Genomic DNA, 63,773 nt, shown 5'->3' with positions numbered 1-63,773 from the left:
GGGAAAAAAAACAGAAAAAAATTAAAAAATTTCAAACTTTTCACGAGATGTTTTGATCTTGTGATTTGAAATGACTTTTGGCTTGGAAATTTCCTTCCACTGTGATTTTTAAAAATTAAAAAGATTTAAAATGCTCAAAATCAAAAGGAAACATTTTCTGTTGGGTAAAGCAAAAGGTTACATTGAACCCCAAGCCAGGTTTGTCTGGGTTTTCTTTTTTCCTACTAACCAAACATTTCAGAAAAAGTTTGTTCTGGGTCAACACAAAAAAAAATTCCCCCAATTTTTTGGCATTGCCAGCACACCAAAAGTTTCATGTCCCACAGCTCTAATCCCAAACTCAAACATTTAGGTCCAACCTCTGCTAGCTTTAACTGGCTTCTCATTTTTCTGCCTACCACTAGATACACAACTTACTATTGCACTGTCAAAACAGTAGAAACGGGCCTTAATGTAACTGAGAATCCAGCATCATCTCGTTTGTGAGGACGTGCATTTCCTTACACAGCAAAGTGTCACTGACACACATTCGCAAGTGCAAAAACAGAGGTAACTTCTGAAGATCTTTCCGTGGCATGGCATCATGCAGAATGGTTTGGATCCAAATATTTGTTGCTCAGTAACTGGAGAATATTCAAAGGCCTTTTGCAGAACGGAAAATTTTCATTGCCAACCAGAGTTCCACTGTTAATTTCGGACAAGTGTACTCACTGCCACCAATTTTATATACATTTCCTATGCTGCTTTACAACCTACCTGCTCTTGCTTCCATGAACCCAGAGCAAAAACTGCCACTGATTTAACAGAAAGCAGGGTCAGACTCCCCTACTCTGGAAGACTTACAGTTTGCTTAGGCAGACACAACACAAACAACCAAGAAAGCTGAAGCAGCCAGTGCTGGCGAGGAGATCAGTGCCAGTAGGGTTATTAAACTTAATCCATTGAAGAGCTCATCTACTTTATCATGTCAAGTATCAGAAGGGTAGCCGTGTTAGTCTGAATCTGGATCTGGATCTGCATCCAACGAAGTGGGTATTCACCCAAGAAAGCTCATGCTCCAATACGTCTGTTAGTCTATAAGGTGCCACAGGACTCTGCTGCTTTTACAGATCCAGACTAATATGGCTACCCCTCTGATACTTGATACCATGCAAGTCACTGCATTTAGCCATATGGAGTGGAAATCCATCTCATGCATCTGAGGAAGTGGGTATTCACTCAAGAAAGCTCATGCTCCAATACATCTGTTAGTCTATAAGGTGCAACAGGCCTCTTTGCTGCTTTTACTTTATCATGGTCCCTATCTCGGTCAAATTCACCGAAGCAACTTCTGGCTGCTTTGAGACCTTCCATCCTGTACTCTGTAGCTACTATGGTTTCAGAAAGTAACAGGCCATGCAATGGCATCATGTCCTTTTCACGGCCTGTCTCTTGAAAATAAGACAGGAAAACCCACTGAGGATTATCTTGCATCCCCAGGAGACTTAATGGAAGCTGTTCGAGGCAAGGACCATCCGTTTGCTCCGTGTTTATAAGGCGCTTACTGCAACAACCACCACCAACAACAGAGGTGAATTATTCTGTGGCTACATACCCTTCTAAAATTGCCCCAGTACACCTCTGGAGTTCTCAACATATAGATTTAGGTAGCAAAATACCACGTGCAGTTTTGTTGCTATGTACTGCACCTTTAAATGTACAGGAGTCTGGCGGAGGCAGCTGCCATTTTGGGTCCAGTTTAAGTGAAGTAAGTTACTTCTTTTTTCACGAGATCATAAGTTCGGTGATAACAAGAATAGTGTCGATGTAATATACTTAGATGGTACCGCACAACATTTTGATGAAGATACATGAACAATACAAAATTAACATGGCACATGTTAAGTGGATTTAAAGCTGGCTAGCGGTAGGTCTCAAAATGTAACTGGCAATGGGGAATCATCATGAAATGTGTGTTTCTAGTGGGATCATACAGGGATTGGTTTTGGGCCCTACACTACAGAACATTTTTATCAAGGTGGGCGACGCAATATCTTTTATTGTTCCAAGTTCTGTTGGCGAAAGAGGCATGCTTTCAAGCTATATAGAGGTCTTCTTCAGGTCTGTGTACCTTAACAGTTTGCCTCTTTCATCAACAGAAGTTAGTTCAATAAAACATATTACCTCACCTGCCTTGTCTCTTATATCCCAGGACCAACATGAGCAATAACACTGCAATTGATTTTTATGAATGACATGGAAGAAAAAATAAAATCATTATTGATCCGCTTTGTTGATGGCACAAAGATTGTGGAGTTGTAAATGATGAAGAGGACAACTGATACATAGCAACCTGGATCGCTTGGTAAGCTGGCCTCAAGCAAATATCTATTTCAATACCGCCAAGTGTAAAGCCATGCATCTAGGAACCAAGAATGCAAGTTATATCTATGGGAGAGAGGACTTTATCCTGGAAGCAGTGACTATGAAAGAGACTTGGACATCTCAGTGGATAATCAGCTGAACATGAGTTCTGAGTGCAACGCTGTAGCCAGAAGAGGTAATGTGAGCCTCAGGTATATAAACAGGTGAATCTCAAGTAGGAGTAAAGGTTATTTAACCTCTGTACTTGGCACTAGCATGACTTCTAAAGGAATACTATGTCCAGTACTGATGTCTACAATTCGAGAAGAATGTTAAAAAATTGGAGAGGGGTCAGAGAAGAGCCACAAGAATGTTTAAGGGCTTGGAAAACATGCCTTACAGTGAAAAACCTCAAGGAGTTCAATCTATTTACTTTATCAAAGAGGAGGTTAACGGGTGAGTCAATCTAACAGGGCTGGTCTACACTAGGGGGAGGGATCGATCTAAGATACGCAACTTCAACTACGTGAATAGCGTAGCTGAAGTCGAAGTATCTTAGATCCATTTCCCTCGGGTCCTCACAGCGTGGGATCGACGTCCGCGACTCCCCCATTGACTCCGCTACCACCGCTCACTCTAGTGGAGTTCCGGAGTCAACAGAGAGCGCGTTCGGGAATCAACTTATCGCGTCTAGACAAGACGCAATAAATTGATCCCCGATAGATCGATTACTACCCGCCGATCCAGTGGGTAGTGAAGACGTACCCACAGTCTGTAAGTACCGTAAGTACTACAAGGAACAGAAATTTGATGATAGAGGGTTTTTCAAACTAAAAGACAAAAAGTCTAACAAAGATTCAAAGGCCGGAAGTTGAAGCTAGGCAAATTCAAACTAGGAACTAAGGTGAAAATTTTAATCAGTGAGGGTACTTAACCAGTGGAACAACTTATCAAAGGTTACGGTGGATCATTCATCCTTGGAAGTTTCTAAATCAAGGATGGATGTTTTTCAGAAAGAAATGCCCTAGTTCAAACAGGAAAAAAAAAACCCAGGGAAACTCTATGGCCTGTGTTATACAGGAGATCACATTACATGATCACAGTGGTCCCTTCTGGCCTTGGAATCTATGACCTAAGACTTGTTTTAAAGGACACACACACACACACACACACACACACACACACACACACAGTCCTCTTCCTCCTCCTTTTAAATGCGTGAAGGGAAGGTTGTTTTGCTTTAACCTACAGTTGGTCTTTTAAAGTGAAAGTCCAGACACACGGCTGGTTGTTCTGCATTGAAAAATATCACCAAGAGAGGGTCACATTTTTGCTGCATCCATCGTCTTGCACAATAGGATCAAATAGGGCAGAGTAAGTGAGCTGACGCATTGTAAGAAATGATGTGTTTGCTTGGAAAACCCAGCTGAGTGGGAGTACTTCCTTGAGTGAATTGTTTCATTGCGATCATAAACTTCCACTAGGAAAGCAGCACCAATTAGCCACACATTTAGCAGTCTCAGCAGAGAGGCTGAGCATCTGATTGATGGGGAAAACAGAGTCACTGTCTCACTCCATTCCACCCAACCAGTGTGGTTTCTATGAGTCAGGAAAGCGGCACAATGGGAATGCTTGTGCCACTGCCATCTGTTTCGAGAATAACCAGAGAAATTCACACTTAAATGTCATGCAGCACCTTGCACTGGCCCTGAATTCACTTAATCTTCTCTTGAACAGTAAATCCCTAGGTTCACAGGGGCTTGGGCATCAGGTGAGCTAAATGGTCATAGCTCCGCTGCCTTCAGTTTACATCAGTGGTGGATCCGCCCCGTAGATTTTAAAGCCAGAAGGGATCATTATACATTCCAACTGCTCAGGTATGTAATCTCCCAAGGAACAATCCTGGCTCCAAGTGTGCTGCTTATGGGAATGGAGTTGGTTGCCTTATTGGAAGCCATCAGGCAGCCTCACCTGCCCCCAAATGGGAATGTCTTGGGTCAATGGCTTTCCTCTCACTGATAATGTTCCTGCCTTTTCCCTTTCTGGACCTCAAACACCCCTCCATGCTGCTGAGCACCAGTGCTGAGTGGTCATCATGCAAGAGGATGCAGATCAGGCCCCTGCTTACTTGAAAAATCCTTGCAGCCCACCCAACACACAGTATTTTGACATGATTTCAGACATGTCATGAAACCCCCATAGCACGGATTTTATTTTCACCAGCTAGGCCAAACTAGATAGATATGAATGAAAACCATCTGTATGGGCATTTCAGTCTCTCTCTCTCTCAGGATAGGGATTTATCTGCCTGTTGTATTTGTACCATTCTCATCACCATGGTCACAGAACATCAAGGTGTCACCATCAGGTGAAATGTTATCCCAAAGTCCTGACCACCTGCAGTCTAGGAGCACCTAGAACTCCCAAGGGTTTTATCTTTCCCCACAAAAGTACAGAAGTTATTGCCAGTGTCCTGTCACTAATTCCCATTGGGTCATTCCATTCTGCTCAAATTCAGTTCCCCGGTTATTTCTGTTGAGTGCTGGATCCTTCTCTCTCCACCCTGAATTGCTATCAAGTATTGGGGAGCACTGATAAAAGACCTTTGACCCCTGAGATCAATGCATTTCTGTGATGGACAACGTGATCCTTTAATGTTTGAGCTGGTTGACATATTTCATTCAAAACAATGTTTTCAACAATAACAAAAAATACCATTTTCATCCAAATGTTTCTTTCCACAGGAAATGTCCATTTTTGATTAAATCTGGGAGGGAGGTGTGACATTGCACTCAATATGTTTTATGGAAATATGCTAAGTGTGAATATAATGGAACTGGAATATGCTTCATACAAAAGGTGTCTTGTAAGGTATCATTACAAAGCTTATAATCTACCGAGTATGTTCATCCCATTTGTATGTATCATTCTTGTGTCTAATGCTAGAAATATGAAGTATAACTCTGAAGTTCTGTTGTAATTATGCAAAGTGTGGGTCATTAAGGGTGGTGGCTTGATGGTTCCCACTGACTAGGACAATTGGTTGTAAACGGCTCTGTTTATTTGCAAGCCTTCCTGCATTCATGTGAGTCAGGCCGGGAAGAATGGAGGTTTGGGGTATCGCAGGACATGTGACCATGTCACCTGGTACTGGAATCCATTTTAAACCTGGTGCTTTTCCATTTAGAAGGAGGGGTGGGGACCCAGAGAGACAAAAGATTCCCGCCTTGTGCCAAAGCTAAAAAAGGGGGTGGAACAGAACAAAAGGGGCTGCCAGTCATGAGAAATCCCCTAGTTACCGCCTGAGCTGGAACTAACAAGGACTGTACCAGAGGAAAGGATTGGGCTCAGACTAGTCTAGTCTGTGAAAGAAGCTTTTTGATTTACCTGTATTCAGTTTCTTAATGTATTAGGGTTAGACTTGCATTTTTTGATTTATTTTGCTTGGTAACTTACTTTGTTCTGTCTATTATTACTTGAAACCACTTAAATCCTACTTTTTATACTTAATAAAATCACTTTTGTTTATTAATTAACCCAGAGTAAGTGATTAATACTTGAGGGAGCAAGCAGCTGTGCATCTCTATCTGTCAGTGTTACAGAGGGTGGACAATTTATGAGTTTATCCTGTATAAGCTTTATTCAGAGTAAAATGGATTTATCTGGGGTTTGGATACCATTGACAGCTGGGTGCCTGGGTGCTGGAGAAAGGAGTACTTGCTGAGCTGTTTTCACTTTAGTCTGCAGCTTTGTGGGCATGGTTCAGACTCTGGGTTTGTGATGCAGCAGGCGAGCGTATCTGACTCAACAAGTCAGGATTCTGGAGCCCCAAGCTGGCAAAGAAAACAGGCTCAGAGGTAGGTCCTCAAAAACCCCACCAAATTGAAATATAACCAAAAACTGAAAGATATTGTTAAATCTGTCAAAAGTTTTCTGTAAAACCAAAAAACGTTGTTGAATCTGGTGAAAGTTTTCAATTTTCCATTGCTGACATTTTTTTTATGGTTTTGGGGTGGGGGAGATTCTATGTTCGTTTTTGTTTGTTTTGGTTTGGTTTTGTTACAAAAATTTGAAAAGCTTTGTAGAATTTTTTTTTAAATAAAATTATCTTTTTGTTTTAATTTAAAAATTTTGCTTGGGGAAAACAGTGAATATTCCCTGCTTACATCTACCAGAGTTGATCAAATGCTTTCAGCTCTTTCAATGGGTTTATAATTATTACAATGTAATAAATAACAATAATAAATTCCTTGGGCAAAAACCAAACTAACCCGTTGTATTTCTTACTGTAAAGTTTAATGAGATATGATGCATCACACAGCAAGAAAAGGAACCGAAAAAAGACAAGCAAAAGTCACTACCATGTCACCATGACAGTTGCTTTCTTTAAGGCAATACATAGCAGGTTATTGAGCTGTAAGGGAAACCATTCGTTTCTCTTTTGGATGTCAGGGTTGGGTGGAGGGGCTGAGCTGCAGCCATTAGATGATAAGAAGAGGCATCATCTTCTAGACTCTCCTGCTTGTTGATTTCACCGACATGGAGATGACGGTTGTTTTCGCAATGATACTGGACCCGCCTCCGGATCCATACCCTCCCTTGCCTGCACTGTATCCTCCACCAGATACGAATCCTCCACCTAAGGCATATCCACCTCTTCCACTTCCAGAACTGAAACCAATTCTACCACCACTGCCTCCTCCTCCTCCAAGGCAAATCCCACCTCCGAGTCCACCTCCAGAGGTTAAGCTGCCACCCACCATGGCAGTGGAGGAAAACAAAGGCAGTTGGTTATTCCAGAAGCAAGCCCAGGAGTCCTAGCGCACAACCCACAACCTGACACCACCTCTAACAGAACAAGATCAACGTGCAAGCTACTTACAGATGCTCACAGCACTTTGGCATTCTCCAGACACCCTGCAAGGGAAAAAAGTGGTATGTGTTACACATACAACAGAGCCGTTATACTGCTAGAAACCCTGCAATCAGTGATATTTCATCTGCTGAAGGCCAGGGTCAGTTTTTGGTCAGGAACTGGACTTTCCATTCTGCAGGATATTCTGACATTTTGGGGGTAAAAAATTATTCCAGTTCAGAATGAAAACTGAAATTTTGAAATTTGCCATGAAAGAAACATTTCAAACTTATTCGTAACAGTGTCATTTTGACTTTTGTATTGTATTAAAATATTAACTATAATATATATATTATGTACACATGCTACTAAATGTAATATAATGTTAAAATTAATATTCTCCTATCATCTAAAAAAGTCAAAATGAAATTAGACCAAATGATGCTATCAAAAGGGAACATTCCAACTTTTTCCTGTTGAAAAATGCTCAAAACCAAACACACTTCCACAAAATATTTCAATTCCCACAAAACTGCATTTTTCAATGGAAAAGTTGATGGATCTAGGTGGTACAATTAGACAAGATCTGTATTCTCTTCATTACTATTATTGATTTTGCCATAGCAGCAAAAAGCCCTGACCAAGATCAGGGCCTTGCACAGATACAGAGTAGTAGACAGTTCCTGTCTCAAAAGAATTCTCAAGCTAAACTGTGAAACAATTTGGGGCTGGTATTCACTACATGGCTAAATCAGTGCTGCCGTGATTAATTAATCCACCTCAATGAGAAGAGGAAGCTAAGTCAATGGATGAACATCTCCCATTGACATAGCACAGTGGAGAACCACTTCAAATCAATGTGGTTACCTCACTTAACTCAGACTGACTTACAGCATTAGGGTAGACCAGGCCAAAGGTACACAGTCTTACTTAAGGTCACCCAGCAGATCAGTGGCAGACTAGAACTCATGTCACCTGAGTGCCTACCCAAAGCCCTATTCACTAGACCAGACCATATCTTGCTTTTAAAGCAGCACCATGTGCTAAATGCTAATATGCCAATATTATTCAGACTGCCGCCTTCTTAGTTGCCGGGGAGTTAGGGGCATCGTTTTAAAAGGGTGAGTATGACACGCGCTAAGTTTCCCCATTGACTTCAAAAGATCTGGTCCTCACTATATTTGCCCTAACCTGCATTCTTCTCCTTCCAGCAGCTTCCTGTAAGTGGCGATCTCGATATCCAGGGCCAGCTTGACATTCATCAGCTCCTGGTACTCCCGCAGCTGGCGGGCCAAGTCTGCCTTGGCCTTCTGCAGGACACCCTCCAGCTCAGCCAGTTTGCCCTTGGCATCTTTGAGGACCAGCTCGCCTTGCTGCTCGGCATCGGCAATGGAGGTCTGCAGCTTTTCACACTGCAAGGCAAGACAAACATCTGATGGATTCTGCTGAAGGTAGCAGAGAAACCCAGGCCTGATCCTCCTTTGTATGTGTATGTCATTGACAATGGTGCAAAGTGAGCGTAAACCACTGACGTTTTGGTATGATAGTGGTTTATATTCCATGTGCACTGGTATAAATGACTGAACGAGGGAGAATCTGGCTGCTGGAGCTTTATATTATCCCAGATTTTGCAACAATAGTGACATCACCACAATGGTTTTCATTTGTTAGCATGGTACAAATCCCAAGACTGGCCACAAATGAAACACGAACTCACAGCACAATCTGATAAAAGCAGCAGTCACAGTATTACCCAGGTGTTCAGAAATCATGCCACCAAAAAATTATGAGATCAGAATTCATGAGATCATACTAAATAAGTTGGGGCTTCTTTTTATCAGCCCTCTGGTTTTGGAGACCGTAGTATTCAAGTTTCATCTCTGCAATCATGAGGCCCTTTCTTAAATGAAAGCTGAAAATCTCATGTCATCACCTGATTCCAGGAGCTGGGGCTTTAAAAAAAATGACCACCAAATACCATGCAACATGTGATTAAAAAAATCACAAGAATTGACAACATGGTAGTCACCACTCAAGAAAGGCAACTAGACTAGACAAAACTAGAAGAACAAGGAGTATTGTGGCAGAAATGTTAAAAACTCATCAGCACTTAGCTGTTGATGAGTCTATAGGGAGGCAGACAGACCTCAATGCTTTCCTTTAGCCAGAACGCTTCCTGACATGAACAGAGCTGGTTGGAAAATGGAAATGTGCATTTTTGTTTTAAAAAATCCCAAATTGGGGCAAAAAGCCAAATATGTGAAATTCTTCACAGGAAGGGATTTGCAGAAAAATTCCATTTTAGGAGAAGGATCTAGTCAAATTTGTTTTCTCCAGGCAGGAAGTGAAATTAACAAGAGCTTTCCTGGGAGGAAATTGGGGAGTTGCCATTTTGATTTTCCCAAAAGAAAATTGAAATTTTGTGAAAAGGGCTTTTTCTAATAGAAAAATCGTTGCCGTGGAAAGTTTCTCATGAGCTCTACGTCTACCAGATTTGAATTGCCTGCAGTGAAACGCTAAAGGAAATCATCCCAGGTTCACACTCACATGCATGAAAAAAAGACATACCTGCTTCTTCACATTTTCTATTTCAGCCCGTAGCCTCTGGATCATCCGGTTAAGCTCTGAGATCTCGCTCTTGCTGTCTCGTAGACTGTCTCTGTGTTTCCTCGCTGTCACCTGCAGCTCTTCGAACTGATGTTCAGAAACAACATCACCGGGTGGTGTCAGACAAAGGCTAGTGCGTATACTCTGCAGCAAACCATCATCACCTAGTGAGTTATCTCCCAAAGAGGACACTGTTCAGAAGAATCCAGTAGAGTATTCCAAGTGGGGAGACGGCCACCCTCTTGGTCGACATACCAGGGATTGAACCGGGGAACCTCCAAAGCTAAAAATTATGAGCTGCTGCTTGAGCTAAAGCTGCAGAAGTTGAGGGAGCTGGCAATTCATCAGCCCTGTGGGATACGCTCCCCAGTGGGTTGCATTTGTAGCAGAGGTTCGTAACTCACGGGACCGGCTGTTTTTCCATGCCCTCTCCTTTTGCCACTCACTTGGGGGGAATTGCTACTACTGAGGAAGCTTGCGTTTTGGAAATGCATGTGGGAGTTTCACACCTGTGGTTGCCAGCAATAGTGGGGTGTTACTCCACGTTCCTGGGCGAAGGGGCACTTTAGGTTCTAACCATCTAAGGACCCTCTGTGGAGCTGCACTGCAGCACCAACTGGGGTCACTTGCGTCTCATGAGCACAGCTTAGCCAAGTTGTGAGGAAGTGGTATAACAGCAGAGACACAGTCTTTAGCAAATAACCTTATAGAGACCCGTCCCTACACATACACCACCCCCATCACAGCTTAGACCTCAGTCATCTTGGTCTGCAGCACCAGGGATGTAACTGCCTCTTTGCCTTGGCCAAAGCGACATGTGAAAAGACAGAGCATCCTACCTGTGGATGGCAGTCGCTACTCAGCTCTACAGGATAGCTTTGGGTTTATATTTGTCCAGTGGCACATGGCATTTTGCATCCAAACTCCCTGCATCCACTGAAGCCAATGGCAAAGCTCCCATGCAAGGCATGATCAGGACCCTAGATGCTGGAGGACTCACCTTGCACTGGTAGCAAGACTCTGCCTCCACTTGGCTCCTCTGAGCAATCTCCTCATACTGCGCTTTGACCTCCCCAATGATGCTGTCCAGGTCTAGGTTTCGGTTGTTGTCCATAGACAGGACCACAGAGGTGTCAGAACCGATCTGATGCATCTGAGACAGTTCCTGTAAGTCCCATAAATGTGGCCTTTAACCCCATCATGTTTTTCATTGTACCTGTTCCTCTCTTTCTCAGCCCTTCTCCATTTCAGATCCTCCCTGACTAGAGAGGTTGGCCTGTATTTTCTGAAGCGCCCAGTGATTTGGAGTGCCCAGCATGAGACGCCTTCAAGAGGCCTGATTTCAGAAGCACTTCCTGAAAATCAGCCCCCCTTTAAATGTATCACAAGCTGGGTCCTCCCAGGTCAGTAGAGTTTATCCAAGAGAGATTTAAGAGATGACTTGATCTCCATCTACAAGTATCTTCACAGGGAAAAGATTTCTGATAGTAGACAGTTCTTTAATATAACAGCAAAAGGCATAACGGATCTAGTGGTTGGAAGGTGAAACTAGACACATTCAGATGAGAGACAGGGCATGCATTTTTAATAGCAGTGAGGATGATTTAACCAACTGGAACAACTTGCTTAGGGATGGAGTCTCCGTCACATGAAGTCCTTAATTCAAGACTGGACTTCTTTCTATAGGAGATGCTCTTGCGTACAAAGTAGTTATGGGGTTGATACAGAAATTTCCGGGTGAGTTCTTTGGTCGTATTATACAGGAGGCCAGACTAGATGTTCACAACGGTCCCTTCTGGCCTTAAACACTAAGAATCTATTTAGACCCTGGTGCTGCTTCAGTTTAAATTGGAAATAGGTTTCCAAAACAAAACCCTATCCTACACAGTTGACATGGATGTATTTTAGAGAGGAATATTCATCCGCAGAAAGCCAAAAATCCCAATCCCCAGCTATCTAGTGGTACCATCCAGCTGTTTAGAATTAGCTCTCAGGGGCTGTACTCCCTAGCTGACCAAGAGAATGGCAAGCCTTCTTACCACCTCATACAGACATCTCAGGAAGTTGATCTCATCAGTCAGGGATTCTAGTTTCGCTTGCAGCTCCATCTTGTTCATATAGGCCGCATCCATGTCCTAAAGGAAAGATCAGTAATAGAGTGAATCTTTCCATCTCCTGAGGCTAATAAAATCAGGCTTCTATTTAGAGCTGGACAGAAACCAGATTTTCCATTTTGCAGGAAAATCCATGATTAAGATTTTTTTTTCCTGTTCCGAAATGAAACGAAACCAGAACATTTTGAAATTTCCTGCACGGCTCAGTTTGGGTGAGGGAATAATAATTTGGGATCAATTGAACTGTTATTGTTCTGGGTTTGTTTGTTTGTTTCCAATAAAGTGAAACATTTTCTTCCGATTTTGATCTTTTTTTAAACTTTTAAAAAAAACTTTTAAAATGAAAAAAAAGTGAAATGCTCCTTTCCAAAAATATCAAACTGGGACATTTGGACATCAAAACACTTCCTTTCATATTTTAGCTCAAAATGAAATTTCCTCAACACTGACACATTTTTCTAAACTTTTCCGTTTTTATGAAAACTGCCTTTTGGGGCAAAAAAAAAAGTTGGGACCAAAAAAACTTCTAATCACTTTTATTAGTGATGCTTCCAAAAACTGGTCTCTAATGTTAGTCTGCCTACAGTAAACCTGAAGCTGGGACAAGCTGAATTGTGTATTGAGGAAGGATATTTCTATGCAAACCCATACAATATTTTCTCTTCGTTTTCTTGTGCTCACTGTCTCTCTGCCTCTACCCTTTTGTCTTACTATACCTTGATTATAAGCTCTTTGAGGCAGGGACCATTTTTTTCTCCTGTTTTTGTACAGCACCTTGCGCGATGAGGTTCTGGGCCAGGACTAGAGCTCCTAGGTCCTACTGCAATATAAATAAAAAATAATAATGCAGTAAAACACCTACTGAATTAAGGCTAATCATGTACAAAAAAGAAAGAGGCAGGCATCTGTGTAAGTTGTGTATTTGTCTACACAGTTTATGCACTTCGCCTTCAGCAGTAGAAAGACTTGTACCCAGCAACCTTGTTCCTCATTTATTTTGCTATTATATCAGCCTGACCTGAACTCTTTTCTGAAACTCAGACCTGAAAAAGAGCTTTGTGTTGTTTCTCTTACTAACAGCAGGGCCACCCAGAGGATTCAAGGGGCCTGAGGCAAAGCAATTTCGGGGGGACCCTTCCATAAAAAAAAGTTGCAATACTATTCTCATGGGGGCTGCAGGGCCCAGGGCAAATTGCCCCACTTGCCCCCCCACTCTGGGCAGCCCTGACCAACAGAAGTTGGTCCAAACTCAAGAGAGGCCAAGATCTTAAGATGTGTTGGGGAGCAAGATTCACACGGTAGTGTTCTGTTAAGATGAAGCTAACGTTAAAGAGTAGAATTTTACTGAGCAGCAACTCTTAGCATAGTCTGAAGACCCTTTTAAGAGCTATCTTAGCAGCGTACTAGCCACAGGATATGCAGTGGAACAAAGAACTTTGAAAATAGCCTAAGATAAGAAGTGCATACCAAAAAAAGAAAACAGATAAGAACCAGAAGATACACAAAATGGGTAACAAGGGCATAGTGGCTCCTAAATCGTAGGAGAAGTAAGACCCTCTGCAGACTGGATGCAGGCAAACTCCGGGGAGGTCTTCAGCAGTAACTGTTTGTCTCTCTGTGTATGTGCTGTTTTTACTAACTGTTACTTCAATAAATCCAATCAAAGATGACTTACTGTGGGTTTGTTACTGAACTAATCCCGACTCGAGAGAACTGCTCTCCCTAAACATATAATCACAGTTTAAAATTGTAGCAGTCATTGCTTATCAATTCATTGGTTGTTGATGATCAGCAAAATTATGAATGATCAACTCTCCCCCTGTTCTTTTGGGGGGCACTTTTAAACAAACAGTTCCTGACAATCCCAACCATTTTCTGTTCATTGCTTAAAGCTTTCTGTGGGTTTTTACCAGGCTGATTTTCTCACCTTTTTGAGGACCACAAAGTCATTCTCCACAGCTGTCCTCTTGTTTATTTCCTCTTCATACCTGTTGAGTGTAAAGAGAGAAAACAGGGTCCAGTTGCTTATTTTTATTCTTGCCTAAGTCATCGGCAACAAGACAAGGAGGCTAATGGAAATGGGTCGGACCCCTTTGGCAAAAGTCTACCACCGTGTCTGAAGATTTATGGACATTTTGCCTTCTCAGACGAACCACTGATTGCTGCCATCTTTCTAAAACACGCAACCCAACAAAGAGCCCAATGATGCACATACTTACTACCGAGAGTAGCATGTGACCTCCACCAGGAGCTTCATTCACTTCAGTGGGGCTACTCATGGTAGCAAACTTCGCACCCGACAGCAAGGGTTTGCAAAATTAGGCACACAAAGTGATACTTCCATACTATGTCTGATAGCCCAACTTATTGTGATATAACTGCACTCAGGCATTGAATTATGATCTCTCAGGGACTTAGCAGTGCAAACACCTATCAGGTCATCTGGGCCACCCTTAAAATCGCTTAGCAACTTGTACATTTTCTAGTGTTTTGTGCAGCTTTTTTTTTTAAAAAAAAAGGACTGTCCATATTCAAGGGGGATGTAACAATATCATAGAAAAATAGGGCTAGAAGGGACCACCAGTGGTCATCTGGACTAGTCCATCTCCCCATGCTGAGGTAGGATTAAGTACATCTAAACGATCTCTGACAGATGTTTGTTTAACCTGTACTTAAAAACCTCCAATATGGCGGGATTGTAGAGGTGAAAACTCTTCTCACTGTCCATGTGCTTGTGTGAGGGATGCGTGTGAGCTGAGAGAAGAGGTTCCATGAAGGATCAAAGGATTTTGTTGACTTCTGTGAGCCCATGAGTTTATACCGTAGGAGTGTTTGTGGAATTCTCATAGCTCTGGAACAAGAATCGTGGAACCCATCCAGTCAACCTGATCGTTCTCTGTTCTCTCTCTACCAAATTCACAGCCATGAAAAACACATCATGGACTGTGAAATCTGGTCTACCCCTGTGTGCTTTTACCGTATACTATAAAGATTTCACAGGGGAGACCAGCATTTCTCAAATTGGGGGTCCTGACTCAAAATGGAATTGTGGGGACGGTGGGGGTCACAAGGTTATTTGGGGGGGTCACGTATTGCCACCCTTACTTCAGCGCTGCCTTCAGAGCTGGGTGCCCGGAGAGTGGTGGTCATTAGCCAGGCGCCCAGATCTGAAGGCAGCACCCGGCCAGCAGCAGTGCAGAAGTAAGGGTAGCAATACCGTACTGTGCCACACTTACTTCAGAACTGGGTGGCCAGAGTGACAGCTGCTGACTGAGGGCCCAGTTCTGCAGGCAGCAGCACAGAACTAAGGGTGACAATACCATACCAGGCCATCCTTACTTCTGTTCTGCTGCTGCTGGCAGCAGCTCTGCCTTCAGAGCTGGGCTCCCGGCCAGCAGCCACTGATCTCTAGCTGCTCAACTCTGAAGGCAGCACCACCGCCAGCAGCGGCGCAGAAGTAAGGATAGCAGTACCACAACCCTCCCCTGCAATAACCTTGCAACCCCCAACAACTCCTTTTTGGGTCAGGTCCCCTACAATTACAACACCACGAAATTTCAGATTTAAATAGCTGAAATCATGAAATTTATGATTTTAAAAAACCTATGACCATGAAATTGACCAAACTGGACCATGAAATTGATAGGGCCCTATCAATAAGACTACATCCCACCTTATTCACATCCAAGAGCAGGGGATTTTGTTAAATCTCCATCTTGGCAAATTGGTTTCAAAAGTCCTACCCACAAAGGTAAAACCTGACTGATTTCCAATTACCGAAGAGCAAGTTAGAGTGGGATCTGTCCACTAATATAATACAATTAAATCTTAATAATCCATTCCTAATTAGAGAAAAGGTCAACTATAATAAATCCCTACCAGAAGATTATTCTCTTTCAATCAGAACCATAATTCATATTCACATTAGTGCCAGTAGAAAAATAGTTGAAACAATTCATGAAAATTGTATCCTTCCTTGTCAAAATTCAAAATTTTGATGACAAATTTCATCAAAATTTTGAAAAAGAATGACTATTTCTACAGCTGGTTGAAAGGGTGAAGTTTTCATGAACATTTTGACAATTTCTTTTCTCAGCATTTGAAATTTTTATGGACATTTCATCCACATTTCAAATTTTGAAAAAGTTTTTATTATTTTTTTTACCATCTCTACAGCTGGTTGAACCACATGACTCAATTTCTGTGACCATTTTGTCCATTTTTTTGTCAAAATTTGAAATTTCAGTAAAAATTTCACCAATATTTCAAATTTTGACTTTTTTGAAAAATCAAATTTCAGAACATTTTCAGAAAATTTCCACCAACTCTAATTATTACTAGAAATTGACCCAGACCAAACCCCAGAACCCAATAATCTGAACTTTGGCAAATTTCCAATTGGCTTCCCAGCTTTCTGACTGGAGTCTGACTGCAAAGATTACACTTCGTTATTATTTCCTTACTTGTTCTTGAAATCCTCCACCAGATCTTGGAAGTTCTTCCACTCAGTATCCAGCTGTCTCCTCTCATTTAAGAGGCCATCTAGCTGCTTTCTCAAGCCATTGATATAAGCCTCAAAGAGCTGGACAAGGTTCTTTTTAATGGGGACTTGGCCCTGTTCCTGCAAGAGTTTCCATTTCGTCTCCAGAACTTTATTCTGCTGTTCTAGAAATCGGACCTGAAAGCCAAAAGAAAGTTGTTGGGAAAAAAAAAAAGATTAGCTAAAATTTTCATCCTTCTTTTTTGTTTGTTTGCTTATTGTTGTTGACCAGGTCTAGTGAGTTTAACCTTTTGCCCCATATACCTATCCTGAGAGCAATGACTCAGCAACCCTGTTCCAGAATCCTCTTGAATAAACAGGAAAAAATGCTCCTCAAACAGCAGAATCAAATATTTGTGCGGGGATTTTTTTCCAGACAAAATTCTCAGTCATAGGCAAAAGAAACTTGAGCTTTCTCATCACAGAGACACCAATGGATTAGAAGAATCCACACCAAAATGGATGGTGTTGACCAGATGGGAGATGACATTTAGCAGGGAATACATCATTCAATTTGTTGCCTTGGTAATCAAGGCTAATGGTCCAGTAGGTAGAGCAGAAACCCATGGTTCAATTCCCTAGTCTACTAGTAACCTTCTCTGTGATCTTGAGCAAGTCACTTCCCCTCCCACTCTTTGTCTCGCCTATTTACAATGTAAGCTCTTTGGGGGAAGGGGCTCTCTTCTGCAGTGTTTGTACAGTCACAGGCAGTTGGGGAGGGGGGCTGATCTTGTGTGGGGTCTCTAGGAGCAATAGAGTGTCCCTTCCCCCACCCATCTCACCTTGTTGATAAAGGAGGCAAATTTGTTGTTCAGGGTCTTCATTTGCTCCCTTTCCTCTTTCCGCACTTTCTGGATCGATCTTCAAGTTGAGAGGAGTCAGGAGGTTCTGGTTGATGGTCACTTCTTGGATGCCACCAGGTGGGCAAACAGGAAATCCAGGGCCATCCCATCCACCACCGAATCCTCCTCCAGCCCCACTACCAAAGCCACCACCGAACTCTCCCCCAGACCCAGCACCACCGCCAAATCCTCCATCCGCTTGGCCGCCGGCCACAAACCCTCCACAAGTGCCACCAAATCCACCAATGGAAATCCTTTTATTTCCTCCCAAGTTATGCAGGCTCCTACTGCCAAAGCTTCTGGGACTCCAGACTAAGCCTGTGCATCCTCTGCGTGACACCGTGCTGACTTTGTTCCCACCACCAAAACAGGCAGAGCTGGAGCTGAAACACCCAATGCTGCCTCCTAGGCTTCGGCCATAACACTGGAGAGACATAGCGGCAGCTTCTCTGCAGGAGAAGAGAAGAGAAAAGGAGACCTTGATGGGGCAGCTACCAGAGGAAAGTCCCAGGGCAAAAGCTGTTGAGTCCCTCTAAAGACAGTGCAAATCTCTTCCTTTTTATCTGTTCAGGGAGCTAGCTAGGTAACATGGGAGTGGAGAAAGGTGTCAATTTCTGTGTTCCTGGGCTTAGATGAGCCATCGCCTCTTCCTTTTGTCAAAAAACTGACCTTCCCTGAGACACACCCCAAAGAGCTAAAAAACTTGCAGCAGTACTGTTGTCTTTGGGAACTTGTTTGCCTCAAATTACTTGTGTTTTCCTTGTACCAACCCAGAATAGGTTATCCAGAGTCTTACTTGGATGACATGGCATTCTAAATTCCTTGACATATTTTGCCCTAGGGCGAGACCCTTCCTATATCCAGATCACTGACTTTTTAAAGTCTGTTGGCAAGTGTTGGTTTAGTGAATTCAGAAGAAATACCCTGCCTTTCACAATTCAGAAGACAAAACAAAACAAAAAAAATCAACACAACACAACACATCCCAGGATTGCCCCATAAATCAACTTTCTGCTTGGAAAAAAATGTTGATTTGCATTCTCCAAAATCAGTTTCTTAATCCAGAGGGAAGCGGTCTGAACTATAGCAATGAAAAGAGGTTGTGGGTTTACTTAGTTAAAAAATTAATCTCCATTTTCATTTCTTGGTCCTATTTAAGGGGACTGATGGCATGCTAGCTGGAGAACATACATAGGTTTGCACAGATGTGAGGAGTTTCATTACCAACTGTTCTAATCAAATGTTTAGTAACTGCAATCTACCGTCCCCTTTTCAGCCTCGGCTAGAAAAGACAACGTCATTCACTATATGGCAAGCAGAGAAGAAGAGAGACTGAGGCCAGGTCCACACTACAGCGTTAAATCGATTTAAACAGCGTTAAATAGATTTAACGCTGTACCCGTCCACACTACAAGGCACTTAAAATCAATTTTAAGGGGTCTTAAAATCGATTTCTGTACTCCAGCTAAATGAAAGGAGTAACCCTAAAATCGATATTACTAAATCGATTTAGGGTTAGTGTGGACAGAAATCGAAGTTATTGGTCCCATTCTTTTACTGAGCTACCCAGAGTGCACCGCTCCGGAAATCGATGGTAGCCTGGGACCATGGACGCACACCACCGAAGTAATGTGCCCTAGTGTGGATGCGTAAAATCGATTTTATAAAATCTGTTTTATAAAATCGATTTTATTAATTTGGATTTTACTCTGTAGTGTGGACGTGGCCTGAGGTGACACTGCTGCCCAAGTCCCCTGCAATGGCAGGGAATTGATTAGGTGAGATATGCACTGATGAAGCTAGCAATCAATCCACACCCTATGCTGCAGAGGAAGGTCAAAAACCCCAACACCCCAGGTCAGGTTGGCCTGGGGGAAAATGCCTTCCCGATCCCAAATGCGTGTATCAATATGTCCCTGAGCATGTGAGCCAAACCCACCCACCAGGCATCCAGGAAGAGGATTCTCTAGCCCACCTCGGAGCATTGATCCACCCCATCCAGTGGCCCATCTCCAACACGGACCCAGTAGCGGGTTACGCAGGGAACTGGCCCTCACATATCTTTGTCAGGACATTACATTCAGTTAATGATGATGTGTGTGCTCATGGCGAGGGGTATTCTGCTTTTAGTACGCGTCATTCACTGGGCCCTGCGTCCAAACTACATCAGAATAGTGCTAGTGATCTCCACCCACTGAGGTATCTGGGGAGCCTACCATGCTGGTTAGAAAAACCATTCCTTCTGGGTTGGTGAGGACAGGAAAGATCCCAGCGTTGCCCTGTACATCACAGCCCGTCAATGGGTTGTTGGTCTGTCTCATGGGGTTTCAACAGGTCAGGTGACCTTTTGATGTGAAATCAGGAACATTTGGGTGAACTGATCCCAGGCTATTTGACTTCGGCAAGAAAACAGTTGTGGGCAAATGAGCATACCAGCGTTACGATGGTCACATCGGCTAGTGTTACATGCCTTTATTGTGTTTCACTAAACACTCTGAAACCTGAACGAAGGACTGCTTTGTGACACCACCTCATGTCTTAAAAGCCCACCTAAAATATCCCATACATGAAGTGAGTGAGATGAATGCGGACCATCCTTTTCTTAGAAGCCCAGCGTGATCTAGTGACAGGGGCACACTTTACCACAGATCTGCAGGATAACCTTAAGTAAAACATGCCACTTTTTCCCCTCCTGTGTTTTGTCTATTTTGATCTTCAGAGCAGGGACCGTCTCTAACTCTGTCTTTGCAAAGTGCCTAGCACAATGGAGCCCCGATCTTAGAGCTTGTCTGCACATCAAGTTACAGCGCAGCAAGCCTGGATGTGAATCTACAGCACACCATGTAGTAACTCATCATGTAAACAAGCCCTTGGGTGCAGGCCGAGGGTCATGCAAATGTAAATAACAGCATCTAGTACTTTGCATCAGTAGAGCTCAACATTCTTTACAGGCCAGTATGATTATTCCCATTTTACACATGGGAAAACTATGGCAAAACAGGTCATATGATTTGCTCTACATCACCTAGAAGGCCACTGACCTAAGACTAGAAGCCCAGTCTGCTGAGTCTTGGTCCAATACACGACTCACTAGACCACTGGCCACTCGTGTAAACTGGTTTCTCATTGGCCACCAGTAGTTTCCCCAGGAACTGAAATTAGGGGGGGTGTTCGAATTTACAGGGGAGTGTCAGGGCCAATGAGATAGAGATATCTAAAAGAGATATGAATAAGTAAATATTTCATTAGGATAATGCAAATTTAACATAAGGATAATGCAGGTTACACCAAAACACATAACAAGTCTAGATTTCTAAAAATATATAATTTTTTTTAAAAATGTATTTAATTTAAATTGACTTTTGAAAAGTAAGCCATCATGGGATAAGAGGGAAGTCCTCTCATGGATCAGTAACTGGTTAAAATATGAGAAACAAAGGGTAGGAATAAATTATCAGTTTTCAGAATGTAGAGAGATAAATAGTGGTATCCCAGAGGGGCCGGTACTGGGACCGTTACTATTCAACATACTCATAAATGATCTGGAAAAATGGGTAAACAATGAGGTGGCAAAATTTTCAGATGATACAAAACTATTCAAGATAGTTAAATCCCAGGCAGACTGCGAAGAGCTACAAACAGATCTCACAAAACTGGGTGACTGGGCAACAAAATGGCAGATGAAATTCAATGTTGATAAATGCAAAGTAATGCACATTGGAAAACAATCTCAATTATACATACAAAATGAAGGAGTCTGAATTAGCTGTTACCACTCAAGAAAGAGATCATTGTGGATAGTTCTCTGAAAACATCCACTCAATGTGCAGCGGCAGTCAAAAAAAGCAAACAGAACGTTGGGAATCATTAAGAAAGGGATAGATAATAAGAGATAAAATATCATATTGCCTCTATATCAATCCATGGTATGTGTACACCTTGAATACTGTGTGCAGATCTGGTCACCCCATCCCAAAAGAGAGAGATTGGAAATGGAAAAGGTACAGAGAAGGGCAACTAAAATGATCAAGGGTATAAAACAGGAGGAGAAATTAAAATGACTGGAAATTTTCAACTTAGAAAAGAGACAGCTAAGGGGGAATATGATAGAGGTCTATAAAATCTTGACTGGTGTGAAGAAAGTGAACACGGAAATGTTATTTAATCCTTCACATAACACAAGGGCTAGCAGGTTTCAGAGTAGCAGCTGTGTTAGTCTGTATCCGCAAAAAGAACAGGAGTACTTGTGGCACCTTAGAGACTAACAAATTTATTTGAGCAGAAGCTTTCATGGGCTACAGCCCACTTCATCAGATGCATAGAATGGAACATATAGTGAGGAGAGATATATCCATACAGAGCACATGAAAAGGTGGGAGTTGTATAATCAACTCTAAGAGGCTAATTTATTAAGATGCAGTATTATCAGCTGGATAAAAAACTTTTGTAGTGATAATCAAGATGACCCATTTAAGACAGTTTGACAAGAAGGTGTGAGGATACTTAACATGGGGAAATAGATTCAATGTGTGTAATGGCTCAGCCATTCCTAGTCTCTATTTAAGCCTAAATTGATTGTATCTAGTTTGCATATTAATTCAAGTTCAGCAGTTTCTCATTGGAGTCTGTTTTTGAAGCTTTTCTGTTGCAAAATTGCCACCTTTAAATCTATTACTGAATGGCCAGAGAGGTTGAAGTGTTCTCCTACTGGTTTTTGAATGTTATGATTCCTGATGTCAGATTTGTGTCCATTTATTCTTTTGTGTAGAGACTGTCCAGTTTGGGCAATGTACATGGCAGAGGGGCATTGCTGGCACATGATGGCATATATCACATTGGTAGATGTGCAGGTGAACGAGCCCCTAATGACGTGGCTGATGTGATTAGGTCCTATGATGGTGTCACTTGAATAGATATGTGGACAGAGTTGGCATTGGGCTGCCTTGCAAGGATAGGTTCCTGGGTTAGTGTTTTTGTTCTGTGGTGTGCGATTGCTGGTGAGTATTTCCTTCAGGTTGGGGGTGCTGTCTGTAAGCGAGGACAGGTCTGTCTCCCAAGATCTGGGAGAGTGAGGGATCATCTTTCAGGATAGCTTGTAGATCTTTGATGATGCGCTGGAGAGGTTTTAGTTGGGAGCTGAAGGTAACGGCTAGTGGTGTTCTGCTATTTTCTTTGTTGGGACTGTCTTGTATTAGGTGACTTCTGGCTCCTCTTCTGGCTCTGTCAATTTGTTTCTTTCATTTCAGCAGGTGGGTATTGTAGTTTTAAGAATGCTTGATAGAGATCTTGTAGGTGTTTGTCTCTGTCTGAGGGATTGGAGCAAATGCGGTTGTACCTTAGAGCTTGGCTGAAGACAGTGGATCGTGTGGTATGTCCTGGATAGAAGCTGGAGACATGTAGGTAAGTACAGCGGTCAGTAGATTTCCGGTACAGGGTGGTGGTGATGTGATCATTGCTTATTAGCACAGTAGTGTCAAGGAAATGGACCGCTTGTGTGGATTGGTCTAGGCTGAGGTCGATGGTGGGATGGAAATTGTTGAAATCATGGTGGAATTCCTCAAGGGCTTCTTTTCCATGGGTCCAGATGATGAAGATGTCATCACTGCAGAGTAGGGGCATTAGGGGAATGAGAGCTAAGGAAGTGTTGCTCTAAGTCAGCCATAAAAATGTTGGCATACTATGGGGCCATGCGGGTACTCATAGCAGTGCCTCTGACTTGAAGGCATATATTGTCCCCAAATGTAAAATAGTTGTGGGTGAGGACAGTCTCAAAGTTCAGACACCAGGTTTGGCATGTAACTAGTTCACAAAACTGGGAGGGGGTGTTGGGGAAATTCAAGGGGGTGTAGGGGGAAATCACTGTTGGCCACTTAAAACAGGACTCACTGTGCATATATTTATACAGGGTTCTTTGCATCTGTTATATTGCAATTTCAGTATGCTCCTATGCACTTTTTTTGGTTAGCTCCTGGCTGTATAGAATTATAGACACAGAATAGATAAATACAGATATAGAAGAGTCCAGTAGAATTAAATGGAGATGATTACCTTTCTACAGATTTCCTGCCGACGAACCTGCCAAATTCTACAGCAAGGATAAAATTCTCTAGCAAACTTTATCAGGCGTTCCTAGTGAATGCCCTTTAATTTCTACAGAATCTTCTTGGTGGTGCTCTTATGAGATTCTACAAGGCTTTTCCATAAGACTTCACGGTACTTCACCCAAATAATTTATGGGCAAGGGCAGACACCCCCACCCCCAGGCAGCAGAATCCAACTCCAGCTGCCAGCTCAGATTCCTGAACAGGGAGGGTGGCTCAGATTTGGTGTTCTGCACCGGGCCTATTTGAGTGACGTACAACAGCTACTGCTCTAGATTCAAGTCCATCTCAGTCACGTGTCAGGCAAGGGAGACCTAGCGACCACAGGAGTTGAGCTACAGGGGAATTGTTGAACATTGTTTTTCTTTTAGCAAATGCTGATTCTTCAAAATGGAAACTTTTCACACAAGCATCTTGGCTTCAACAAAACTTTCTCAGGTCCAGCCTAGAATTTCTCGGGGGGGGGGAGGGGGAGCCTAGGATAGACTAGCTGAGAGCTCAGTGGTTAGGGCACTCGCCCAGTTAAAAATCAAGCACAGCACAGATTTGCACTTGCATCTCCCACATCCCAAGAGTGAAAACAGCCGTCAACCCCCCTCATTTTTCACAAAACAGAATTCTGGCTTTCCAGCCAGCAGGCGTAACTCTGTTAAATCACACCAGCTCCACCAGTGTAAAATTGTGTGATCGGAGGATCAGGCTGCTGGCTTGGGCTCTAAAAGATTATGCCAGTTTCCTGTGCTCACCAGCCATCTCCGATGGACGGCATTCGCAGTAGCTAACCTCACCCTGAAACTCTCGACCAACTCTTGGTACAAGGTACAGCTAGCAAGACAGCTCTGTTGTAGAAGTAGCAAAGTCCCATGAATGGGGCATTGGATTAAGAGGCACGGGTGCTGCTTCCACATCTGCCACGGACTTTGTGTGAAACCCCTGGGCACATTGTTTCTTTACTCTGTACCTCAGTTTCCCTAGCTGTAAAATGGCCACCTGCCATTGCAAAGTGCTTTAAAAGGTAGGTATCATTATCCCTGATAGGGTTGATGGGGAAAAAAATTACATCTCCACCCTTCTTCCAATAGAAAACTGTCATTTCAATGCACAGACTCTTTTCATGGACCATGTTGGCTTTGGGTAGAAAAATTTGACTTTTCATCCAAAAGTAAAATAAAAATAAATAAATAAAAGTTTTTAGCCTGAAAATTTCAGTTTTTCAATGAAAAGGGCAAACTTTTCCATGGGGAACTCCCCCCCCCCCTCATTTTCTGACCAGCTGCTCTCCTTGACACGTTGCAAGACATTTTTGAAGCTATGCCACGTTATTTTTCTTCCACCCTCGTGCGATTCTGCTGCTTCGGCACTAGTCACCTACAGGCTCTTTTGCTGCAAAGGAGAGAGAAAAAAAAACAAAGCAATAAAAATCGAATTGCTTCATTCAACTCTTAACTTATATTGTAATTAGCACCGGTGTCCTTAGTCACACAAACGCAAGATCCTCACCCACACCTTGCCCCAACCCCAGGCTCTTCCTGAGCCAAGACAAGGAAGCCAGATTTTGTGCTGCGCACTCTGTCACAGTCTCATTTCTTGTAAGGCTTGTCGGTAATCTTTCAGTGACCCAATCCTTCAAATCCCACTTGTTTTGCCCCAGCTCTTTCTGCATCTAGCTAGACCATACGTGGAGTCTGGTAAATAAACCCACGAAAGGACTTCTGGGGATGGGGAAATCCCTCCAGGAGGCCATAGATTTGGAGGAAAGACATTCCCTGCACTGCAAATGCAACCTTAAGGCCACACCATCTTCTACCTGAGGGGATTGGCCAATGAATTTGCATAGCAGGTGAAAATTCACACTGTGCAGAATAGAACTTGCGCTATGTGCCATTAGTTTGAAAGTTTAAGCAGTTCCTGGGCCTTTTCCTGGTCGTGCACAGGGTTGAATTTCACCTACTATACATAACCCTCTGTCCAGTCCCAGGAAACCTTTTCCGTGCCAGAACTCCTGGATTCCCCACATCCTAGCTCGCCCACGGTGCAAACGGCTTCTTTGCAGGGCTTCTCCGCATACTTTCCCCAGGGTATGCAATGAAATAAATAGGTAAGGGACTGAACTCAGCTCTCCGCTGATGGGAGGGCGGCGGAGTCTCTCTCTCTCCCATCTTGTGCAATTGACAAGTCTGCCAGAAAACCAAATCAACCTGTTGGACTGTTTTTGGCCATTACATGGAAAGTTGTTACCGGGAGTTTCCAGAGTAGCTACTTTACCTTATGTCCTACACGTTTACAGTGGGGCATCCCATTCTCCTTATCTTCTGGGCATGACAATAGCCAGCCCGAGTCCCCAGCCCATGGGGTACTAGAGTGGGCCTGCCCGCTCGTGATCATAAGACGTGGCATCATGTTATAGAAGTCAATGGGCTGCCCCCACCTGGGGCTCTCTGGCCGCCAATCTCACAAGAACAGAGCAGAAGGAAAAGGTCAAAGAGAATGATTAGAGATCCTGAAAAGATCAGGAGCATAGATTTTGCAAGCAATTTGCAGTGTCCAACCTATATAGAGGGTCTGCTTTTCAGGGGAGGCTGTGCTCAGAGCTTTCAGATCCCTTTAAGGTGTCTCAGGCCGGACACCCCAAAAAATTACAGATAGTCGCTTTTGAGAAGATAGGCCAGGACTTCTTGGTTAAGGAGCCATTTAAAAGAAAGGGAATTTTGCCATTGACGGCTATGGGGTGCAGTGTCATGCTGTTAAGACATATAAAAGGAGATAGTGCCATGTGCCATAATAATGACGGGTAGGTGCAAAGACTTTCCAGGAGGCAAGCGGTCACAATTCAAGGACAGTTGGTAACAGATGTGAAGCCGATCCCTGGAAATGCTTCTTTGGCTTCTCCCACTCTTTGCAATGTTGTGTTCATTTCAATGGAATACGTGGGCACGTGGATCCAGCAAAGTAAACACACTCCTGCCATTGCACAAGGTTTGGGATTTCAAGTACAGAGACCGCAGGCTGCTGAGTGAAACGGCAAATGCGCTAGGAAATCCAGGTCGACGTCTGGAAACGCACTGAGGATACACAGAAGAAAACAAACCCAAAAAGAAATCTAAAGCCTTTTCAAAGGGAAATGGAGTGGCTATGGATAACCATTTTAATGAACACATATTCAAGCCTCATTTCTCAGAGAGAGGATATGTGACTAGGGCTTCTTGATCTGACAAGCAAACTTTTCTAATGCAGATGAAAGGGCTAGTTCTGTGGCTGAATTCTGACCCAGCCTTTGGCAACACAGACCAACATCAGGAGAAACAGGGTAGGAAAGCTGGGGGAAGCATGGGGTTTTGTAGATGATTTCTGGACAGAAGGTGACCGATCAGTCACAGGTAGATGTTCCCTACCTGTCCCCTTGATTTTCCTCCTCTGTTTTTATTTTCTCCTTCCTCCCATTGCCTTCCCCGCCCAACCCAGCCTCTCTTGTCACATCTCCATATTTTTCCCTCTTGGATGTTCCATTCGTTCCCCAGCAGCTTTGTTATGCCCAATCCCTGAATATACCGTAGATCATATTCCCTGACTGGAAAAAGATGCCATCACGATGCTAAAAGAGGCGAATGCTACTGGCAGAGCTCCAAGACCCCAGAACTTTGGGGGAAGTAGCCCAGATTTGATCACTTCCCAGGCACACTACAAAGAGACACCTGTTTATGGAAAGGGCTGGGGTATGTTCCCTAGATGAAGGAGGGAGGTGGTTGGCTGGCTGAGTTCCCATGGAACTGTTGATTTTAATGTTTAATGTACACCATACCCATTATATAATTAATTATGTTAAGATACCTAGAGCCTTGGGCTAGGCCTCACTCTTATTTTAAAATTAAATAAATCAGCGGCACACCTGGGCACGTACACACTACCATCAGAGGTGCATCCAAAACAGGACGTGGATACATCCCAGAGCTAGTTTTGATCTAGCTACCTCAGATATCCATACTCGCGTGGGCTGCACACACCCGCATGGGATCCTGGGTACTTGCTCAGATGGCTCCCCCTTGCTGAAATCCGTGCTGCTAGGGACTCAGCACGAGCTACCTAGGGTGTGTCTACACCTCGGATTGTTGTGTAGATGGAGCCTTTGTCTTCTTGGCTAGAGGCACTTAGCAACCCATACAGATTACCCTGTTTGGAGTAACATCTTGAGATCTTTCTGCCCTCCATATTTCTTTCTCTCTCTGTGCCGCCTTCTGCCACACAATGCTAGGCAACTTCACCAACCAGATGTGGGATGAAAAGACCACCCCTCCCCAAAGAAGACCAGGGACACCACAATCCACACACCCCAAAACCTCTGGCGGGATTGTCACGCCAGTTGCAAAAGGATTCATGGGTGGGAACACACTGCCACTAGCTAAGCAGAACTGCCCTTTGAAATCAACAGGGCGTAACGTTGGAAAACCTGACGGAACAACATGGCCCCAGAGCAAACTCATTCCACCTATCTAATCTCTCGTGCCGGTCTCGTTGCAGGCTGGAGCGAAGGTTCAAGTTACAGCACCTCCTCTCTATTATCATCAGTGATAATTGTTATTACATTAAAATTGCAGCAGCACCCAGAAGACGCAAGGCACTTTGCAAGCACCAAGTGACGCATCAAGTCCCTGGTTTGAAGATCCCACAGCGGCAGGTGGGAATTCCTTCCTCTACCAAAACCCAACCCACAACCCACGCAAGACTTAAGTCCCAAATAAGGCTTTAGAAGCAGATCCTTAGCCGCTGTAAGGAGATGGAGCTGTGACAATTTTTGCCACCTGAGGTTCTGCTCTTTGGGGATTAATTGGGATTTCTGTGGCTTATGGGGCTTACACTCCACAGGTGTGAATTTCCAGCGAAGCACTTACACACAAGTTTAATTTAAAGCATGTGAGTAACCACATGCTTTATATTAAGCACACGCTGAAGCCTTTTGCTAGAGCAGGACCTAAATGCGTTAAGTGAAGTGGAAAAAAAAATCAGACACTCCCAGAAAGAGAGAAGTAGCTGATTGAATGCAAATTATTTTTAAATGCAGCTCTTTGTAGCCGACACGACTTCTGTGCTCTGCAGGGTGGCGTTACTTTTAATATGAGACTTGCTTGGGCCTTTGGATCAGGCCCTTACAAGTCAAATTATTCCAACAGACTTGGTCGCCCCTCAGAGCTCCTTGGAATGTTAACATTTGGTGCCTCTCCTGTTTCAATCTGGACCCGATCCCCCGAGGTGGCAAAGGCTAGATTGTTAAAGGGATTTAGGCACCTCAAGGTGCTGCTAGATGACTACTGGGATTTTCAGAAGAGCCTGGGCACCTCAGTCCTGAGTGCCTTCAGCTCCCAATGAAGTCAAAGGACCAAATATGCTGAGGACCTCACTCTATTTTCTACTGAGGCCAAACTATCCCTGGGTTTCCAGGGGAGCTGTCGGTAGAGCCAGTTGGGAACATTTTGACCAGTCAAAAAATTCCTGACTAGCGTGAGCATTTCCTAACATGAACAGCAAATGCTCTTGACTCTTTTCCTCTCCCATTGTGGCACTGCAGACCAAGGGGCTTCTGCTGGCTTGGTTCATGCAGAGCTGCAGTGCAAGGATTCCCAGCGGTTGCAGGTAATCTCATGATTATTAACATACCTGCCCTACCTGAACGCATGTTGCACAGCTCCCATTCCAATAGGCTTGTGTCTTGCTGTTGGGCATCTCTCCGATTGTACCAGAACACCAGGCCTGTAATCACCTGTTCCGCCCAAAACCTCTCCCAAGCCGCTGTTCTGCCGTTGCAATTGGAAAGGAGATTACTGAACAGATAAATCTGACTCGGTGCACTTGGAAGATACCACAGCGCAGAGACCTGATTCTCCACTCACATGCAGGTGTGTAGATCAGGAGTCACTCCACAAAGCAGGTAGAATTATACTCAGTTGAATCAGGAGTAAACCCCATGCAGCCAAGCCAGTGTAAAACTGATGTAAATGAGAAAGGAATCAGGTCCTAAAATAAGAGAGAAGAGGATGGATATTCTCTCCATCTCCCTTGCCATATTCTGGGAGCAAAGGAAATTTGGACATAACCAAGACCCTCTCCTTGAACCTGCCACCTCTGGCTTTATTTCAGCAAGACACGTACTTGACTGTCCCCTGTACGCTTGTGTCTTGGCTCCATATATGTTCCACCAGGAAGAGGTCTTAGCAGGAGGTACAGTGCAGCCAGGTCCTACGGCAGCAGAGTAGCTTTGAAGAGTTATCCCAGAAAACCTTCTCCCAGCAGAGGCGAGTGGGTAAGAAAGGGTGACTCGGCTAGACCTTTGGGGCCTGATTCTGATCTGACACACACACGGGTGTAAATCCGCAGTGACACCAGTTAAACCAATGGTCTGACACTACAGGAAAACTAAGGAAAGAGATCAGAATACTTCCCACCCAGCTTTACCCAGCATGCCCTAGGGGTAAGCTTGAGGAAGTATAAAGAGCTGCCCTCCTCCATCCCATCCTTCCTGTAACATCTAAGGGCCTGACCACTAGCCTGGGACTCTGTTGCATCTTCCCTTTGCGATAGACTGATTCAGCACCCTCGCCTCTTGTTCATTCCCATTCCACACCCACTGCATGCCTGTTGGCAAGTACCATAGGCAGCAAGGTTCTCACACTACAAAGCACATCAGTGAAAGACGACACAGTACTCCGCTGACTCACGGGGCTCCGCCTGGCTCAGCCCTGCAGAGATTTAGTTGATGGGTTGTCATCAGATGTGTAGTCAGGGGACAATAAAAACATTAAAACGGCCGTACTGGGTCAGATCAAAGGTCCATCTAGCTCAATATCCTGTCTTCTGGCAGTGGCCAATGCCAGGTGCCCCAGAGGACATGAACAGAACAGGTAATCAAGTGATCCATCCATCCCCTGTCGCTCATTCTCAGCTTCTGGCAAAAAGAGATGGAGCCGGTCCCAGAAATGGGAGGTTTTCCCTCTGTGGAAAATTTAAATGGAAAACAAAACATAATACAATTCAGTTTCTTTGCAATTTCCAATGGGAAAAAAAAACTTTGCATTATGCCTCCCGCACCCCTTCTATGCATATAAAGGGCTTATTAACACCGAAAGTATCACTGGGTGCAATGGTATTTACGCACCAGCGCACAGATTACTCATGAGTATGGGGCTGCAGGATTCAACCTCTCGAGCCTGAATCTCCACTGCCCTGCGACTTGCGTTGGTCTTTCCACCAGTATAACGTAGGTGTAAAACACGATGCGGTTAAAGCGAGAGCAAGCTGCAATGGTGTAAGGGAGCACCCCAGGGAGCGGAGAATCAAGCCCTTTTGGACAGATCCTTGGTGTCAAATCAGCACATCTCCGCTGATTTCAGTGGAACCTTGCCCATTTACATCCGCTGAGGAGCCAGGCCTCATTCTTAAGCGGAGCAGGGTCTTGAAGCAAGATCTCCTACAGGCCAAGCGTGTGCCTGAAGCACTGGGGGATAGAGTCGGTCTCACTTGTTCTGTGGCCCAAAGACTATTGAGTTATTCATACAAAGGCGAACAGCTTCAGTGGGAGAGATAGGGAGAGACCCAGGCCACAACATCCCCTCACACAGAGGTTAGGGCGCTCTCCTGAGATGTGGATTCCAATCTCTAGTCCACAACAGGCAGAGGGCAAACGTGAACCCAAGTCACCCCCATCTTGTCTGAGTGCCCTAACCCCTAGGCTAGAAATGGAGGAGGAGACAGCCCTCATTTGGGGAGCGGGGAGGAGAGAAAGAGCTTAGATATCTAATGTCAGGAGAGGATTCACAGCTGTGAATCCGAAGGGAAGATGAGAGTCTCCCTCCAATCCAGAACTGGACACCAAACTCCCTTTGGCATTTAGGCTCCACCTCTTGCCTCAACCTTTCCTATTGGCTTGCTCAGGCAGCCCTCCCTGCCCACTCCCCTTTCGTGAATCCTATTCTCAGGCACCTAACTCTCCCCATGCATCCCATAGGGAGCCCGGGCCTCTAACTCAGGGTTGCGAATTCCATTAAGGCTGCAGCTCCTAAGTCCTCTTTGTGGCTCTAGCCCTCCCTCGCAAGGTGGACTCTCTGCAGGAGTTAGAGATGCCTGTCAGACTTCTACGGGGACTGAACTTTTCAGTGATACTCCTCAATATCCCCTTGGTAGCTCCATAATATGCCTGTTTCAACACCGGACTGTAAATTAGCCCAACAGAAATTATTCTTTGTCCACGGGCAGGAGAATCCAGAAAGCCCGCGGATACTGTGGTGATGGGAATGATCTAAAAACCTAGAAAGAGGCGGACAGAGAACCCCACTTGGGCCGAATTTAGAACCTATTTGAAAAGGGTGGATTCTAGATTTGGGACAGAATTTAAGATGAGATCTTTAGAAAGCCATTATGTTTCAAAGCATACTACCAATGAAGTTAGGTACAAACATAAATACTCTTGCTGGAAGGTTGCAACATAACACTCCTTTTTTACTTAGAATTCAGGCCACCACTACAAGAACCCAGAAACAGAGAGAGACAAAGCAGGCTGCTCCCAAAAGCAGAGAGATACAACTCACCACACCTTACTCTAGACTGGCCAGCTGCAGACTGACTGCTGGTAGGCCCAGATCACACACTTCCCTATAGAGTCCCCTGGCCTGCAAGCAGGACCAGGAAAAAAAACCTGAAATTTAAAGTGACAGTTTACAACTTTAAAAACACCTTTCAATATACAAAAGCATATTTTAATAGCTAGCATGTTTTAACTCCCAGCACTGAGTCTTTTGTGGTGAAGGCTCAGATTTGAGAGTCAAGATTTTTGGAAAAGGAAATCATGCCTCACCAATCTATTAGAATCCTTTAAGGGTCAACAATCATGTGGACAAGGGTGGTGATCCAGTGGATATAGCGTACTTAGAGTTTCAGAAAGCCTTTGACAAGTTCCCTCACCAAAGGCTCCTAAATAAAGTAAGCTGTCACGGGATAAGAGGGAAGGTTCTCTGATGGATCAGTACCTGGTTAAAACAGTGGTGGGCAACCTGCTGCCCATCAAGATAATCCAACTGCAGGCTGCAAGACATTTTGCGGATGTTGATTGTCCACAGACACCCCTCTCCCCACACACACACACAGAGCTCCCAGGTTGCCCACCACTGGGTTAAAAGATAGGAAAAAAGGGTAGGAATCAATAGCCAGTTTTCAGAATGGAGAGAGGTAAATAGTGGTGTCTCCCCAGGTGTCTGTTCTGGCATCTGTGCTGTTCCACGTATTCATAAATCATCTGGAAAAAGAGGTAAACCATCTGGAAAAAGAGGTAAACAGCGAGGTGGCAAAATTGCAGATGATACAAAACTATGCAAGATAGTTAAGTCCAAAGCAGACTGCAAAGAGTTACAAAGGGATCACACAAATCTGGGTGACCGGGCAACAAAATGACAGATGAAATTCAGTGCTGATAAATGCAAAGTAATGCACATTGGAAGATATAATCCCAACTATACAAATCAAATGATGGGGTGTAAATCAGCTGTTACCACTCAAGGAAGAGATCTTGGAGTCATTGTGGATAGTTCTCTGAAAACATCCACTCAATGTGCAGCGGCAGGTCAAAAAAGCAAACAATGTTGGGAATCATTAAGAAAGGGATAGATAAGACAGAAAATATCATATTGCCTCTATATAAATCCGGGGTAACGCCCACATCTTGAATACTGTGTGTGGATGTGGTCAACCCATCTAAAAAAAGATTTTCTGAACCTTTTCCAATTCCAGTAAAAGGGCAACAAAAATTATTAGAGGCATGGAACAACTTCCATATGGAGAGAGATTAAACAAGACCCGGCCTTTTCAGCTTGGAAAAAAGACGATGAAGAGAGGGATATTAGAGAAGTCTATACAATCATGACTTGTGTGGAGAAAGTGAACAGCGATGTGTTATTTACTCCTTCTCATAACACAAGAGCTAGGGGGTCATCAAATGAAACTAATAGGCAGCAGATTTAAAACAAATAAAAGGAAGTATTTTTTCACACAACCCATAGTCAATCTGTGGAACTCCTTGCTAGAGGATGTTGTGAAGGCCAGAAGACTATAACAGGGTTCAAAAAATAACTAGATACATTCATGGAGGATAGGTCCATCAATAGCTATTAGCCAGGATGGACAGAGATGGTGTCCCGAGCCTCTGTTTGCCAGAAGCTGGGAACAGGCGACAGAGGATGGATCACTTGATGATTTGCTGCTGTGTTCATTCCCTCTGAAGCACCTGGCATTGGCCATTGTTGGAAGACAGGATACTGGACGAGATGGACCTTTGACCTGACCCAATATGGCCGTTCTTATGTTTGGAGAGATCTGGGTTTTATCTACCGCACCCTGTGAGATTTTGGGCAAGTCCCATCACTGCTTAGTACCTCAGTTTTCCCCCATCTGTAAAATGAAGCTAGGCACTGTGCAAACACAGACTAAAGAGATGGTCCTTGGCCCAAAGGCCAACAAACGTAAGCCTCTCGGCAAGTGGGGAGCATCGTCATGGCAATTAGCACTGGGTTTTTCAAAGAATTTAGGCACCTGAATCCAAGTGTTATCGTAATTAGGCTCCTCTGAAAAGCCCTGCCTAGTTTATGCACATTTCAGGAGTCCTCAGAGATTGGCGTAATACCACTAAAATAAAATGGGTCAGAGCATGCCCAGGCTGCCCAATACACAAATGGAAACACGGCCACGCTATAGTCACAAAGAGGAGAAGCCAAGAAGCTATTTTCGAAGAAATGGAGAACACTGTCCCATCAAGACAGGAGCCACAAAGCTGCAATTTACTAAGATGGCAAATTGCAGGGTTGGGACATGAGTTAATAACCATGAGGCAGAAATAGGAAGGTGGAGCCTAAGCAGTGATGAAAGAAGACTATTAAAGAAAATTGCCGGCACACCTAGGCCGGTCATTGTTATCCCTTCCAGAGAACAAAGGAAGCCCTGGACTTGCAATGAAGGTTTTTCTTAACGCACTAAACTACTTCGTTAACATGTAGCTTACAGGCAACACCTTCCCCGTGGGAACTGGTGTCACTCATGTGGCCCTCTGTAAATACTTAAAAAATAATAAAAGATTATGCACCTTTGCCCGATTGCGCATTAGCATTAACCTTCCTACGTGTCTAGTATTTTCCTACTACAGGAAATCAGCATCTCTATTCCTCTGGAAGATTTAAGGTCTGTTTCTCTTCTGCTTTGCATTTTACAGCATCGTTTAGTCATAGCTTTGAAAGCCAGAAGTGACCATTCCCATCTAGGGCTCGTCTACGAAGAGCAGTAATTCACGCGATGGGGTTGTGAGGTCTAAAACGAATGTGCTGTGCATCGATTGGTCAATGTAGACCCTCCTGCAGCCTATGATGTTTGAAACTGTACGACATTAAAGTGCATTAGGGAATGTTTCGTTCATACCACGAAGGTCGCCAGGGACCAATTAATGAGCCACACATAGTTGCCCTTTAGAAATCACATCCCTTGTAGTCAAGCATCTAGACTGTGTTGAACCAGGTCCAAATTTATACAGCCACTATCTCTTTAATATCAGGAGGGGTAGCCATGTTAGTCTGGATCTGTAAAAGCGGCAAAGAGACTGACAAACGTATTGGAGCATGAGCTTTCGCAGGTGAATACCCACTTCGTCAGATGCATGGTAGTGTATGTTACTGCTCCATGTCGACAAGCCCTTTCTCTGATCTTCTGCACATCCAAATGTCATCCTGCTCTGTCCAATCAGAATGGCAGCATTTTACATTCATTCACAGCTGGGCAGGATTTCATGGGAAATGTCGCAGTTTTTATTTTTTTCCCACTGTGAAATAGAACAAAACACAAAGAGTTTTGAAATAGGCCTGCAAACTAAAATTCACTTTGGCTCGATCAAAACATCTCATTTCAAGCAAATCAAAACATTTTGTTCCAATTTTAACCTTTTAAGGTCGATAATCAAATTACGTCAATGAGTTTTATTCTTGAAATAAAAAAAGTTCTGTTCCAAAAGTGTCAAAACAGGACACTTGGCCATTAGAAAAATGTCTCTTTTGGGTTTCCCGCTGCCAATGCAAGTTAGTCTTAATTGACTGATATTCAAAACATTTTGATTTTTAGGAAAGTGGCATTTTTTGCCAAAAAATCTTTTAGATGAAAAGAATTCTAACCAGCTCGGCAATCTTTGCAGAAGCATCAGTGACAACTTAAGACGTGAGGTAATGGTGGAATCAAGCCACTAACCTAGAAAGGGGCCTAAGTGGCAAAAATATGGATCTAAGTTTAGGTCAGGATTTCAAACTCCAGGAACCAACATTAAAGAGATGGTGGCTGTATAAATTTGGGTCCTGGTTCAACACATTGTAGAGCCAGGGCCAAATTCTGCTCCGATAGCTTGTGTAAATCCAGAACAGCTCCACTGAAATCATTGACGCACCTCCATATTTACATTGGCATAACTGAGCAGCAGTTCATAGAATATCAGGATTGGAGGGGACCTCAGGAGGTATCTAGTCCAACCCCCTGCTCAAAGCAGGACCAATTCCCAACTAAATCATCCCAGCCAGGGCTTTGTCAAGTCTGACCTTAAAAACTTCTCAGGAAGGAGATTCCACCACCTCCCTAGGTAACCCATTCCAGTGCTTCACCGCTCTCCTAGTGAAAAAGTTTTTCCTAATATCCAGCCTAAACCAGTTGCCCCATTGCAAAAGATTTAACTCATTGCAGTACCAGTGGGCTCCAGACCATTCAGGCCTTGCTTCAGCCCCATGTGAAGGACCTGGGGTGAATTTCATCCAAAATTCACATGCGTTTTCAGCTCCAGATTTTGAAACGCAGCATCTCTTCTGAGCTACCCAGTTTTTCAGATTTGTGATTCAACTTAGGCCTCTCTCAAATTTCTACCAAGAAGTCAACGTGGGAACATCTGGGACTGCAGCAAACCTGAGAAGTTACACCAGGGCCAACAAACTCTCTCTCTCTCTCTGCACATGCCATTTCCACCTCACGCTGGAGATACCACAGCACTAAAAGGCCACAAGGGAGTATGTTTCTGGAATGGCCAAGCTAGGAAATGCTGGAGAACTTGCAAGATTGTCCAATCTTGAGTTATTTCCAGGTCAAAAGGCAGATAAGCATGACATGTACATTCAGTAGGACTGTCCCAAGCTTCATAATATTGCATGTTTGCCTTAAAGCCCAAGCACTGGGAGTCATGTGACTATATAAGACTCTGTTTTCATTTGTGTTTAAAAAACTCAGAAGAAAAAGAACCCAAAGTGTGTGTATTTTATTATTTTTAAAGTCTCATGATTTTAAGCCACTCGCGGATTTGTGGGGAGGGCCGATTTATGATTTTTGAACACCTGGGGTTGACCATAAAGCTGTTCACACCTGCGTATTGCTGGTACCATGACTAAGTTAGAGCCAAATCCCTATCATAGCTCCACTAGTGTCAATCAGGAGTAACCTCGCGGGTTCTGGTTTTTGCCCTGGAGCCTTGAACCCATCCCCAGGCCTAGCTGCATTTGTGCATCATCCTGACGGGAGGAGAAGACAGAATGAAAGTGGGAAGAGGGACCTGGTTTCAAAGCAAGAAGCTGCTTGACATGTTCCAGCTTGAAGGGAGCTCCTCGTTTGCCAGCAATGCCACCTACAGGCTGCTGCTGCTGTCTTTCTGCTGGGCCGGCCAAAGCAAAGCAGGCTGCTGGCTGGGAACCACTGATGCAGCATGGAGATTAGAGGTTTCCTCTGAGTAAGCATCCCAAGGGCCCAGGCCAGCAGCCTGCTCTTCATTTCCTATTGGGGAAAGAAGGATGCTCTTTAGCCATGCTCTAGCTACTTATAATCAAGATCCTCAGCTGCAGTGAATTGTCCGAGCTCCATTGGCTTTACAATCTGTGACAACAGATGCCAGCTGAGGATCTGACCCCGCCCCCGCCCTCCAGAAACAGATTGATTCACTCTCCACAAAAGGTTGTCTCCCCCTGTTCCTCAGAGGAGGATTCACCCCAGGGTAAGAACTGCCAGCCTCCGTCCCCCCCAGCAGATCTGCCAAAGACACCTGCAGAATCAGCAGGTGGCACACTGCCAGAGGGGTCCCATGGGGCTTCGGTGGCATGAGGTGCTCTGCATAGGTGCCCCTGCCAAGGGTGAATGAGACCCATCATCAGGCATAATTCCATCCAGGGATGGGGCAGCAGAGAGGAACCAGCAGAGAAGCCTCAAGGAAGCTGTGTCATCTCCTCACTGGAAAAATGTGTTTTGGGACCTAGATTTCAGGGGCTTCCCCTTCCCCCACTCTCTTTACGGGATCCTGGAGGCCCTGGCACCATGGTGGGTTTCTTTGCTATGTCAGACATGCCTTCTAGAGAGATCAACTTGTCAAGGGACTGAATGGTTCCATCTCCAGCTGTGTTCATCTTGCTTCTGTTCTGCAGAGAGATGCAGGCAAGCTTACCTCCAAGGACCAGGCTTGACAGACAGACAACTGAAAAGTTTAAAAAGACTGTAGAGTGAACATGTAAGACAAGGTACTTGCCTGCTGGATATGATGGCCTTTAGTGCTACTTCCACTGTATATTGACCCCATGTATGTTTCTTCTTCCTTAACATTATATGACCAAGACCTGGGAAGGCTTAAGAAGTTTCAGTAAAACTGAAACATGACGGGCGTTACAGGTGGCACAAATCCAGACCAGGTGCAACATTTCTCCTCCCACTCTGCCCATGCCACCAACTCCTGCCCCCCGCCCCCCAGCCCTATACCTGCATCCCGCTCTCTCTCACTTGTCCTCTTTGTGGTAATTTCAGACCCAATTCTGGCGACCTGAACCTGCCACCCTTTTCCGTGGGAGTAGCCACTCCCCATACTGAGAGTCACATTGACCTCAGTGGCTCTCCGGGGGAGGATGAAGGAAGGTATGCCATGGCATTCATCCGCCATGGAATGGGGTTTTAATCTCTCCTGTTGAGCTATGGCCAGAACTTGCGGCTACAGAAAGAGTGGCACACCCCGGGAAGCACGGATGTCCCAGTGCACAGAACAAGAATGGAGCAAAATTGTTAAGCAATCACTTTGCAGACACCTAGATGATAATAAGGGGATAAGTAACCGTGAGCGTGGATTTGCCAAGAACAAATCGTGCCAAACCAACCTGATAGCTTTCTTTGACAGGGTAACAAGCCTTGTGGATGGGGGGAAAGTGGTAAATGTGGTACATCTTAACTTTAGTAAGGCTTTTTATACTATCTCGCATGACCGTCTCATAAACAAACTAGGGGAATACAACCTAGATGGAGCCATTATAAAGTGGATGCATAACTACTCTCTGGGAACGGTTTTACAACCAGTTATCAGTGGTCCACAGTCAAGCTGGAAGGACATATCGAATGGGGTCCCGCAGGGATCAGTTCGGAGTCCAATTCTATTCAACATCTTCATCAGTGATTTAGATCATGGCATAGAGAGTGCACTTATAAAGTTTGCAGATGATACAAAACTGGGAGGGGTTGCAATTGCTCTGGAGGAGAGGATTACAATTCAAAAGGATCTGGACAAAACAGGAGAAATGGTCTGAAGTAAATAGGATGAAATTCAATACGGACAAATGCAAAGTACTCCACTTATGAAAGAGCAATCGATGGCACCATACAAAATGGGAAATTACTCCCTAGGAAGAGCATTGCGGAAAAGGATGTGGGGGTCATAGTGGATCACAAGGTAAATCTGAATCTACAGTGTAACACTGTTGCAAAAAAAGAAAACATTGTGGGATGTATTAGTAGGAGTGCTGTAATACAGACACGAAAAGTAATTCTTCTGCTCTACTCCACACTGGTTAGGCCTCAGCTGGGGTACTGTGTCCAGTTCTGTTTGACACATTTCAGGAAAGACATGGACAAACTGGAGAGAGTCCAGAGAAGAGAAACAAAAATGGATTCAAGGTCTAGAAAACATGAGTTATGAAGGAAGATTGAAAAAAAATGGGTTTGTTTAATCTGGAGAAGAGAAGACAGAGAGGGGACAGAACAGTTTTCAAGTACATAAAAGGTTGTCACAAGTAGGAGGAAGAAAAACTGTTCTTAACTTCTGAGGATAGGACAAGACACAATGGGCTTAAATTGCAGAAAGGGCGGTTTAGGTTGGACATTAGAAAAAACTTCCTGTCAGGGTGGTTAAGAACTGGAATAAATTGCCTCGGGAGATTGTGGAATCTCCATCATTGGGGATTTTTGAGAGCAGGTGAGACAAAATTGACCAGGGATGGTCTATAATATTTAGTCCTGCCGTGAGTGCAGGGGACTGGACTAGATGGTGTCTCGAGGTCCCTTCCAGTCTTATGATTCTATGTCAGCGACGAAATGTGCTGCGCAGAGCTGGTGACAGCAGCATCTGATTTCCACTCCTGCCAGAGAGAGACAGGAGAGGGAAGTAGCCAGCTCACCCGCTGCCCTGTGGAGCTGCATTCAGGCCTGTATCCCTGCAATCCCCAGGGCTCATTCCCTTGCTGTGCGGCCAGGCATTTTACGCTGACATATGCTCCTTTTCTTTAAGCTCCTGCTTGAAGCACTAATATCCAAGCTAATGTGGGATCCTCGCTGCTGCTATCCAGCCTGTCTGGGCAGGTCAAACGGCTTGGCTAAGGCCAAGAACTCAGCCTGTTCCTCTGACACCCGCTGCACCTGTTCCTCATCCGAGGACTTTGCAGGAACAAAGCTACTGGCCGGGGCAGCACCATTTGGTCAGACTTCCGCTGGGGCTGATGCAAGCCAGTGGTACCTGCTCCTGGGGGTGAGAGTGCAGAATTTTGGCCCGGGGGTTTTAATCAAGGGCTGGATTGGCACCAGGTCAGCCAGCCCAAGCAAGGGGCAGCACGAAGAAAAGCAGGATATAGACAGAGTCACACATTCAATTCTTGCTTCCCTTGTGCTCCAGAGGGGAAGGAATCTGCACTGTGTTGGCTCAGCTGGCCCATCCTGGCCACACAAAGGTCCGAGTACTCAGCAGCCTTCCCCACATGCACACACCTGTATGAGAAGGGGAGCAGCAGCCCAACCTCAGTTGCACCCTGTCTGGTGATGCAGGTAGACTTAGGGCAGCATGGGGATTCCTCTCAACTCACCCATGTGACCATTCAGTAGAGCTCACAGCTGAGCCCTGGTAGATCTTTTGCCCAGGTGCATGGCGGGAGCGTAGGGCAAGAACCACGGTGGAATTCAGCCTGATTTACAGTGGTGGGGGAGAGGAAAATCAGGCCCTCGAGTGTTTACACTGAGCAGGTCCAAAAGCTTTCCCAAGACACTTTGCTCAGCATTGGAGTATCTGGCACATGGCACTGGGCCTTCTTTGCAAAGTCCGAGCCGAATCCTGGCTCCAAGGGAGTTACTCCTGGATGCGAATGAGAGCAGAATCCTGATAACATAAACACTTACTACCAGGCATAGTCCTCCTTAGTTCTACATAGAACCTCCTTAGTTCTACAGGACTCAGCCAACAAGGTTACTCAGGGTACAAAGCCGTATTCTCAGCTTAACGTGTTTGTAGAATTGGGCCCAAAGTCGTTAATAATAATAATAAATTGTTAATTATTATCATTACCACCTAGCTCAAAGCTAGCACCTTTCATCAGTAAGTCTCAAGCCGCTTCATTATCCCCATTTTTTAGATGGGTAAACTGAGGCATGGGGCAGTGAAGTGACTACATTAGCCCTACAGTTCACCTTCTATGTATACTCATGATTAGTGATCTAAGATGTAGGCCGGGTCTATGCTAGAAAAGGTTTGCCAATATAGCTATCAGCTTATACTTGGGGGAGGTGGGGCGGCGCAAGAGGAGTGCTGCTGCTGCCGGTACAATTTATACTGGTTCCCCAAGCAAAATCACTTGTATTGAGCTGGTCAAAATTCTTCTGAAATTTCAAAGAGTTTCAAAGTGTCAAAACTATTTGAAATTTCTAATGGGAGAGGGAACAAGGGAGGGGAATTCCAAAATAAATTCCGCTTCCCTTTCCCACTCAACCAGTCCTAATCTAGAAACTAAAGCATAAGGCGGGGAGCCCAGAACTCTATCAAGGATTTTTCTTGAGGGCTTAGGTGGGTCGGACAGATCAGAAGACAACCTGGTGCTTCAGTTTCCCCATCTGTAAAACGGGCACACAGCAATGCTGTTCTGTCCCAGCAGGGTCTTCTGTATTATATTCACATACAACTTTACCAAACCTCATTACCGGCAATGGACAGACTCTCATTTGCTTTAATGGAGCTGGATCAAAACCAGAACTCTATTTGCAAATAGCATGTTGGTCTCTTGCTCAGAGCAAGTTCCAAATGCTAACTTCAGACCGGAATAGTCTATTCTCTAGAGCTGTGGTGCTAAAACTTTCTGTGGCACTCCCCCGCTACTCATAATGGAACCTGTCTGCACCCCACTCCCCACTTGCTACAGTCAGGAGCCAGGGCTGGGAGTGGGGCCAGAGCCAGGAGCCATAGCTGCAACCCAGGCCCAGACCCAGGGATGGGAGCCCAGATCCAGGAGCCAGGGTCGGAGCCAGAACACAGCTGGGAGCAGGGCTGTAGCCACAGCCGGGCCAGGAGGCACTCCCTCCCCACCCCCTATGGGGGCTGGTCTGGGCCCCACCGGGCCCCCAAACATTCCTCTGCACCCTCCAGTTTGGAAACCACTGCTCTATAGGCTCCTAACCACAGACATCACCATAGTATCCGAGCACCTTCCAGTCATGCATTAAGCCACGTGATCAACATCTGTCATGTCCGTTCTCTCCTCCTCTCCCTGGCTGTAAAGTCACCATGAATTCCCCTAAAACCTGCTGCAACTACCCCTTCAGTTGCTGACTCTCTGCCTGAAAGTCTCTGTACCACCTAACTGCTAGTTTATCATTATCATCATCATCATCATCAATAATCTCGAAACTCAAGATGACAGCAGAGGACATGATCCCTGTCCTCTGTTGCAAACATCTGTGTCTGTATTTCCAACATCCCCCCTGCAGGAACCTCTTTAAAAATCTGCCACCTGGCCCCCAACTGCTACCACAGTAACAAAGCTGCATAGAAAAGTAGGGCTGGAAAAGACCTCGGGAAGTCATCTAATCCATAGTCCCATGCTGAGGCAGGACCTCATACACCAGACCATCCCTTACAGGTGTACGTCTAACCCATTCTTAAGATCCTTCAGTGATGTGGACTTCAAAGCCTCCCTTGGTAGCCTATTCCAATCCAGAACTAGCCTTCGAGTTTGAAGATTTTTCCATCATGAATCCATACAAATGCCACCACTGAGAATTCACTGCACCATAGCTTTTTCCTTGTTCCCTGGGTGCATTTAAATTCTCTGAGCACGAGTCCCAGTATCTCCATAATTATCAAGTCATTTTGAGCAATGTGTAACCTGCCTGGCAATTAGACAGCTCCCTCAAAAATTAAAATTGGTCTGTGGAAGAATAAAGACTGATTACACAAAATTCACACTCGGAGGCATGGATTTTCCATTTGCAGGGTAGCTAGCAGCTACCTGGAGCTTTAAATAAATACCACCCTCCCCAACCCAGCTCTCAAGAGTGCTCCAGTGTTGGCCACATGACCGTGGAAGACAATAAGGCAGCTGTCGCTCATGCTGGTGTGGATACATAAAGTACAGGCAATACAGTGAGAAACTTCATTCGATCGGCAACACAGGGGATGGAGAAAAGCGCTTGTAGAACCAGGGGTGAGGGAGAAAGAGTTGTTTGATAGCCCATCCAGCCAATGAGAGAGAGAGAGACCGGGGTGGGACTTCCCTTCCCCACAAAGGGTTCTGGGTGGAGAAGATCTCTATAAAAGACAGTGGCTTCCAGACGGGAGTCAAGAGTTGCAGGACAAGAGGTCTATTAGGATGGGCTTGGGCCTGTGAGACTTATGGAGGTTATTCCTTGTGGCTGTTTTTCCCAAATAAATCTTCATTTATTTTTTAAACCCCTCCGAACTGGGACTTTCCACTGTATTGGCCAGCCAGGCTGCTACTGTCTGCCAGGACGTGCGTGTAGATCTTCATCCTAGGGATTTGCAACTGTACATATTGTAGTGTAAGCCACTGGTAAGTAGGTGTTACAAGGCTTCCTTGTCTTATCTTGATCCTTCTGAAGGTCCCCAGTTCAGTCCTTAGTGTGTTGGCCAAGAGGATGAGTCCTAACAGCAGCATGAGACTCCAAATGAAGGAGATGAGACCACATCCTACAGTTCTTTAATGCTGCCAGAACCATCATAATGGCACCTGCCTCCTCTGTGGATGGTATGAACACCAAGAACATTTCATTTCACTTTCCTCTAATGCCTCAAGGAGGAAGGATGGCTTAGGGAGCCGAGCTAAGGGCTGGTGCTCCACAGAATTGGGTTCTAGTCCTCCTTTGGTGACCTTGGACAAGTTTCTTAATCTATTTTGTGTCTCAGTCACCCATCTATAAAATGGGGCTAGTCCTTGGGGGTGGGAGAAGTTGTGCATCTAGAGTCTATCAGGTGCTCATATCTAACTGGGATGAAGGCTAGAGAGAAACCACACCAGCCAGTGGAAGTAGGGGCACCCATGGCGATATGTATCAGAGGAATACCCCCATGACTTTCTGGGCAAAGTTGTGGTAAAGTTGCTTGTAAGATATTTCATTAGATTCAAGAATAGGTTTAGTTGCAAGGGGAAATGCTAACAAGCCAGTTAAATTGCCACAGGAGCTGGTTGAAATGTCTGTGTCTGCTCTGAAATAGCTCAATATCAAGAACCGCCAAAGGATTCAGCTCAAGAAGTGTAATCCTCTGAAACAGCCTTGCAACTGCTGCAGCGCCCAATTCTTATCTGGTATACACCAAATTAGCTCCATTGTCTGCAATGGTGTTAGGTCAGTTTGCACCAGCTGAGGATATGGCCCATATTCCCTGGAGGGTCTGCTCAGGGAGTGCAAGGTGTGTTTGTCTGTAGGAACTTCCTTAGCATCTAAATTCTCCTCTCCTTTCAACTCTGCACCAAGGCCACTGGGTTGGAGAGCATGTGAGGGCAAAATCTGGCCCACGGGGTTGACTGAAAGGTTCTGAAGCCTTGGCTAATACAGGCAGTATGGTGTGGAGAGAGAACTACTACCAGTAAATGCCAACACAACTGCCGACACTCCAGGCTTGAACTGGTGACTAGGGCAGACAAAAGAATTCCCATCCCGCAAAAATTGGAGAGATTTTTTCCTCCTGTCCTTGTCCAGGACAAAGTTTTCACCAACCAAATGTTAAAAACAAAATTGGTCAATTTATTTTTCAGTCTATAACTAGCTTAGATTTCAAAACAGAAAGTCACTTTGAAGTGGAAAACTGGATTTGTGTTTAAATGTTGAAACCAAAAATGTTTCAACCATTTTGAAACTTAAAAAAAAAAAAAAAATTTAAATTCATCCAAGCCGATCCTTTCCCTTGAAAAGAGCTAAAAGCATGAGCTTGAGAGAAGGCTCTTTAGCTGAAGCGCCAATAGCCTCGTATCATTGCTGATCAGGCACGGATAGGAATCTGCAACATGCATCCCCCAGTGGTTATGCAACCGCGTCTACAATAGCAAGCCAGATGCTCTCATGATTTCAGGGTTGGACTGAGAAGCACGGCACCATGGGCCCACATCTGCTTCTGGCAATTCTGCTTCTGCTGAGATCAGCATGGGAAATTGCAGCGAATCAATGGAATATAGCGTAGCATGAACGTTTTATTTAGCACGTGCATAGTTGTCAGCCAAGCGATGGCATCTTCAGTGGCGTGATGCAGTTCTTCTAGGCCCTCGCTGAGCCTGGTCAGCAGACATTCATCGACAACGTGCATTATCATCTGTGTGGTGCCGCAGCTGCACAAAGGGGTGTCACGAAGGCCCCAGCCACACTGGTTGGCTGCACGGAGACCTTGCCTGTCTGGAACCTGTTCAGCAGGGACCATTGGCGATGGGGCAGGTCAAAACCAGGCGGGCAAATTGTGGGGTCAGTGACAAGGGACTGGTTGGGGATTATAACAGATTCATTCCTCTTGCCAGAGGGTTTCTAACATCCCGGCATGGCGGAGGAGACCATAATGGTGATGGCAAACGTGCAGCTGGTGGTTTATAAAGGTCATTGTGCAGTGGCAGGCTTGGGTTGGCGCGTACCTTCTCCAGTAACTCGAAACCAGCATGAACATGAAACCAACAAACAAAGTTAGCAGACCTTTTCCTTCCTTTTAAGCAAAGAAAGCCTGGCAGTGACGCGAGAGGAACCCACCAATGAGTGAAGGCCATGCTTGGGTGGCGGACCCAAGAAAAATCACTGTCTCATTCCAGGAAGACAATTACATCCGAATTTGCTCTGACCGCATTTCTTCCCTGGACCCAAACCAATTCATTGGAGAATCTGTAGAAATGATACTGCCTGAGGTAAGATCAGGGCCAGCTCTACTGTTTTCGCCACCCCAAGCAGCGCACCGAATTGCTGCGGTGGACGGCAGGGGCAGTCCGTATGCCGTTAGGGCGGCACACACGCTTCCGGGTGGCGGCAATTCGGCGGCAGCTTCTGTCTTCAGCCGGAAGACAGAAGCTGTGCCACCGCGGACAGCTGAACATAGAAGCTGCCGTCAAATTGCCACCACCGCAGAAATGGACGTGCCGCCCTAATGGTACACGAACTGCCCTCACCGTCCGCAGCAGCAATTCGGCACGTTGCTTGGGGGCAAAAACACAGGGACTGCCACCCCTTGCAGATTGCCGCCTCAAGCACCTGCTTCGAATGCTGGTGCCTGGAGCCAGCCCTGGGTAAGATACATGGGGGGATGACAAATGCTTGGGAAGAGCTCTTCCCCCATAGAGACAGAAAAGATCATTGACCTAACTTACAATACTATGACTCTTACCGAGGGCTGGCTCTAGCCATTTCGCCACCCTAAGCACGGCGGCATGCCGCGGGGGGCGCTCTGCCGCTCGCTGGTCCCGTGGCTCCAATGGACCTCCTGCTGGCATCCCTGCGAAGGGTCCGCTGGTCCCGCGACTCCGGTGGACCTCTCGCAGGCATGCCTGCGGATGCTCCACCGGAGCTGCGGGACCAGCAGATCCTCCGCAGGCACACCTGCTGGAGGTCCACCGGAGCCGCCTGCCGCCCTCCCAGCAACCGGCAGAGCGCCCCCCGTGGCATGCCGCCCCAGGCACGCGCTTGGCACGCTGGGGCCTGGAGCCGGCCGTGCTCTTACCACAAACCCCACCAATACAACACGATCTCGAAATACAGATCTATACACAAGCTTTCTAGGGTTTGTTTTTTTTCCACCCCCCAAGATAAGCAGAGAGATAGGTACGTAGGCAGGCAGCCGAGCCGAATTAAAAATATATATAATTTTTCACAAAAAAGTGTTTGCAAAGAATCTTCTAACTTTTTTGTTGGAAAAATATCTCATCAGAAATTTTTCAAAGTAAGTCTGGCAGGTGGGTGAATAGATCCTCTACCATACTCAAGAGTCTTTTTCTTTTTGTTTTATAGAGAGCTGTTCTCTGGCATAATGGAAAGGCATATGTTATAGCAAGGTATCTATTATAAAGACAGTCTACTGGACAACAAGGAAGGGAGGAGTGGAAGAAGAAATGCTTGTTCTAGTCACTTGTCTGAGCCTTGCTGCAATTTTACTCAGACATGTCAGAAACACACTGTGGTCCATGGTAGACTTATGAGCAGTAGCTATTCACTGCCAACGGGTCAGCTGCTATCGTCACTGCTGGCTCTGGGCTTGAATCAGGGACCTCCAAAGCCATGCTAAAGCCCCAAGGCCACCTAGCTGCTGCTGTAAGAAACTCGCATCCTCTGGAGAGCAGGCACAGAGGACAATACACATGCATATGCTGTTTTGGCCTGGAGTTCACATCTTGTTAGATCCCTAATGCTAGTCAACAGCTGCTTCAGGAAAACACTCAAAGAGAGGATCAAGAGATATGAGGGAAACTGCAAACGGAGAGGTCTGGTAGAGGAGGAGATGGTGGATCAAAGGTCTCACGGATTGTCAGCACATGCTTCCTCACTTGTTCCCAGCAGGGAGACATCATCACCTACAGCCACATTTTTACCCTGTCATTCTCATGGAGATCTAGACACTCTAATGTGCTTTCCGCATTGCTATGCTAGATATGCACACATTCGCCACAACATGGCCACCTGTCCAGGTTTTCCCGGGATCATCCCTTCTTTAAGGTAGCCGGGAAATCCGTTGGGGCACTCAATGCACAGTGCCAGCTGTCCAATTTTATGGGCTCCAGACTATCCCAGAGCTCCTGGGTTTTTGGACCTTGAAGGTGAGAAGCCTCATGGAATGTCCCCTTCAGACTAGACCCTAGAGGCAGGGCATCTACTTAGCAATTTGGGGTCTGGATTCAGAGCAGAACCAAACCCTTCCCAAAGTTCTGGGGGGACTCAGTTTTCAGGCAGCTCCTCTGTCTAAATATTGTGCTATTTTTGGGGGGGGGGGTTAACACAGAAAAGTAGTTTTTTCCTGCAAACTGAACATTTGCATGGGGAAATGTCCCTTTTTAATGAATTTTTTCATGCTTTCTTGGAAAAATGTTGGTTTTCAAAAAGCAGAAATCAAAAATTCAGGGGTATTAAGTGAGAAATGCCCAGATAATCCCAGAAAGCAACCCACACTTCATGCTGCAGAAGGTGAATAAACCACCAACGTCACTGCCAAGCTGACCTGGGGAAGATCCTCTCCTGACCCCACATATGGCCGTCAGTTAGACCCTGAGCATGAACCAGCCAGCCACACACCTGAGAGAGAGAATGCTTGGTGCCACCTCAGAGCACTGAGTCAGCCTACCATGTGTCCTGTCTCCAGCCGTGCCCAGTCCTAATGCTTCAGAGGAGGGAGGCTGAAAAACCCTAGGAACGCATGTGGCTTTGTGCGTAACAGCAGAAACTCTGGAGTCATAACCCTGCCTTTTCCACTGATTCACTATGTGGCCTTGGGCAAAGGGCTTAATTCCTCTGTGCCTCTGTTTCTCCTGAGGAAGTCTGTAAAATGGGGCTAATGAGTCAAAGGCTTTTAATTGCCAGATGCTCACAGTGTCCATGATTTGCTGCTACAATAAACCGTGTGAACCACTACAATAAAAAATGATATTGCAGCAACACTTACAAACCAAACACGTTTCCCATACTGATCTCTTGATACGCAACAAATTTCATGTAATGCTCAACTCCGGTATTTCTCCCAGGGTTTTGGCTTATCTTTGACCCCCCAAGCTAGCCTGGACCTGGAAAGGCCCTGTTAAAAATCTGCAGGCTGAAACCAACAGAAAACATCTGGATAAACTCAGGTTTTAAACATCAACAGGCATTTTGTCCTGCTGCTCTGATGTTCGTAATCAATGCTCTGCCACTGTTAGCCAGGGAGGATGTCCTGCCACAGCACATCTCCAGCATCATGAATGAGGACAGACTTATTTCTGCCTGTACTGATATTTCAGTTCACAAGCCAGATTTGCAAGAGCACACAGTCCCCAGAAATTCTCCATTGGGGGGCAGGAGGGAATTTCCTCAAGAGGAGAGGCTGGGTGCTAAATGCTTTTGAAAAATCTGGCTGCTACATTACTTAGGAGCCTAAATGGAAACTGAGCTCTTTGGAAAAGCTGGAGCTAAATGTGTAAAAATATGGTGGGTTGGTTAGAGGACCGGGGGGAGAAGGGGGCGGCGACCAAAATATGGAAGTGTTGGAAAAAACCTGAAGTTATTCTCCCCAAACTAATCAATTGTTAAACTCCAGGATTTGGATCCAATTCTGATCTCACTTACACCTCTGCTAACCCGGAGTCACTCAGCTGAAGCCTAAGGGGGTGATTCCTGATTTAAACTGGCATAAAGGAGATCAGAATCCAGTTCTTTACTTCGAAACCCGAGGACTGGATTCTGATCTCAGATTCAGTGAACCCACAGGCATCACTGGGGTGAAAATGGTGCAAAGCCAGCGTGAGGCTGGAATCTAGCCTGACCGGCAGGCCTGACAGTAAACTGGTGTAAAGCAACATAGCACCAATAACTTTCAGGGTATGTCTACACTATCCGATGGGTCGGCAGACAGCGATCGATCCAGTGGGGATCGATTTATTGCGCGAGAGGCACAGTTGGAGTCGACGGGGGAGCGGCAGCAGTCGACTCACCACGGTGAAGACCCCACAGTAAGTCGATCTAAGTACGTCGACTTCAGCTACGTTATTCACGTAGCTGAAGTTGATGTACTTAGATCGACTTACTGTCACGTAGCTGAAGTTGGGTAACTTAGATTGGGGGCTCGGGGGGGGAAATCAGTGTAGACCACGGTCTGGTTTCAGTTCCCACCGTAGAATCTAGAGTAGCTCCACCGTGTTCAATGAGTTAAGTAACTTCCTTTACCCCTGAACTCTGAATACCTTCATAATTATACTTTGCACTAACACACACTAGCATCTTACCTCGGCGTGCTTTATAGAAAGCAATTCTCACAGCCATCCTATGAGCAAGTAACTTACAATTGGTGGCGAAACCAAGGCAAGGGAGGTGAAGTGACTTGTCTAAAGTAATTACTGAGAGAACTAGGATGGGAACTAAGACCACAGCGATGCCACTACGTCTTCAGTAATGAGATGCATAATAGTTAAAAGCCTCTAGGTTTTAGCAACTGTGGCAAAGTTCCTCCTCTACCTTGGTGGGTCCTGCGCTTATTGGCAGACTTGCTCACCTCAGTGATCTTCCCCACAGTTTGGGTCAGCTCCTCCTGTGTCTGATCAGGAGTTGGGAGGTTTGAGGGGAACCCGGGCCCGCCCTCTACTCCGGGTTCCAGCCCAGGGCCCTGTAGATTGCAGCTGTCTATAGTACCTCCTGTAACAGCTGCATGACAGCTACAACTCCCTCCCTCTCTCTCTCTCTCTCTCTCACACACACACACAATCCAAGGCAGTCTCCTTTTCCTTCTTACACTTAGGCCTTCCTCAATAACTGCATGATCTCCCCCCTTCCCCCCCAAAATTCACCCCTAGGATCTGCTGGGGAAGGACCTTCCTCTTCAAAGGAGCTGCTCGGATTCAGACAATTCATGTCAGGAAAGAGCTGTGATTGAGCCCAGCGGCAGGAAGAAACTGATCAGAACATCCAAGCTAGAAAGTGAATGGGAAATGTCCCATACCTCGACAGAAAAGTTGTCTTTGCCCTAGAGTGCTGGAACGAGGCAGCACCCCTGGCCTGAAGTGATGTCCAGTTTTGTTGAATGGCTTTCAGCACCCTACTATAGAAACTGTTCCAATGCCTCTGCCTTTATCAATTTCATATTTGGTCCCTGGAGATACGGGAGGCCCTCTGGAGGAAACAGAGTGACAGCTTGCACCTAAATCCACTAAGATCGTGCATTTACCCAGGCAATTTTAGACACCGGAAAGAAAGACACCTCTCTTACTTTCAGAGAGGGGAGGAAATATGACCACTGAACAAGCTTGCGCTGCTGCTTTATAACACAAACACGGTCTCCAGACTCAGTTGAAGCTGCAGAAAGGTTTCCACCAGCAAACCCTGCTTCTCTTGCAATTAGATGTTTCCTTTTCCGCTTCATGTCCATGGTTCTGCTTTCACACACATGCTAACAAACACCACTGGCCTTGCAAACTCAGTCATTCCAACATCAGTGTGCTGCAAGGATTGCAGTGTGTCCAACATACAGTCAGGAGGCAGCCTCCAGGGAACAAGGGGTTAACGTCAGCGCATCTTCTCCCTCCCCCTATACCAGGGCTTGGGGGATGGGCTGGAAGAATAGCTACCTGGAAGCAGAGAAGACAGACTGCCTCTGGAAAGGGAAGTTTCCACCGAGGGTGGGGGCGGTCATTAGGTTTCTCACCATTAGGCTCTTTGGTTCTTCTCCCCCCACCCCCCTTAAAATATTGTCCTCTAACTTTCAGGAATAAATCTGATCTGATCTTGATTCCATGGATGTCAATCAGGAGCGACTCCCTCCAAGTCAACAGCTGTACAGGGGAGGAAGGCTGGGGTTCTGCTCCTGAATCAATCCATCACCTTACACCCTTTTCAAATGAGTTAAATAAGGAATTAACCCAAAACAAGCCTTTAGAATAGGTATGTGTCTCAAACCCTGCACACCTCTGAACTGCAAGTCAGGGAAAGGGGGTGGAAATTTGAACCCTGATCTGGATCCAAATTGCAAATACCCCCCAAAACATAAACAAGCCCAACCAACTCCCTAAGCAGAACCCCAAAAATGTGATTATTCAGAATTTTGCATCTTGAGCCTCATGTATGTTAAAACAAACTGCAGCTAGAATCTGATGGAGGGAATAGAATGGACTTTACGCTTGACGCCCCCGTGTAACCAGGTGGCCCCATGAATCAGATGACATAGGAACTGCCATCGTCTCCATCCACCACAAGCACCAGGGCAGGATTGGTTGTCCCCTGCAGCTCATCCTCCAATGCTCTGTCCAATCTATTCTTAACATCCTATGCACTGGAGCCACACTTGGGTGAGACTGCAAAGACATAGGTAAGAGTAACCTCTAGAGGGCACAGACATTATTGCAGGGTGATGCTTCCCATGGAGCACAGTTCAGGCCACAATAGGGTGACCAAATGTCCCGATTTTACAGGGGCAGTCCCAATGCTGGGGGATTTTTCTTATATAGGTGCATATTACTCCACCACCCCATGCCTCGATTTTTCACACTTGCTCTCTGGTCATCCTAGTCCACAACGAAGCTTCCTCCGATTTAAGTTTTCATTCCAGTTTTTAGAACCCGGGAATTTTAAAGCCTCCCTTTGGACGCTGTACCACATCATCCCGTCACATCCTGGGTAATATTATCCCAGAAGGCAACGACCCCTCCGAGATACACTACATCAGCAGAAGTTTGAATCACATTTTTGCATGACGTCATGAGATGCCGGAAAGGCATGAATAGAAATCTACATATACTCTAAAAGCAAAACCTTTGTATTGGCTTCAAAAGGCAAAAATCAGCTGTCCAGACAGCTTTTGTTCTTGTTGACTGTTTTCAACAAAGAGCCCCTTTTTGCACTGGGTTTGAGGACAGGAAGGAATCAAAAGGGTGTGCGTGTGAAAATGTGAAGAGACAAGCTTTGGGTGGGGCCTGCATAACCTATAATTTTCCATTGGAAAAACTCCAAGGCAAGCCAAATCTTGCTTTTCAAGGGACGGCCAAACCACACCCCGTTACCTGAAAGCCAACAAACTGCATGGAGGAATGCACAGCCTGAAATGCATGAAAAAAAATAATCCAAATATAATACACAAGCCACATAAAAACCAACCCTCCCCCTCTTTGATTTGGGAAAAAACAAATGGATCAACTAGATGAACAATTCTTAGATAGTATCAGAGGGGTCGCCGTGTTAGTCTGGATCTGTAAAAGCAGCAAAGAGTCCTGTGGCACCTTATAGACTAACAGACGTTTTGGAGCATGAGCTTTCGTGGGTGAATACCCACTTCGTCAGATGCATGCATCTGACGAAGTGGGTATTCACCCACGAAAGCTCATGCTCCAAAACGTCTGTTAGTCTATAAGGTGCCACAGGACTCTTTGCCAATTCTTAGATATTTCACCGGTGGAGAGGTGTCCAGTAGGTGAATCAAGGATTAGGGAAAAGAAGGATCGAGAGGGAGATGGATCTTTCAAAGAGCAAAGTACAAAGCTTTGATATGGGAACAGATGCTCAGTAAAAATTCAAAGAAGAGAAGAAAAGGGCTTGCAAGGGTACGCTCTAATTACTGATGAGCTCCAAAGAAACTCCAGCCAGACTGGACCCAGATTTCTGATCTCTCTACCAGGGCCTGATCCAATGGCCATCAAAGTCAATGGAGAGGTTCCCGTGGATCTCAGTAGCCTTTGGACCAGTGCCTGGAAGATTATTCAGTCTACAGCAAGGAGAGAGAGGGGGGACGCTGGGCTAAATTCTCTCCCAGTGAAATCAATGAGGTGGCGCCGGTGGGACTCCTTAGAGGTTTAAGGCCCAGCTTGATAAAGCCCTGGCTGGGATGATGTAGTTGGGATTGGTCCTGCTTTGAGCAGGGGGTTGGACTAGATGACCTTCTGAAGTCTCTTCCAACCCTGATATTCTAGGATTCTATGACTGAGAGGAGAATTTGGCCACTGTTAAACAGTGAATGGCTAAAATGTGGAGGGTGCACAGTTAGGGGGGGCAGCAAGCCAGCCTCCCATGAGTGCAAGGAAGGGGGACAGATATTCCATGGGAGCCCGGCTAGATCCAGGATGAGACACTGACCTATCGCACCCTGCGGAGATTGGTTCAAGAGTTTTCTGTGCAAATCTTTAGCAGACAGCCACATGGCCTCCAATCTCATCCTCTTTGGGGCAAGTCTGCTGGAGGAGACAGAATGGGAGGAAAAAGTCTGGTAGGAATCTGGGGAGAGGACGGTGCTGCCCACAGGAGAGCACAGCTGGGTGCAAGGGCCTGTTGCTTCTGACAGGCGAATGGTAAGAGCAGGAAGGGACCCAACCCTCTGGTCTGTCTGAGCCGGGTTAGCGCTAACCCAGTGCTGGAAAGGGACCAGCTGGCCTAGACAAAGCAGCCTAATGGTTAGCGCACAGGGCATGGGAATCAGGAAACCTATGTTCTACAGCAGGGATAGGCAACCTATGGCACACATCCCGAAGGCGGCCCACGAGCTGATTTTCAGTGGCACTCACACTGCCCAGGTCCTGGCCACTGGTCCAAGGGGCTCTGCATTTTAATTTAATTTTAAATAAAGCTTCTTAAACATTTTAAAAACCTTATTTACTTTACATACAACAATAGCTTAGTTACATATTATAGACTTAGAGAAAAAGAGACCTTCTAAAAACAATAAAATGTATTACTGGCACGCGAACCCTTAAATTAGAGTGAATAAATGAAAACTCGGCACACCACTTCTGAAAGGTTGCCAACCCCTGGACTATCCCAAGGCTGAAGAAGGAACCCCCTGGTCCCAGGGGCTGCAGACAGCCCAGCTCCCAGGAAGTGACCTGGATTCCTTTTGCATTGTTTTGTTTACTGCCGGGCGTGTCTCCTCATGGGCTGAGTGGGAGGCAGTGTGCTGGATTCTCACCACACCCCGACGCTGCTCTCAGAACTGGGCAGGACGCTTGGCAGCTGGCCCCGCCACTCCCTAGCATGGCTGCTGACTGCCATCAAAAGAAAGCAATGCGAGCCAGAGGGGGACAGGTTGAGAGGCAGGAGGGTGGTTTGGCTTTGGGGTATTTCCCCCCACCCCCTTCCACCCATCCACTCTTTGCTGCACGAGTGGAATCCCTGTAAACATTCCAAGCAAAATCGCTAATGTGCAGGGCTGGGAACAAGACTCGCCTGCAAGTGAGACCATCCATCGCAGTAGTGACACGGCCCTCATCCCTGCAGTGCCTGAGCACCTCACACCAGCTCTTCTGTAGATCTCAACAGAGGTCAGGATCATTATCCCCATTTTACAGATGGGGAAACAGAGGCACGGGAGGGTGACCTGCCCGTGGTCACCCAGCAGGCCCATGGCAAAGCTGAGAATAGAGTCCAGCTCTCCCGACTCCCAGGCCAGTCAGCCTCAAAGCATCCCTGAGAGATAAGGCAGTACTAGCCCGCCCATCTTACAGATGGAAAAACTGAGGCATGGGGTAGATTAAGTGCCTTGGCCAAGGTTAACCACAGGATTGGAAGGCTGTGGCTGTAGACAGGAAGGGAACCCAGGTCTCCTGAGTCCCAGCCTAGTACACAAAGTCTCTCAGACGACGGCAGCCAGGCCAGGCCACTTTGCATATGAAAATCCCACCCTCCCACAAAAACATGTTTCATTTCTTTTGTAGGAAATCTTCCTCTCCCCGCCCCAGTTACTTCCCCTTACACCTTGTGTGGGGGTGAAATTCACCCCGCCTCATGAACAGCACCCCCACAAGGCCTAGGCACCACCTCTCCCTTCAGATAGCACCTCAGCCAAGCCCTCTGCACAGGGGTGAATTCTAACCTCGGGGAAAAAGCGGAGCAGAGGCCGTCTCCCTCTTAGGCTGATCTCCAGCCAGGCAGCTCTGAAATCACTGGTAGAGGGGAGACTGAGCACGCACAGGGACCTGGAATCACAGAGTCCTGTGACTGCCAATCCTCTGTTCTAGCCACTAGGCCCTACTCCCTCCCAGAGCCAGAAGAGGAACCCAGGAGTCCTGACTGCCTACACTGTGCAAGACCAGGCAACCAGCTGACGAGCAAACCCCCTACAGCTCAATCTGTGGCAGGGGATGGCAAACCCTTTCGCCACCTGCCTGGGGACTCGGACAGCAGCCCATCAGGAATGTGGGGGGACATTGCTGGGGGAAGCCCCGGTGTGACAGCCTAATGCACAGACAGGTCAGCCAGGACGCTGCATAGGCCCGGCGTGCGAAACACGTCGCCACCCGAGGAGCAACCTGGCGCCAGCCCATTGGGCTGCAGCAAAGGACTCAGCCACTCCCCTGGGGATCAGCACCCAGCGCGGTCCTTTGCTAGCACGCCCTGCCCTGGAGGGCGTTGTACGGAATCCCTCGATGACTCAGGAGACCTGGCTGCTGGCCACCGCTCTCCTCTCCTGGCCCGCCCAGCCAGGCCAGGACAAGCTGAGTCAGGTGCTTCTGGTTGCTTCTCTCAGACGCTGGGAGCCTCCCTCTGCTCTCCCCCCACCCTACACACTCCCTGTGCAGCCAGAACAAACCAGCTCCATTAGTACCATGGCAGTGGGGAGCGAATGCGCTTTGCAAAGCCGTGCAAAAAAAAGAAACAAACAAACAAAAAAAAACAGAGAGATGAGCCCAAAATGCTACTGGGAGACGCCCAGAGGGATGGATGATCCCGAGGGATTTGCTCTCAAGAGTCGCAGCTGGGTCAAAAGCTGCTTGGGAGAGAAATTTGCAGTTACCCACAGTGCACAGCGCTGGCCAAAGGGGCCCTTTGCTCTGGGCCCCCTGTTTGAGAGGGACCCCGCACCAGCTAGCATTGCATGGGGATCTGGAGGGGCGGACGGGCCAAACCTGAGCGATACAGCAGCCCCGGGGCCCAGGTCGCAATGCTTGGAGGGAGAGAGACTCAGCTCCCCACAAGAGCTGCCCCTGCAAATAAGCCCGTCACATAAGGTGACCAGATGTCCTGATTTTATAGGGACAGTCCTGATTTTTGGTCTTTTTCTTATATAGGCTCCTATTACCCCCCACCTCCATCCCGATTTTTCACATCTGCTGTCTGGTCACCCTACCGTCACATGTGGGGCAGATTCAGTGAATGAGGCCATGGGCCAGCAGTGATGGCTCCACATGGATTGGTGGTGACACCTGGGATCTCACCGGTGCACGTGATACATGTGCATCTGGGGTCTCTTGAGCATTGCAGGGCTGCCCCATCCCTGGGCCACAGCTTTTTCCAGTGGATCCACAAGCCAGCAGCTCCTGTTGTTCTCTACGGGAAGTGGCCAGGGCCTGGGGCGGAGATCTTCATTGTTCCCCACAGGAGCTGCCGGCTTGCGAGCATTTTTTTGGATATCTGGCCACTTCACCAAGCTACCCAGGGCTCAACTCCGAAGTGCACGGAGTACTCTGGCCCCGATCCAGCAACACACTTTAGCATGCGATTGCGTCCAGCATGTCGGCCAGCCCCCTCAGTGCCCCAACACACGTTCTTAATGCTTTGCTGCTCCAAGAGGTAGCGTGGTCAGCGCTTTGCAAGATCAGCCCCTTGAATGGTAGCCGGGACTGGGATATCTTAAGCAGCGAGTCCAAGAACTCGGGTTTCAGCACACCGCCCTGGTGGTTCTGAGGGGGCTTTTCGTCTCTGGTGTTTTGTTTGGGTTTGTTTTGGTTTGAACCGGCTCCACATCCAGACAGAGGATGCCATGTGCAGAAGCTGCCCAACCCTCAAGAGTGGAACGGACTAGAAATCAGAGTGAAACGGACTGGCTGGCTCGCCCTTTCCTAGCTGCCTGAAATGCCAAAAAGGGAACGGACAGAGCAAATCAAGCCCTTTGCTCAGCCCTGAACCAGACCTTCAGCCTGTGTAAACCGGCCTAGCCCTATAATCCAGCATTATGGCTACTGCCCTGACTGCTTCATTTAGCTGCCTAAGTGAGCTGATCTCTTTCAATATTGCCAATCCCCAGCCTTCCCGAGCATGCGTCAGGCCTCAAATCTTGAAATTTGCTTTAAAAAAAAAAGTCAAGGGTTTTTTAAATGGTGTTCCTTATTCTTTGGTTTAGGAGCCTTCATGATGTACTTAGGTTGTGGTTTTAAGCCACAACCATGAGGGTGGAAACTTTTTTTAAAAAAAAGCAACGCTGACATTCTCATCTCACCTGACTCCAGGAGCTGGGGCTTTAAGGAAAGCTCCAAAGTGCACAAGACTCATGATGGAGTCAGAGTTGGCAACACTACAAATCAGGAGACCAATGGGAGGTTTAGCAGGAGCGAGAGGCGATTGAGGCCTTGTGTTTGGGAGAACTCTGGACAGGGCAGAGCAGGGACTGCTAGATAGGGTGACCAGATGGCCCGATTTTATAGGGACAGTCCCAATTGTTGGGTCTTCTTCTTATATCGGCTCCTATTATCCCCCACCCCTTGTTCCGATTTTTAACATTTGCTGTCTGGTCGCCCTATTGCCAGTAAGAACAAAGGGACCCCTCTGCTGCAAAGGAGAGGGAGACTGGAACGGCCAGCTGCTCTGCAGACGACCAGGGCCCATGAGCAGACCCCTAACAATGATGGGTCTGTGCAGCAGAAGCCAACGCACCGTTACTGTGCAGGGAGAGCCAGATCAGAACTTGCTTCCCCACTGCAGTTCCCGTAAGGTGGCTCCTGACCTGGCTTTCCTCTTTTCTCTCTGCATCCCTGCTGCCCCTCACTCTGAAGTGGCGTTCGCCAGCGCTACGGGGCAGCGGCACATGAACCTCGTATCTCTTGCAAGGCCTCCGCGCTGTGCTCCCAGTGCCACGCCTCTGCCAACAAAACCCTGTTCTTGTTCCAAAACCCATAATCGCCCTCATGCAGCCAGTGCATTCCCAGCCCTCTGCCCGGGCCTGTCCGGGCGGGGCCACCCCACCCGCAACCCAGCTGCCTGGAGCCCCGCCAGGAACCACAAGCCCAGCGTTTAGAAAGCTCAGCAAAAAAAGCAGCTCCCAAGGCTTTCGCCAGCGCAACCTGGCTGGGGAGGGGGAAGGAGGAGACAGCTGTAGTGCTGTGGGCTCCAGATCCCCCACCCCCCCAGCAGGCCAGGGAGACTGGGAGAGAACTGGACCCTCCCCTGCCATTAACTGGCTTTTCAAATTGCACCTTTGGAAAAGGCGTTGAGCCAAAGGGTCACCAGTGATCAGAATAAGGCCTCTGAGATGGGCCAAAGCAGGTTCTTCCTCCACCCCCTTCTTTTTTCAGATAAAAGACACACACACACACACACACACACACACACACACACACACACACACACACACACACACACACACGTACGTCCTCGGGGGATCAGAAGACAAACCACCTAAGCTTTGGATTTTTGCAATGTGCAAACCCAGCCAATGTGTAGCTGCAAGCTCAAGTCAACCCCCACCCCCAAGCACCAGCCCTTCGGCATATCAAATGCCCCCTTTCATCTGCAGAGCGCCAAATGGTTTCCAAAGCCTCATTCGTGAAAGCATGCAAGCCCTCTGAACCCCAGGTAGATACAACAGCACGGCCTAATGGCTCTGACCTGGGAGCCACAACTCCTGGGTTCCATTCCCAGCCCAGTCATTGAGCTGCTGTGTCACTACCCTGCTCTGTGCCTCAGTTTCCCCCATGTGTAAAAGAGGGGACAGTGATACTGACCGATTGGCTGGCAGCATATGGAGAGTTATTCATGAAAAGTGCTAGGTGAGTGCCGAGAGCATCTCACACCTGGAGAAACTGAGGCAGAGAGAGAGAGAGAGAGAGAGAGTAGTGACTTGTCCAGTGTCAGTGCTAGAACTGGAGAACCCAGGGGTCTGGCCTCCTAGATCCCCCTGTTCTAGCCACTAGACTCAATGAGGACACATGCAATGGGTAGGAGCAGCGTGTGCTTCTCTCTATACTCCCCAGCTCCAAGAGGGAACACTCCCAGCTCTCCAGGAGAGCCAGAACTTGGAGGGGTCTAACCACGCATGTCCTTGGGGAAAACAGCTGTTTAGCTTCTATCTCCCAGCATGAATTAGGAGCAAGACACACACACACACCCCTCTGCCTCCAACTCGCTGCAGGATTTAATGGGAGGGCACCAGGATATTTAATCCCTTTAATTAAAATAAATTACAAGCTTTGGCTCAACATGGGTGCTTAGGGCAGGTACAGAACATTCGGCTCTAGCTTACAGGAAGCTGCGGGATTTTCTCTGGTAGCCAGAAAACGGGGGCCTGGCCCCTGATGCAGAGAGAGGCTTCCCACCAATTTAGTCTCGCTGCTCCAATCCCCTTGCTGTCACCCTAAGATCAGGAGCAGTCAGTCCCCCATTTAAACAAAGTTGAGGCACAGATGAGAGAATCCCATCCATTTTAAGGGGGAGATTGCACCATCCAGCGACTCCAGCAGACATTAGAGGTCCTGGGTGCTCCAGGACTGCAGACAAGCTACTTCCCAGCACGATGCCTCAGTTTCCCCATTGGTAAAATGGCGGGGAGGGGCACAGTGATCCTGCCCAACCAGGCGTGGGAAGGATTAAGAAGTGAGCTCAAAAGCAGCTGCCAGTTTCCTGAGACCTTTTCAGAAGCCAGATTGTCAGGTCATGTCTAGCACCCACCCCCACATCTTAAGTCAGTGGGGTATGAAAATCAGGCACCCTAAAAGTAGCACCCCTCAAAATGAGTGGCCAGGGAAAAGATATCTTTTATTGCTACCTTTGCAGCATGACCGATCATTGAAAGCCTGGTGGGTGCTGGGAGTCCTGCATGGGGACGGCCAGGCCAATCACCATGAGAACACCAAGGAGGCTGGGGCGATCCCTTCTGCCTGCAGTTTAAGGCAGGCGCTGGCTTGGCACCATGAGTCTGTGGCGGGTGCAGCACCAGCTGGGAGAACGGAGTCAAGAACTGCAGGGTCCTGCAGGGCTCCCCGGCGAGCTCCTCTCCTTAGCTTTTCCGGTGGGGGCACCCTGACTCCAACATAACGCTGGGGTGGCATCAGCTAGCAAGGTGCTGCAGGGACCTTGCCTGAGATGGGACAGACAGGCTGCTGGGGAAGGGGGGAACAGTGCTGCAGAGATGGGGGCAAGCTGAGAACAGGGCTCCAGTCTCCACCAATGCAAGGAACACATATCTGCAGGCAACAGGGGCAGATTGGGTCCAAAAGGCAGAAATCCTGCAGAGGACAGAGCCAACGGCTGGCAGGAACTCACGCCCGAGTCAGTCCACGGGCCAAATGAAGCGATGCTCCCCCCCCTCCCCTGGATATCTGCAGCACCATGCAGGTAGCAGCAAGCAATGCCAGTGCAGGACAGGCAAGGGGAGCCTGAAAGCCCAGGCAGATTCAGGTCATCCCTGGGCAGAATCAGGGGGACAACGGGCAGGCGGTTTCCCAGCAGCTGGCTGAGCATGAACCCCAGCGGATAGATCCTGGCAAGGCCCCAGGCAAGGACCACGTTCACAAACTGTGCAAAGCATCCTGGCTGTGTGCGGTCCTTCCTCAGGCTGTGAGCTCTTCCGAACTTGAAAGATTAGCCCTTGGGAGGGAGGAAACCAGGGGGAATTGAGCCACAAGAAGTGTGTGGGGGAATCCAGTGCACAGCTGATCCTGAAATCAGGGCCTCAGGGGGTGCTGTGCTGTGCTGCAGGGGGTGTCAATCAGCTGGAGAAATGGCCTGTGTACCTACCCCACAATTCACCCCTGCACACACACAGTTTCAGGGGGATACACAGTTAGGGCCAGGCCTCTGGGTTCTATTCCTGGCTGTGCGCCTGACTCACTATGTGCCCTGCGTGAGTCACTTAACCTTCCAGCGCCTGGGAAACGAGGGACTTGTCCACATCTCACGCCCATGGCTGAAGGAGCAGTTTTGCCTGGGATGAGCTAACAAGGCTTTTCTCAATGAGTCACAGGGGTCTTGTGTGCGACTTAACTACTTAGTTAAGGGCTTTGAGGTCCTTAGGGGAAAGACTTCGGTGAGTCATAGCATGAAACACCTGCAGCCCTCCAGCCCAGAGAAAGCTGCCTTTTAGGGCAGATCCCTGCCTATTTGCTTTGGGATCAAGGCCCCATAATAATTTAAGATAGTGTCATGAGGACTTTTCCCTCTCCTGAATCATTCCATTCCAGTTTGACGCATCAGCTCCAGAATCCTATGCCAGATAGGGCCTGGACTAAGGTCTGGTCTACCATGAAAAAATTTGCCAGCCTATCTATGAAAGACACCACTAGCAAGCATAGCAGTGCCAGCAAAATCCCCCCCAGTTACGCCAGCCAAAAGCTACATTGGCGAGAGGCAGCTGCCTCTCAGCGAGTTTGCTCTTCTCCCACCTTGGCCAGATGCAACGGAGTCAGTGTAACTAAGTGACTTGCCCAAGATCAGACAGGAAGCCTGTAGCAGAGCAGGGAAATAAACCCAGGTGTCCTGAGCACCGTGTTAATGCCCGAGACCGTGGCCCATTCATGCTCTGTTGGAATGATGCACTGAAATGCAGTGACATTGTGCATAGATTTTTTTAAGATCGCACATCCTGGTTGAAGATCAGCTGAAGGAAGAGATGCTAACTTTGATTTTCAGAGTCACTGAACACCGCCAATGGCAGGGAAAGTTCATGAGAATAGATTGCACTTGATTCCTCTGGAAACTAGCGGTGCCCCATAAAATTATTATTATTAAGCTGCTTGTCATCCATCCATCAAGGCGCTGAGTATCACCATTTTACAGAGATCATGCCTACACTCACACAAAGTCAGGTGAGAGCAAGGGGCAGAAGGCCCCGATTCCTTCTCTCCTGGGTTCTGCCCCGTTCTAATCACAGCTCAGATCCAGGAGGACCCAAAAGCCCCAGTTCGCACTTCCCTGCTCTTAACACCGAGACCGCACTTTGCTCCCAGAGACAGGAGTAAAATCCAGGAGTCCTGCTCACCAACAGATCTAGCAGCTGGCGTCTTCCCGCACGAGTTAAATACCCACAGGAGTGTCACAGATTAACCTGCCAGCCACAAAGAGCCCACTCCAGCCTGGAAAACACCTGCTTTGTTTCTGTTCCTTTGCTGCCCTCCAGGGGCTGCTGCCAGTTCTGCAGCCGCTGCTCATCCCGGCCTCTGCACAGTGTATCACAGACCCCACGTCCCCATCAATGAGCCATGGGAGGCAGAACCAAGAGCAATCAAAAGAATCCAAGTCAGAGATGTGGGCAAGGCCTAGTCGGTCCCCTCATCCATCCAAGCACCTTGGACAGGGCAGAATTGCTCCCTACATAATATTCCCCTGTGCTTTGGCGGGGGGGCTCCCTGTTCAGGGGCCAATTCCCCAGTCTCACCCATTTCCAGGTCAGGGAGATCTTCCTGGTAATTAAGCAAAGCTTCCCCCACCCCTCTTTATTTTAATCCATTGCCCCTAGTTAATTTCACCCACAAGCCCCCTGGCTAATTTCATCTGCAAGCCCCTAGTTATTCACCCTATAGACCAGGGGTGGGCAAACTTTTTGGACCAAGGGCGAAACCTGGGTGACCTATCGACAGCACCTCAAGAGTCTGGAGAGGTACCACCAACAATGCCTCCAGAAGATCCTTCACGTCAAGTGGCAAGATCGGCGCACTAACACCAGCATCCTCGCTGAAGCCAACGTCACCAGCACTGAAGCAATGATCCTCGTGCACCAACTTTGCTGGGTTGGACGTTGTGTGCAGATGCTGGATTCTCACCTCCCAAAACAAGTCCTCTGCTCTCAGCTCACCCATGGTCAGAGATCCCGCGGTGGTCAGAGGAAACGCTACAAAGACACACTGCAAGCGTATCTTCAGAAAACTGATGTGGACATCACCAGCTGGGAGGAGCAAGCCAACAACCAACCCCAGTGGCGCCATATCCTCCATTAGGCAGCGACCCGCTTCGAGGAGAAGTGCCTTACCCTCAAAGCTGAAAAAAGAGAGGAGAAAACTTTCTCCCAGCAGGCAGTGGCCTGCCACAAAATGTCTGTACCTACTGCGGATGGATTTGCGGTTCCAGGGTCAGACTCCTGAATCATCTCAGAACCCATATGTAAATCCATGGTAGAGCTCATCCTCAAATTGAGGGACCGCCAAAACCAATCAATCGTGTGGTTTATGGTCCTTTTAGACAGTCTAGATTTAAAAGTTGCCAGTGAGGAAGAATCCA

General features: G+C 46.6%; 1 protein-coding gene across 1 annotated transcript; it reads right to left on the bottom strand.

Moving 5' to 3' along the window:
• Positions 1 to 6,851: 6,851 nt before the first annotated feature.
• LOC115647761 (keratin, type II cytoskeletal 5-like) lies at positions 6,852 to 17,737 on the bottom strand. The gene is given in 10 exon segments (XM_030554536.1): positions 6,852 to 7,108; positions 7,226 to 7,260; positions 8,390 to 8,610; positions 9,767 to 9,892; positions 10,806 to 10,970; positions 11,845 to 11,940; positions 13,847 to 13,907; positions 16,383 to 16,597; positions 17,242 to 17,311; positions 17,313 to 17,737. Coding segments are annotated over 10 exon segments (1,671 nt in total).
• Positions 17,738 to 63,773: the final 46,036 nt, after the last annotated feature.

Source organism: Gopherus evgoodei, chromosome 3, assembly GCF_007399415.2.
Source record: "Gopherus evgoodei ecotype Sinaloan lineage chromosome 3, rGopEvg1_v1.p, whole genome shotgun sequence".
Lineage (NCBI taxonomy): Eukaryota > Metazoa > Chordata > Testudines > Testudinidae > Gopherus > Gopherus evgoodei.
Note: the sequence above shows the minus strand (reverse complement) of the source record. Positions and strands in the feature narration are given on the sequence as shown.